Below are 72,089 nucleotides of genomic sequence, written 5' to 3'. Positions count from 1 at the left end.
GGAGAGACCTGTACCATGGGGTCATGCCACCAGAGCAGCGGGCTAGGAGCTTCTGTAGACCATCACGGACAACGATGACCACTGGAGGGAGGGACAGGAGACAGGCATCGAGTGGTGGGGTCATGGGTCCTCCACCACCAGATAGAGGGGACAGGAGAGATGATCCTGGGGTGGGTCCTTCCAAAGCTCAGACTCCGTCGAGGCTAGGCAATTCTGAGGGAGGGAGCTCATCATAGCCTTAGAGGGCTCCCTATGTATCAGTTTTGTACCATTTTGTATGATGATGTAGACACCTTCAGGTGATTGTAGCCATATGTATTTTGACATCATTGTATCATGACACTTATGATTATATATATTTATGAGATTCATCCTTGCGGTAGCTATATGCATGTGTACCCATGCGATGCTTATGTTTCATGATGTATGTTTTTATGATATGGATGCAAATATGTACATGAGGAAATGCAATATTTTTGTTCTTTTATGTTTTTAATATGTTATGTATGATGCAAATGTGCATGTATGAAATGCAGATGAATATGAGAATGCAAATGACTATTTACATGATGAAACTGTAAAATATGCTAACATGTGTTGTGTGCAGGATGTGATGCAATTTTGATATCTATATGTATGTATGAAATGCTTAATATGTGGTAATGCAGGTGAAGCTACATGAAATGCAGATATTTTTGGTATGTCATTATACTCAGTCGTGTGATAGTAGGTTACACGGACTCGGGAAGGAGGATGGAGGTCAATCAAGAAAGGGGGATGGAAGATAGAAGATATGAAAGTGAAAGAGCTTCTTGTGTGTTATCATTATTGAGCTTTATTATGGCAAGTAGGTTATGACAATCGAGGGATATGTTCGACCTAGAAAGTCATTGTACCCATTTGCATGGAGATCAGACAATTGCAAACAAGGAATGCCCCAGTTCATAGTAGACTCACAGTGTCCTCATATCCTTGGACAAGTCATAGCATTACTAAGAGACAATCCACAAACAGCAAAGAAAAATAGGTGACGATACCCCATCCTCGCCTTTCTAGTCAAAGACATCCTGCTGATAGAATCTCTAGTTAGAGACATCCCGAAAAAGCTAAAAGACATGTCACCAAAAGATAAAATCAAAAGAAAATCAAGACTCGACACCAACATCCACTGTAGTCCTCAAGTTTAGTGTCTCTTGTCACTTGTATAAGTCTTATTTGATTGTGGTCACAATGTTTACTTTCACAAAAGGGTAGATAGCATTGAACCATAATGTTGTCTGAGTCTGCTAAAAGATTTGATTTGTTGAAGCCCATTGTTGTTGTTGTGTCTCATCTGAAACTGACTAAATCCATGAAACTGATACTTTATTGCAGAGAAGATGGAACTTTATTGTGGATCGACAATGCAAATGTTGCTTTATTGTGGATTGTGCGCGGATAGACTGAAGAAAACTGGAAGAAACTATACTCCTCAGAACGTGTGATGCTCTCAGTTCCACACCCATCACTAGACGTAGGATTTGCCTTAGCCACAAATAGGAGTTGATTTATTATGGATGGAAAGGGGTGTAAAGGGAGGTTTATTATGGATGGATAGGCTTGTGAGTGTGTGCAAAGTGAAAGATGAAATGGAATCCTAAAGGAGGGAGGAGCAATGTCTCTACACAAGGCATCGGTGACCTGGTTTTCACCATGGTACTTGCCCAGGGCGCCACCGAAGTGGTTTTCACCGTTGGACGAAAATGTTTTTCTGTTTTTCCATTTTTTTATTTTTTTTTGTGTCACAAGGCGCCTATTTGTCAGGTTTTTACCAAGTAACAATTTTTTTTTTAATGATTTTTTCTGTATTTTTGAATTTTTTGATTTTTTTGTATTTTTGAATTAGGATATTTTGAAGAGCTATGTGTAAAACCTGCGAAGGTGCATGTTGTTGATAGGATCTTGCAAAGGTTCACCCTCTGTGGTTGAGAGTTGATATGCACCTGCTGATCCATAGGTTGTTGTGATGATGTAAGGACCAAGCCAATTTGGTTCAAACTTGCCCTTCTTCTCTTTGTCTTGCTGATTTTTAGGATTTTCTCTGAGAACCAAATCACCTACCTCAAATGTGTGAGGCTTGACTTTATGATTGTAGCTGCGACTCATTCGTTGTTGATAAGTCTTGAGATGATTAAAAGCAATTTGTCTTTGTTCATCCAATAGTTCAAGTTCTTGTAAGCGAGCGACCCTATAGTCTTCATCACTGATAATGTTTTGCAAAGAGACACGTAAAGAGGGTAACTCGACCTCAATAGGAAAGATAGCTTCAGCGCTGTAGACAAGTGAATAAGGTGTAGCTCTTGTAGGTATGCGGACGCTTGTGCGGTAAGCCCAAAGTGCAGGATTAAGTTGGATATGCCAATTGCGGCCAACGTCATTGATTGTCTTTTTTAGGATTGTAAGGATTGTTTTATTAGACGCCTCAACTTGACTATTACCTTGGGGGTAATAAGGTGTAGAGAAACAATGGGTAATATGGAAGCGATCACAGAGTTCACGAACATCCTGATTTTTGAAGGGATGCTCGTTGTTGGTGATGATGGAAATAGGAATGTCGTATCGACAAATGATATAGTTGAAAATGAATGTAGCAATTTGTTTTTTAGTGACTTGTGTGAGAGGCATGGCTTCGATCCATTTTGTGAAATACTTTGTGGCAGTGATGATGAATTTATGACCATTGGAGGAAGGAGGGTAAATCTTGCCTATGAGATCGATTCCCCACTGACAAAAGGGCCAAGGAGTCGCAATTGGTTGAAGTTCTTGTATTGGTGCATGAATGAGGTCTCCATGAAGTTGACACTGCTTACATTTCTTGACAAACTGATATGAGTCTTTTTCCATATTGGGCCAGTAATATCCAGTCTGGATGAGTTTTTTGGCTAAGGTAGGACCGCTAGAATGTGGACCACATATCCCTTCATGAACTTCGCGTAACGCAATCTGAGCTTCGTCCCTTTCTAAACATATAAGAAGAGTGCCATCTAGACCTCGTCGGTATAGGATATCGGCTAAAATGATGTATCGAGAAGATTGGCGAATGAAAGTGCGACGTTGGTTATTAGATAAGTTAGGAGGAAGGGTATTGTCACGAAGGTATGTGAAAATGGAGCCATATAACGAGGAATTAGGACCGACAAAACATATCATCAGTAGGAGTGATCTCATACGAGGGAACCAAAAGGTTATCCACCAAGAACTCATAGCGAGTTTCATTCTATGGTAGATCGATTAGTGAAGCAATTGTAGCCATGGCATCTGCGGCTCGATTCTGCTCTCTTGGTATCTTCTCAAAGTCTAACTTCATGAAATGTTGTTTCAGACCATCCACCATTATTTTGTAAGGCATTAATTTTTCATCCTTGTTTGGTAGCCATCAGTTGCTTGATGAATTACAAGTTGAGAGTCCCCAAAAACGTGAAGTTCCTGGATCTTCTACTGAACTGCAATCCATAATCTAGTTGTTAATGCCTCGTATTCTGCTATGTTATTAGTGCAAGGAAATGATAATCGATATTATTTTGGTATGGAATCCCCTTGAGGGGTTATGAAGAGGATATTAGCTCCTGCTCCATGCTGTGTGTATGAGCCATCAAAGTATAGCTGCCAAGGCTTTGCGTGTGACACTGTTAAGATGGATTCATCTAGAAATTTTGAAGTTAGAGGAACATCATCTATCATGGGAGCATCTGCTAACTGATCTGAGATAGCTTGTTCTTTTATTACTTTTCTGTCTACATATTCAATGTCGAATTCACTCAAGAGCATCACCCATTTGGCTAGTCGCCTAGTAAGCGTTGCTTTATTAAGAAGGTATTTCAATGGATCGATCCTTGCAACCAACTTAGTTTTATGAGTTAGCATGTAATGTCATAATTTTTGCAAAGCAAAGACCACAATGAGACATGCTCGCTCAATTGGTGTGTAGTTTAGCTCATATCCCACCAAAGTGCAACTAATGTAGTAGACTGCCTTTTCTTTGCCCTCAACAACCTGTTGTGATAAGAGTGCCCCCAGTGTTGTTGAAGTAGCGGATATGTATAGTAATAGGAGTTGGTCTGGAACCGGTGGCATCAAGACTGGTGGATTCAGAAGATAATCTTTGAGTATTTGGAAAGCCTGTTGACAGTTATCATCCCATTTAAATTTGATGTTTTTGTGTAGCAGGTGTTGAAAAGGATTACATTTATCCACAAGTTGTGCTATGAATCTTCGTATGGACTGGAGTCTCCCTTGCAAAGATCGAAGTTGACTGATATTTCTTGGTGGTTGCATCTCTAGGATGGCCTTGACTTTTGTTGGATCGGCTTCAATTCCTCTTTTTGAGACAATGAATCCTAGAAGCTTCTCGGAGGTTACTCCAAAGACACATTTCTTGGGGCTTAATCTTACTTTGTATTTTTCCAACCGATCAAAAATGATTGAAAGTATGTCCAAATGTGTATCTCTGTATATTGATTTGCCCAAGAGGTTGTCAACATAATCTTCCACAGTAACGTGCATGAGATCATGAAAGATAGTAGTCATGGCTCTTTGATATGTAGCGCCTGCATTTTTTAGCCCAAAGGGCATGACATTCCAGTAGAAAGTTCTCCAAGGACAAGTGAATGTTGTTTTGTGCTGATCCTCGAATGTGATTTTTATTTGATAATAACCAGAGAATCCATCCATCAAAGATAACATTGCATGACCTGCTATGAGATCTACGATCAAGTCAATATTTGGTAATGGAAAGTCATCCTTAGGAAAAGCTTTGTTGATGTCTCTGAAATCTGTAAATATTTTGATGCTACGATCTGGTTTACTGACAGGCACTAAGTTGGAGATCCATTCAGGATAATCAATTGGGCGTATGAATCCGACATCCAATAATTTTTCAAGCTCTACTTTGACTAATAATGCCACTTGTGGATGCATCTTTCTTAATTTTTGTTTCACTAGTTTCGCCCCCGATTTAACTGTCAAATGATGCATTACCAAATCCGGATCCAATATAGGCATGTCAGCGTATGACCATGCAAAATTGATTTGTCGCTTTGTGGAGAAACTTATGAACTTTGATCTTTCTGTCTCTGTCAGAGAATGTGCTAGGAATATGTTATGTGGAATTTCTTTTGTACCAATGTTTGTTTTGATGGCCTCCTCTACCAACATAGATGATTTTTCTTCATATGATGCTGGGAGAATGTTGAGCCTTCCATCCTTGGGTGCCTCAAAGAGGTTTTCGCCCTCAGATACGTCCTTTCTTTTTACTTTTTTGGGGTCAGACAGTGTCACAACGTGGTTTTCACCATAAGACCCTTGATTTGTTTTTATTTTTATGTTTTTGCGACTGGAAGGCCCAACACCCTCACCAAAATATGACACGCTATTAAGTTCTATAGTGTATCCTACCTTATTGTCCCTAGGGGGAAGATCATCTCGTATGCCTAGATAGTCAATAAAGGCTTCATCATTTTGGAATGTGTCGAACTGTGCAGGTCCTTCATGGTCCCAGTCAATAAGTTGGTGGTGAACAAGGGGAAGGCCTTTGATGTCTTCAAGGTTAGCGAGATTAAGGGTGAAGACGCAGTTATATTCAGGTATGTCAAGGTAGTTATCGAGGTCATCATTGGCACTCTCCTCATCTGTCTCGATCGTGAATGAATCCAAATTGTCATCACTAGTAGCGCATTTTGGGATAGGTGTTCTCATTCTTCATGATTTCGACCTAGAACCTAGAGGCAAGGACTGTGTGGGATCCTCAGGGGTTGCCTCTTGACCAAATTTGAATTTTCTATAAAATTCTTCTTCTTCTATGGGTTCAACTGGTTCTTGGAATGTCTCGGTGAGTTCATAGTCACTGGAGGATTTGTTTGAACCCCATTCCTATTCATTAGAGTCTATGGAATAGCGATTCTCTTGTTGAATTTTGGCAGCTTTGATTTGTAATGCTTCTCCTATCTTTTGAGTATTTACCTTGGAAGACATGAAACCAAGTCCTTTCGAGCGTTCCTTTTTGAATGTCAATTCAGGTTGTAAAGGTTCAATGATGCCTTCCTTTCTTAAGCCAAGAGGACTTTTGCCATCATACCCAAATTTTTGTAGGATCTTGAACCCTTTGCCATATTTTTCATATGGTATGTTGATGTGTTCTTGTGTATCATTTTCAGGGTCTTTGTAAAGCATCTTCTATAAGTCTTCTTCTTCCATTTCACCCCACTTTTGGAAGATTGTAGGATCCCATTTGAGTGTAATGATAGAGACCCGCTTAGTAGGATGTGGTCGTCCATATTCTTTTGGTGAACTCATAACTTGTTGTAAGCACATGGTTTGATTCAAAGTGTATTCACCCATGCCTTTATCCTAATATTTCCCTTTAAGCTCACCTTGTTTTGACGTTGAAGGTTTTAATGATTCAAGATCAATGTATGCAGAAGAAGGAACAACTTCCCTATTACTTGGAATGATAGTCTCAGTTTTTGGTCTCAAGTTATTGTAGTATATGAATGGATTAGGATCACCATTAACTATTATTTTAACTCCGTTGTGAGGAAAATTAATGCATTGGTGATATGTAGATGGGACTGCCCTCATCTCATGAATCCAAGGACGTCCTAGTAATATATTGTATGTGAGATCCAGGTCTAGGACTTGACAAACCACATCCTTTGTAACTGGCCCAACTCTGAGAGGCAAGGTGATTGTGCCTTTGGATGAACGCTCTTCATCATCATATGCCTTGATGGTAATTTTGTTTGTAGAATTCACAGCTTTATCTGAATATCCATATTGTTTAATAGTGCTCAATGTACAAATGTTTAGACCTACTCCTCCATCTATCAAGACTCATTTTATTCAATGTTTATGTATGAAGGCTTCAATGTGTAATGGTGCATTATGTGATTGACTTACGGAGGCGTCATTGGCTTCTGTGAATGTAAGGGAATGTGGAACGGAAAGGTATCCCACCATGGCTTGAAACAAGTCTATGTTTAGATCAGTAGGGACAGAAATGTCTCTCAAGATTTTGTCAAGAATAGCTTTATGTGCGGGGGATATGCGTAAGAGCTCTGAGATAAGCGTGGGTGTCTTCCCCAACTGTTCTACAAGGTCATACTCAAGCTTGGTTGATGAGGAAGCGGTGTTTTTAGCTGGAGCACCTTGCAAAGTGAATTTACCTCGACGAGTTATAACATTACATTCAGAGGTAGGTTTGGAAGAAGATCCAATGCCTTTTAGGACAACCTTAGGTCTTTGGGTAGAATTTTCAGGCGTTTTGTCCTTGATGATAATGGTAGAGACATAATTGTCCATCGAAATGTGATTGATAGTTGAATCATAGCTATAAGATGCTCTAGTATAGATTGTTTGTTCATCTGTGGCTTTAGCTTTTCCCTTGTCATGCTTTAATAATGGTTCCTTAAACATCTCATGTTCTTGATTGGATGAGTGTCCCTCTACCTCAATGTCACCTCTATCAATAAGATCTTGTATGATGTTCTTTAGTCGATGACAATTTCCTATTTTATGACCCTTGCTCTTATGAAATTCACAATACTCATCATCATTCCACCAATTTGGTTTGACCTTTGGCTCATATGGAGGCAAATCTAGAATTGTTATTATTTTGTTTGTCACTGGCTTCTTGAAAACTGATTTGTGAGGCCCTACCCCGACTCATCCTGGCATTTCTGTTATTTTCATGATGAGACTATTATGGATGCTTTATTTTTATGCATTATGGATTTAGAACTTATATGATTCCATTATTTGGATAACATTGATGTATATTGATGCTTCATTTTTATGCATTATAGATATGAAAATTTATATGATGCTAGAATAGAATTACTTTGAGATGATGTATGTCATTATTGGATTTGCAGGACTTCATTATGATGATAGAAATAGGATGCTGATAATATGAATGGATCAATTTTGAGGATTATGATAATTGCTTAAGTGGATAAATTGGGATATATGAGATATTGATTTATTACAGTCAATTGTATGACTGTTTGATGTGTATTCAAATTCATGTGTTTAATAATATATTTGTGGTTATTTGGAATTACTAATGTGTAAATTGAGATGCGCAACAAAATTATACATGTGACCATGGAAATAATATGGAGAACCAAACCTAGACATATGTACGTTTGTAAAGCCAGGGGTTGTCTATTTGGAGAGACAACACCCCATTTGTATCGTATTTTATTTGTGAAAGTAAATGATGCATGTGTGTTAAATTGATTCTATTAATTTGTGTATTCTAAAAAGAGACAAATTCCATGTGTGATTTTTATAATGTACTTTATTGTGTCACTTGACACATGTGTTGATTAGTGTCATTGATTTTGACTTGTCTCGTGGAGGGAGTTTGTTTCTATCAAATCCATTTCAAACATTTGAGTGTGGTCCCAAATTTGCCTTGGGTAGGGAGTCTTGGGAGTGGTCAACTCAGGTTTGACCCATAGGTTAACTTCAATTGGGTTTCTATGGGGTCAAATGGACTCCTAGGGTTAGTTTTAGGGCTTTTCCAAAGGTCCAAAGGGTATACCTATGGGTTAGGGGTATTTTTAAACATGTGACTGTTTAGTCACCTCAAAAAGTGGTTTTTCCAAGGTGAGCGAAAATTCAACTTAGAAGGTTCCTCCTAGGATAGACAACCTTCCCTTTAAGTGTCAGACTCTCTTCCCCATCCTCTCTTACCTTTTCTCTTTCCAATTTTAGCAACATGTAAGAGGTTGGGAAGACCAACCAATGGGAACTCTCACTCTATCCAAGGGGTTGGGAAGAGTGAGAAAGGCCTTCTTAGGCAAGGATTAGGGACTTAGTGAGTTAATCACCCATTCTCCATTGTTGGAGATCATGGAAATTTTGAAGAATAGTTGTAGGATAGAATTTTTGGCCAAGTGTTGGTGAAGAGATTGTGTGGATTTGGGTTACTCATCCCCAACTAGATCTATCAAAACCTTTGGGCAGATTAAGGTTGGTTCTTACTCTCTTTTTGTTTATGTTGTATATGTATGTTTGAAGAAATGCTTGTATGAAAAAGTTGTTTATATGTATTTTACTTTGTGGAAGAAAGTGTAATTTTTCCCTTTCTTTCTTTTTATGTTTTTCTTGTATTGGGAGTGTCCAAGGCCTTCTACTCTTGGAAGAGTAGGATGGTCTTGGGGTGGAAGAAGTATGACAGCCTTGGGTGAGAGGCTCTCCTTTATGGAGAGTGATCTCAAGGGTGTTCTTTGTGACCCTTGCTGCATATCCTTGTGTATGCATTTGGGGGTCATAAGGAGAGATGATATGGCTTATATGCCTTTGGGGGGCATAAGGATGTGGGGATGTATTTGTGTTGTATTTGGTTGCCATGAGGTGGCTTGAGATGTTCCATGCTTGCAGTCTCCCCAATGGTATTTGGTTCACTTCCACTCGTGGAATATCATCACAATGTGTGGTGAAGTGTAGCCTTGGTTGGGAAAATTGTTTGTTGTGTGTTTACTCATTTGCTTGTTATGGTTGTTTGTGTGTAACCCGTCTAGTGCTTGGTTCTCCAAGCTCGGGGGTGGCTTCTAGTAAGCCTAGGCTAGGAGGTGAGCACTCCATGGTCAAGTCTTATGTTCTATTTGCAAGTTGCTTGGGATGGGAAGGAAAACGAAAGATATAAGTTGCTGGTTATTACTTGAGTTGCAGAAAAGATTAGGAAATGAGATTATGTAATTAAGTTTTCAGCTATGTAAAAGAAAAGCCAAATGTTGTATTTATTTTTCAAAAGCAAATAAATGTATATATTTTATTCTAAGTTCTTATTAAATGGAAAGGAGAGACTAGTTGGGTTTTCAAACCCATTTGTAATGTTATCTACATTGTACTCTAAATAAGCTTAAAGAAATGCATCATTCTACTTAGATGTTTTTGCAAAAATGAAATGTATAAGTTTTATTAAGTCCTATAGTTACCAAAAATAAAGTTGTTGCATTCATGTTATTTTTGAAATTTAAAGTTCTTTTATTTCCCCATGCAAATAAAATTATGGGAATGGGAATAGCATGCATATAGATCTCTTGAGCTAAATAAAAATACAAATTGTGTTAAATAGGTTTAATATATCTATCTTTAAGTTGATTTTAAGTGTTTCTAGGCTATTGTAGTTGTTAAAATTTACTGCATTCTGTCATTTTATCTATAGAAGAATATAAAATCTAGTTTATTTCATTCTGTCACTTATTTATTGCAGAAAATGTATTTAAAATTTAAATAGTCATCTATTTCTAAAGTTAGCATTAGATAAAAAAAAAACGGAGAGAAATGCATTATTCTAAATCTACTAGCTTACTATTTGTGATTTAAATAAGATGAAATAGTTACAAAAAAAAGAACACACACACACACACAAGCCCTAACCCAATTTTCGGGTTAGGATAAAACTCACATGTATAATATAAAAATAAATAAATAAACATGTGGGGGTTATGTCCCAAAAGTTAGGGTTTAAATTTATTTATTATAAAAAAAGAAGATGGGGCAAACCCTATTCGAAATTTGAATAAGGTATTCCCCCATAGACTTTGAATATGATAATATTCTTTTTACAACAACTCCTTGTAACCCCATATGTAATTTTATATATATATATATATATATATATATATATATATATATATATATATATATATATATATATATATATATATATATATATATATATATATATATATAACTCCAAGGAGTAATAGTCATAGTTATATATGTAGACACATATATAAAAATGACTTACAAGTTTAGACTTAAATTGGAATAAATATTCTAATAGTGGACTTACTTTTGTTATTAAGTAGAGTCTTTTTTTTTTTTCCTTAGGGCTTTAATTATAAGCTAGTTTTAGAACCCTTTTGGGGTTTGATATTTTGGGAAATCATAATAAATACTTTGAAAATAGTTAGCCTTAAGGTTAAATTATATTGGCTAACTATAATAAAAAAATTTATGGCACAACTGCACTATGGGATTAATCGTCCCTAGAATCATACTTCAGACAAATTATAATTATTGTTAAAATAATAATAGGTTTTATAAAACTAAGTGCTAGGGCAAATTAATTTAATTCCTAGGCAATTAATAGGCTATTTGAGATTAATAAAATCTCTTGCAAATTTATTTAGAGACTTATGTTTAAACGAAATTATTATTACTAATTACTTGATGAGATAATAATAATTTTTTGGAGAATTATTATTTCGCATTCAATTTAGATTATCTCGCTTACTTGATCTAGTGTTTAGATTATTTATTAGATGAAAGAAATCAAATGCAGTTAAGACAAGACTTGTTAATGCATTATTTAGCAAACTTAGTTTTATTAGATTATGTTTTTTTAAAAAAAATTACCCCGTTTGTGCCCAAAAGTTTGGGCATGACATTTTGGTATCAGAATGAGGTTTCCAACACTAGGAACCTTTCTCCATTACGTTTTGCTTTAATTATTTAATTAACTAAATTATATTTATTTATTTATTTTATTTATTATAGTTAATTTTTAATAAATTAAATCTTTCTCCAAAAAAATTATTTATTTATTTCATTTTATTTTATTTTCTTATAAGGATGCCTTCAACTACGTGACATGCTCGCAAACATGGTAGAGGCCCTAGGCGTGAATGCATGGCACGTGAAGAGTTCGATAGGGAGGAATCAGTCCCGGAAGGGAACCCAAAGGCTCCTCCCGAACGGCCAGTTGACCCGAACTGAGACATCTTGTTAGCTCTACAAAACCTGATTGGCATAGTCCAGGATAGGCTTCCGATAGTGGATCATCATGTTGAAAACTGGAACTCAGGGAACCATAGAATAGTAGAACGGGAATGGAGTAGGAGTCCACCTCCTAATCCCGTAGAGAGTCAAGCTAGGCACGAGACCAAGTCTGTTCACCTACCAACACCACCTCGAGTAGTAGTACCAGTGTATTATGAAAGGGCACGTCGGGATCTAGGAGATTTAATCAGAGAGGTTATGTGCCTTCAGCCACCATCTTTTGGGGGATCTACCGATGGGGTAGAAGCAGAGGCATGGCTTTTGAGCTTGGATAGGTGCTTTGCATTGCGCTCCTACGAGAACAATCTAAAGGCACGTGTAGCAATCCACCTATTGAGAGGAACAGCCTCCACATGGTGGAGGCAGGAGGAATATAAATGTGGCTTAGTGGCAGATACTCTCACATGGGAGATTTTCACATAGAGATTCAGGGAGAGGTACTTATCAGAGCACTACATACAACGTAGGGTTGATGAGTTCCATGACCTCCAGCAGAAGGGTCTTTCAGTGACCCAGTATGAGAGCAAGTTTTTTGAGTTCTTACCGTACGTGGACTACCTAAAAGACTAAAAGCTTCTCGTCAACTGATTTATCAGAGGGTTGAATGTTGGCATAGCAGGACCGGTGAGGATGGCCGCTCCAGGGAGCCTTCAGGTTGCCATGGAGAAAGCTTTGATAGCAGAGGAGATTCAAGTCAGACCTCGGGACTCGAGGGATCGGTCCCAGAACCGTAACCCTACACCCCAGACTTACGAGTTTCAGAAACCCCATTGGAAGGGTAACAACAAACACACATCGGGGTTCTCCAAACCCCCTCCTCCACAACAGTCATAGCAGAACCTGAGGCAGAGGCCTCCGCAGAGTCAGCAGGGCGTGAAGCCCAAGCAGTGGTAGTCATAGGGTCAGAGGCGAGATTAGCGATCTCAAGCTTCTTACACACCTCCGGCACGTGGCGCTTGCTTCACATGTGGAGCCATGGGACACATGGCAAGAGAGTGTCCTCAGGGTCAGATGGTAGGCAATCAGAGGATGCCAGCATCAAAGCTGACAGTTGGGGATATGGGCAAGTCCCATAGGGTCTTCGTAGCAGTTGACAACCGCCAGGAAAAGCATCAGGCCACAGTTATTGAGGTTGCAGGTATGATCAGAGGTAGCAGTGTATCTATATTATTTGATTCAGGAGATACTGACTCTTTCATATCTCCATTGGTTGTGGAGCATTGCGGGCTAGTGGCAATTAGACAAGAGGTCAGCTGGGAAGTGGAGTTAGCTTTAGGGGCTAGAGTGTCAGTGGAAACAGAGGTTAAGGGATGTCAGCTTCAGATTGGCAATACCACCACCTTAGTAGACCTTAGAGTTACACCACTTGGATCATATGGCATCGTACTTGGCATGGATTGGCTTTATGCCCACAGAGCTAAGATGGATTGTCACCTGAAAAGAATCGAGTGTGAGGATGATCATGGTTCTCCCATAGCAATCATTGGAATTCAGAGACCCGTGTCTCTTCGTATGATCTCCGTAATGCAGCTTAAGCGGAGCATGCGAAAAGGATGTCAATTATTTGCCATCACCATTAGTGATAGAGAAGAAGAAGATGAAAAGGAACCATCTATTGATGACCATCCTATCCTTAAAGGATTTTCAGACATATTTCCTTCAGAGTTATGCGGTATGCCGCCCTGTAGAGAGATTGATTTTCATATAGACCTTGTACCAAGAGCCGAGCCAGTTTCAAGAGCACCATATAGGATGACCACAAATGAGTTTAATGAGCTCAAGATGCAGCTTGAGGAACTTCTAAAGAAGGGCCACATTCATCCTAGTGTATCCCCTTGGGGTGCACCAGTCATCTTCATGAAGAAGAAGGACAGATCTCTCCGATTATGCATGGATTATCGTCAATTAAACAAAGTAACCATCAAGAACCGATATCCTTTGCCCAGGATCGATGATTTATTCGACCAACTTCAGGGTGCCAAAATATTTTCCAAAATTGATCTGAAGTCAGGGTACCATTAGTTGAGGATAGTGGATAGCGATATCCACAAGACTGCATTTCGCACTAGATATGGCCACTATGAGTTCACCATGGTCCCATTCGATCTTACAAATGCCCTAGTTGTTTTCATGAGTCTCATGAATGGAGTATTCCGCACATTCCTTGACCATTTTGTGATTGTGTTTCTCGACGACATATTGGTATATTCACGGGATGAGAAGGAGCATGAGGAGCACCTAAGATAGGTTTTGCAGTGTTTGAGGGATAATCAGTTGTATGGCAGTTTGTCGAAGTGTGCTTTCTTTAGAACAGAGGTCAAGTACCTTGGTCATGTTATATCTGGTGATGGGATCTCAGTTGACCCATCAAAGATCAGAGTCATTATGGATTGGCCAGCGCCAACCAGTGTGATAGAGGTCAGGAGCTTCATGGGCTTAGCAGGTTATTATCGACGTTTTATTGAGGGATTCTCTAGAGTCGCACATCCTATTACTTCTCTTCAGCGTAAAGGGAAGAAATTTGAGTGGACGGAGAAGTGCGAGAAGGCCTTTCAGGAACTTAAGAAGGCACTCACTAGCGCACCTATCCTTGTGGTGCCAGATCCCTCAGCCGACTTCATGGTTTACACAGATGCTTCCTTAGAGGGTTTAGAGCAGTCCTTATGCAAGATGGCAGAGCTATAACTTTTGAGTCTAGGAAACTTAAGACTCACAAGCTTAATTACCCTACTCATGACCTTGAGCTTGCAATAGTAGTGCGTGCACTTGTGAGGTGGAGACACTTCCTTTTGGGTCATCATTTTGAGCTACATTCAAAACATCAGAGCCTTCAATACATATTCACTCATCCGAATCTTAATGCATGTCAGAGGAGATGCGAGTATGATTTTGACGTTCACTACATCAAAGGGAAACAAAACGTAGTTGCAGATGCTTTGAGTAGGAGATGTCACGAGGTATACACCATATCTATAGGCATGGATTTGAGAGATCAGATAATGCAGCAGTTGCCAGAGGATGGATGGTATTTAGAGGTTTTCTAGGCTATACAATCTCAGGAAACTTTAGAAGGGAAATATGTGGATTATTCCTTAGAGTCCGATGGATTATTATGCCATAGAGGGCACATCTATGTACCTTCTTCCAGGGGATTGCGAGAGTTCATTATCACAGAGGCTCATAGAGCTCCTTATGCAACACATCCCAGAGTTAAGAAGATGCATGTAGACTTGAGGCAGTTATATCATTGGCCAGGAATGCGGCAGCTTATTGCTGAGTTGGTAGCCCAATGTCTCAGGTGTTAGAGAGTCAAGGCGGAGCACCGCCATCCAGGTGGGTTGCTCCAATCTCATGCTATACTAGAGTGGAAGTGGGATACTATATCCATGGATTTCATCATTGGTCTTTCTATTTCATCTCGTCGCCATGATGCCACCTTGGTAACGGTTGACAAGTTGACCAAAGTGGCCCACTTTTCACCAGTTTGTACTACCTTCACAACACCAGCAGTAGCACAGGTGTTCTTGTGAGACATTGTCAGACTTCATGGCGTTCCATGCAAGATCATTTCCGACAAGGATTCCCTCTTCACTTCTTCCTTTTGGAAGGCATTACAGGCACCTATGGGTACCAAGCTCAATTTCAGTATAGCCTATCATCCAGAAATGGATGGTCAGACAGAGAGGGTTAATTAGGTGTTAGAGGATATGCTTCACATGTACGTCATGGATCACCAGACCAGATGGGAAGAGTACCTTCCCTTAGTGGAGTTTTCCTATAACAATGGGCATCACACATCTTTGGGGATGCCACCCTACCAGGCATTATATGGCAGACCTTGTAGGACACCGTTGAGTTGGGACCGCATATAGGACATAGTTGCTATTGGTCCTGAGATAGTTTGGGATATGGAGCAGCAGGTGGATTTGATTAGGCGGCGTCTTAGAGAGGCAAGGGATAGACAGAAGAAGTACACAGATGCGAAGAGGATAGATCGTAGCTACTTGGTTGGAGACAAAGTCTTCTTGAGAGTGCGACCGCATAAGAGTCCAATCCGTTATGGAAAGGGTTCTAAGCTTGCACCTCGATTTGTAGGACCATTTGAGATCCTTGAGAGGATAGGACCAGTTGCCTATTGTTTATCATTGCCACCTATCCTATCGCGCATCCACGATGTGTTTCATGTTTCAGTTTTGAGGAAATATATATATGATGAGTCTCATATTCTAGATTGGGATGCCTTGCAGGTGGAGTCAAACTGGCAGCTAGCTTTAGAGCCCATTCACATTTTGGCACATCGGACGCTGGCCCTTCAAGGTCGAGAGCTGGACCAAGTTAGGGTCCAGTGGGATTGCTATGATGAGGTTACAGCTTCATAGGAGGATGCATCACGTATGAGATCACAGTACCCCCACCTTTTTTATGAACTCCAGGAGGAAGTTCATGCCAAGAGGGGGAGGGTGTGAGGCCCTACCCCGACTCATCCTGGCATTTCTGTTATTTTCATGATGGGACTATTATGGATGCTTTATTTTTATGCATTATGGATTTAGAACTTATATGATTCCATGATTTGGATAACATTGACGTATATCGATGCTTCATTTTTATGCATTATGGATATGAAACTTTATATGATGCTATAATAGAATAACTTTGAGGTGATGTATGTCATTATTGGATTTGCAGGACTTCATTATGATGATAGAAATAAGATGCTGATAATATGAATGGATCAATTTTAAGGATTATGATAATTGCTTATGTGGATCAATAGGGATATATGAGATATTGATTTATTACTATCAATTATATGAGTGTTTGATGTGTATTCAAATTCATGTGTTTAATAATATATCTGTGGTTATTTGGAATTACTAATGTGTAAATTGAGATGCGCAAGAAAATTATCCATGTGACCATGGAAATAATATGGAGAACCAAACCTAGACCTATGTACATTTGTAAAGCTAGGGGTTGTCTATTTGGAGAGACAACACCCCATTTGTATCGTATTTTATTTGTGAAAGTAAATGATACATGTGTGTTAAATTGATTTTATTAATTTGTGTAATCCAACAAGAGACAAATTCCATGTGTGATTTTTATAATGTATTTTATTGTGTCACTTGACACATGTGCTGATTAGTGTCATTGATTTTGACTTGTACCTTGGAGGGAGTTTGTTTCTACCAAAGCCATTTCAAACATTTGAGTGTGGTCCCAAATTTGCCTTGGGTAGGGAGTCTTGGGAGTGTTCAACTTAGGTTTGACCCGTAGGTTAACTTCAGTTGGGTTTCTATGGGGTCAAATGGACTCCTAGGGTTAGTTTTAGGGCTTTTCCAAAGGTCCAAAGGGTATACCTATGGGTTAGGGGTATTTTTAAACATGTGACTGTTTAGTCACCTCAAAAAGTAGTTTTTCCAAGGTGAGCGAAAATTCAACTTAGAAGGTTCCTCCTAGGATAGACAACCTTCCCTTTTGGTGTCAGACTCTCTTCCCCATCCTCTCTTACCTTTTCTCTTTCCAATTTTAGCAACATGTAAGAGGTTGGGAAGACCAACCAATGGGAACTCTCACTCTATCCAAGGGGTTGGGAAGAGTGAGAGGGGCCTTCTTAGGCAAGGATTAGGGACTTAGTGAGTTAATCACCCACTCTCCATTGTTGGAGATCATGCAAATTTTGAAGAATAGTTGTAGGATAGAATTTTTGGCCAAGTGTTGGTGAAGAGATTGTGTGGATTTGGGTTGCTCATCCCCAACTAGATATATCAAAACCTTTGGGCAGATTAAGGTTGGTTCTTATTCTCTTTTTGTTTATATTGTATATGTATGTTTGAAGAAATGCTTGTATGAAAAAGTTGTTTATATGTATTTTACTTTGTGGAAGAAAGTGTAATTTTTCCCTTTGTTTCTTTTTATGCTTTTCTTGTATTGGGAGTGTCCAAGGCCTTCTACTCTTGGGAGAGTAGGATGGTCTTGGGGTGGAAGAAGTATGACAGCCTTGGGTGAGAAGCTCTCCTTTATGGAGAGTGATCTCAAGGGTGTTCTTTGTGATCCTTGCTGCATAGCCTTGTGTATGCATTTGGGGGTCATAAGAAGAGATGATATGGCTCATATGCCTTTGGGGGCATAAGGATGTGGGAATGTATTTGTGTTGTATTTGGTTGCCATGAGGTGGCTTGAGATGTTTCATGCTTGCAGTCTCCCCAATGGTATTTGGTCCACTTCCACCCGTGGAATATCATCACAAGTTGTGGTGAAGTGTAGCCTTGGTTGGGAAAATTGTTTGTTGTGTGTTTACCCCTTTGCTTGTTGTGGTTGTTTGTGTGTAACCCGTCTAGTGTTTGGTTCTCCAAGCTTGGGGGTGGCTTCTAGTAATCCTAGGCTGGGAGATGAGCACTCCATGGTCAAGCCTTATGTTCTATTCGCAAGTTGCTTGGGATGGGAAGGAAAACGAAAGATATAAGTTGCTGGTTATTACTTGAGTTGCAGAAAAGATTAGGAAATGAGATTATGTAATTAAGTTTTCAGCTATGTAAAAGAAAATCCAAATGTTGTATTTATTTTTCAAAAGCAAAGAAATGTATATATTTTATTCTAAGTTCTTATTAAATGGAAAGGAGAGACTAGTTGGGTTTTCAAACCCATTTGTAATGTTATCTACATTGTACTCTAAATAAGCTTAAAGAAATGCATCATTCTACTTAGATATTTTTGCAAAAACGAAATGGATAAGTTTTATTAAGTCCTATAGTTACCAAAAATAAAGTTGTCGCATTCATGTTATTTTTGAAATTTAAAGTTCTTTTATTTCCTCATGCAAATAAAATTATGGGAATGGGAATAGCATGCATATAGACCTCTTGAGCTAAATACAAATACAAATTGTGTTAAATAGGTTTAATATATCTATCTTTAAGTTAATTTTAAATGTTTCTAGGCTATTATAGTTGCTGTTAAAATTTACTGCATTCTGTCATTTTATCTATTGCAGAATATAAAATCTAGTTTATTTCATTCTGTCACTTATTTATTGCAGAAAATGTATTTAAAATTTAGATAGTCATCTATTTCCAAAGTTAGCATTAGATAAAAAAAAAAACAGAGAGAAATGCATTATTCTAAATCTACTAGCTTACTGTTTGTGATTTAAATAAGATGAAATAGTTACAGATTGTCTTAGGCAATCAAAATATAGTATATTTCCTCTAAGCTAGGGTTAATGTGCAGAAAAGAAAAAAAAATGGTTAGATTAGGATTTGTGATATTAATGAAAATAGGAAAAATTCTAGAGCATTCTCATATATTTAAAACTTACAAAAAAAAAAAAAAAATTCCTCATCTATTTCATGTTGTTATATATATATATATATATATATATATATATATATATATATATATATATATATATATATATATATATATATATATATATATATATATATATATATATATATATATATATATATATATATATATATATATATATGTTTTGTTTTTTGGGGGGGGTCTACATATATCATTTGAAAATATATATATATATATATGGTTAGATTAGGATTTGTGATATTAATGAAAATAGAAAAAATTCTAGAGCATTCTCATATATTTAAAACTTACAAAAAAAAATAAAAAATTTCTCATCTATTTCATGCTGCTATTTTAGGGTATATATATATATATATATATATATATATATATATATATATGTTTTGTTTTTTTGGGGGGTCTACATATATCATTTGAATATATATATATATATATGTTGATTGTATTTTTTTTAAACAAAAAAAAAAAATAGCAAAATGTGTTTTAGCCCCCCCTCGGCCCTGCGGAATTCATGCAGGGGGGGAAAAAGGGGAGCACACCCGCACTGTAGGCGGTGACCCCCAGTGGTGGCCGCAGCCGCCTCTGTGGGCCGCAACCCACAGTCGAGGAGGCTTCGGCCCCCCCTATGGGCGGCGCCCCGCAGCGGTGGCATAGTCGGGTCTGCGGGCCGCATACCACAGCGGCGGCCTTGGCTGCCTTTGTGAGCCGTGACCCGCAAGCACGGTTGCGGTCGTCCCTGCGAGGAGCCCCCATGGGTAGCACTATGCCGCCCCCTGTGTAAAACTCTGCCCCTCCTCTACGAAAAATCGTAGCTCCCGTGGCATCCCATGGCTGTTGCTCCCTTGGGAGGATCCGCCTTGGCTTCGGCCCTCTTCCACCATTCCTGCACAAAAATAAAACTACAACACACACACACAAGCCCTAACCCAATTTTTGGGTTAGGGCAAAACTCACATGTATAATATAAAAATAAAAAATAAACATGTGGGGGTTATGTCCCAAAAGTTAGGATTTAATTTTATTTATTATAAAAAAAGAAGATGGGGGAAACCCTATTTGAAATTTGAATAAGGTATTCCCCCCATAGACTTTGAATATGACAATATTCTTTTTACAACAACTTCTTGTAACCCCATATGTAATTAGTTATTCATTTATATAGGTGTGTGTGTATATATATATATATATATATATATAACTCCAAGGAGTAATAGTCATAGTTATGTATGTAGACACATATATAAAAAATGACTTACAAGTTTAGACTTAAATTGGAATAAATATTCTAATAGTGGACTTACTTTTGTTATTAAGTAGGGTCTTTTTTTTCCCTTGGGGCTTTAATTATAAGCTAGTTTTAGAACCCTTTTGGGGATGATATTTTGGGAAATCATAATAAATACTTTGGAAATAGTTAGCCTTAGGAGTTAAATTATATTGGCCAACTATAATAAAAAAATTTATGGCACAACTGCACTATGGGATTAATCTTCCCTAGAATCATACTTCAGACAAATTATAATTATTGTTAAAATAATAATAGGTTTTATAAAGCTAAGTGCTAGAGAAAATTAATTTAATTCCTAGGCAATTAATAGGCTATTTGAGATTAATAAAATCTCCTGCAAATTTATTTAGAGACTTATGTTTAAACGAAATTATTATTACTAATTACTTGATGAGATAATAATAATTCTTTGGAGAATTATTATTCTGCATTCAATTTAGATTATCTCGCTTACTTGATCTAGTGTTTAGATTATTTATTAGATGAAAGAAATCAAATGCAATTAAGACAAGACTTGTTAATGCATTATTTAGCAAACTTAGTTTTATTAGATTATGTTTTTAAAAAAAATTACCCCGTTTGTGCCCAAAAGTTTGGGCATGACATGATTCTAGTGGTTCTCCCAATGGAGTGTACTTCCTTCATGATTTGGAAGTTGTTTGAGTATTCACCTGATTGTTTGTAGAGCTTGATCCCGAAAAAACATTTTGGGTCATACTGTATTGGCATCAACAACACCATCATTGACTGTGTTCTTGTTTTTATTCCAAAATCTCAGCTTGTCTTTTCCTTTAAAATCCTCTTTGTTTTCTTTGAATATCTTAATGACTCCTTGTTCAATTAGGACTTTCTCTGTTGCTAAGCCTTTTTCAATGATGTCCTTGAAGGTGGACAAACAAGCTTTTCTCAAGTCATAATCAATGTCTTTGTTAACATTCTGAGTGAACATCTCTACCATTTGTTTTTGTGGAATTTCACAAGAGCATCTGGTGGCTAGATTCCTCCATCTTTGTAAAAATGATGGAAAAGACTCTCTATCCTTTTGCTTGGTGTTGCACAAAGTAGTGACTGATATGTCTGTCTCTATGTTGTATGGGAAATGCTGGATAAATGCCTCTGCTAAGTCACCCCATGACTTAATTCCGGGTGGAAGTTGGTTGAACCATTCCATAGCTTGATCACCTAAGCTCTATAGGAATAATCTCATCAAATATGTCTCTTTTGCTGCCACCTCAATGCAAGCTGTGAAAAATTGTCTTATGTGTGCCTTAGGATCCCCTTTTCCTCTATACTTATCAAACTTAGGTGTCACAAAGTGTGTAGGAAATGGAAACATTGGAATGCTTTTGTCAAATGGATAGGGACATATGTCTCTCATTGTGTAAGTTGGCTTTGGTGTATTTATGTCCCCCATTTTCTTTTGTAAGTCCTTGATTTGTTGTTCCAAATTGTTCTTAGGTGGAGATCAACTTCTTAGACCATATCCAATGCTTAAACCACCAGGTGGAGGAGGAGCATATTGCATGTATGGATGGTATTGATCATACACATGTTCATATGGAGGAGGTCTACAGTGATGTTGCATATATGGACCACTTGGTATAGAGTCATGATGAGGAATGGATATCTGTTTTGTCCATGTATACCATACTCTATAAGCATGTCATGAGTTTGTTCTAATGTGTTGCCCCCAAATTTGACGCAGGGTTTCCTTGTGTCCAAATTTTGAGCATGCCTTTGGATATCCAAATGCTTTGGTGGTTGGTCCTTAACATTGGAATGTGATTGAGCATATTTTTCTGCATAAGACTTCTATAATGGTCTGCGAAGGTGAGTATCATATGCTTGACCATGTGTATGTGGGACCTCAATTTTTTGAAACAAAGATGATGGTGATTCAGGCACCATATGTGGTCCTCTATTGCCTCCACTATTAGGCCTCCTTTGATCCATGTTGAGGTGAGGTTGTTGCAAAGGTCGATTTTCCATTATTTGAGACATGTCAAAATCATGAGGAATCTTGGCTCCACTTTGTGCCATCACTTGTAAGAAGTATTGTCTATCTCTCCTCATTATTTTCTCAACCAATCTATTGAAACGGGGATCCATAATGGAGTCTTCCACTTCTGCTGAATGTACTGAAATGTTGTCCATAATGTCATTGTGTGTATCATTGTTGTTTATAGTGTCCATGTTCTCAACATTTGGAATGTTTCTATAGGCATCCATGTCAGGTAATGTAGTATGATCGGAATTGAAAAAGATATCATTGTCATACTCATAGGAACTCATGTTTGCAAACTCTTGAGCCTCTTTAGTTTCTCTCCTAGATTTTTGGGAACGGGTTTCAACCATGAACTAGGTCTTGACCAAGATGTGTGAGACTAGATGAAAATGAAAAAGAGTATGGAAGACCAAGAGTTGGATGGAATGTAAACAAATCTGAAGTTTACTTGCAATGTCCAAAGTGTAAGACCAAGTATGTATGTAGTAGAGTAGGTGTGACTTCCAAAGAGATGATATTTTCTCTTGATGAGGTAAGTTGACCTTGACTCTAAGTAAGACCAAATGAGACCCAAAGGTGATGGACCTTGATGAGGGACCACTTAGCAAAATGTTGTTGTATGTAATATGTTGACAAAGTAAGATGAGGACAAGCAAGTGACCTTTTGACTCAAGTTTAGACAATTGTGAATGTAATGTAAGGTGTAAATCAATGGTGGACTTTGTGAGACCCAAAGATGGGTTGAATGCTAGATAAAAACCCAAAGAGATAACCTAGGAATCTCAATAAGTCTAAAACTGATTGTTCTTGTTTGTTGGATTGTAAAAGTTTTTTCAATTTTGAACACAGATGTGCCTGTATACTTCACAGACGCACTTAAATGACACAGACGTGGTTCTGTCAGACACAGACGTGTTTCTGAGATTTTGTAAATGCAATGTTGCTCAAGAGAACACAGACGCATTTCTACCCTTCACAGACGCGATTAGATGACACAGACGTGGTTCTGTCAGACACAGACACATTTCTAAAAACTAAGTGTAATTTTTCCAATCTGTGAAGTTGTTTTGTTGTGACCAAATCTGAATGTTTGACTATTTTCCATGACAAGAGGACACAATATTGATGAGGACTCAATGTTTGTAAGTGTTTAGACCCAAAATGACTCAAAGAAAAGTATGTTGTTTGATGTAAAATTGTTTTGCATACACTTGAAGACACAAAAGACACAATGTTTTAATGTTTGAACTTGAATGTTTGATTGTTCAAAATAAGACAAGCACAATTCTTATGGGTGGCCAGGACAATAGTTATTGATCCCACATGGGGTTTCCCCCGAGGCTACGCTATTCAGAGCGGATACTTAGATGTTTGACCCCGCTGGCTCCACCCTCGGCACTCACTTCTCGGGGCAGCCAAGCATCAGTCCCCATGAAAACTCCTCGTGGCAAACTTTGTATCTCTACTAAGAACCGTATGTGTGTGGGTCGCTCCAGAGGTCCGACCTCTTGACCCAACAACTAGAAGGATTTTGGCTTTTAAAACAAAAAGGTGCTAGTAAGGGCATCCACTTGTGTGGCCATACATGCGGCACTTTCAGCTCTATAAATATAGAAGGCTCCCAGCTGGTAGGGGTTACGCCCTACAACTAATCAAATAAATTTGATCAAACGGGTTTATGGGGAGACATAGTATCGGTATGAACTAATCAGCACACGTTATCCATAGTTTTCACCATGAATATAGTTGTTTATAATGGTTCGAAAGAGGTGGGTTTTCCTCACTACAACTTGGGTTATTCTCTCCTTACTAGTAGTCCTAATGACCACACGGGGAGACAAGCCCTCTAGAGATCAAACAAAAAGAGCCTATTGCTCAAGACACAAAAGACACTGGTTCAATTTTAGTGCACCAATTGAAGTATTTGCTAGTCTATGAAAACAAGCCACACAATAAAGATCAAAAACCCTTCCCAAGATCTTGCAACAAAAATTTGTTAGTAGTTTGGATTGTTTCAAATGATCACCCTTTCCTGCAAGCACACAAGTTAGGTAAATTTTAGATCCAAAAGACTTTGTGAAATAGGGGCCTTCAACAATGCAATTTTTTTGACCCATTCAAAGATCTTATTCATCATTAAAAAAAGAACACCTGTAAAATTTCCAGAAATGTAAGAAAATCCAAAAAATTTGCTAATTTGCTCCAAAAATTAATTTTTATGAAAAATCATAAAAAATTCATATAAAATGCAAAATTAATCCAAAAAATCTAAAATTTTTACTGGACAGTCCTAATGGTCTTCCAAACATGCATAAAAAAATTTCATCAACAAATCCGAGCAGTTTTTGAGATATGAGCAAAATAATGCAAAACCCTAATTTTCAAAGATCCAATTTTTGAGGAATGATTTTGCATCAAATTTAAAATTAAAAAGAACAAAGTCAGTGTATAAATCAGAGAGCTTTCCAAAAATATAAGAAAATCTGAAAAATGCACTAATTTTCTCTCAAAATTCATTTTTTATGAAAATACATAAAAAAATCATAGAAATTTCAAATATGCTCCAAAAAATCTGATTTTTTTACTGTGAATCGTTGATAATGTTCTTGACCTGAAAACAAAATTTGATGCCGAAATTCAAATCCGTTTGTGAGATCTGATCAAAATAATGAAAAACCCTCATTTTTAGAGATCCATTTTTTTTGCATCAAACTTAAAATCACAAAGAACAGACCCTGTGTATAATTATGAGATATTTCCAAAAATGTAAGAAAATCCAAAAAATTCACTCATTTGCTCTCAAAATTATTTTTTTATGAAAATTCATAGAAAATTAAAATATGCTCCAATAGATCTAAATTTTGCTTTGAGAGCTCTTGATACTTTCTTCAACCTGCTAAAAAAATTTGGTGCAAAATTTCCAAGCCGTTTGTGAGATCGGATCAAATCTCTCGAAGATCTTGATTTTGTGTCCAAAACCCTAGCTGCACAAGATTATTCTCCAAATTGTTTTACAAAACAGCAATATATGGTTAGGAAAACCTATAAAAAACACAGATCTAACAAAAATTCATGTCCCACGGGGCGTGCCAAAAATTTTATGGTGAAAATGGATAACAACAATATTGAAAGACTAAATAGATTCAACCACAAAACCCTAGCCTAACAACAACAAAGATCCACCATAACATATGAAGATTACCTAAGACAATGCAAATCAAATAAAATCACAAAGATTATACCATCACATGTCCAATAGGGTTTGAATCTCCATTCTTCTTATCTCCATTGATCTTGCTTGATATATTTGCTCTCAAATTTTATGTGTGCACAAGAGCTCAACAAAGAATGAAAATGTGGTTGCAAGTAGACTTGATCGCATATGAAAGTTCGAATGCTAGGATGCTTGATTAGAATGCATAGGTCCAGGCTTGACAATGAAGGAAGCATCTCCTTATATAGAAGACACCATAAGAAATGGAGGGATAAGATTGAGAGGTGTAAAAGATAAATGGTCAGCTATGATTAGAGGGTAGGTAAAAGAAATAATAAAATAATGAAAGGGTAGGTAGTGTATGAATTAAGAGATAAATGACATGTGTCATGGGTAGAAAAGGTTAATGAATTAATTAAATAAATAAAAATTTATTTAATTAATAGAAGAAGTGAGATTAATTAAATAAATAAGATATTTATTTAATTTAGAAAAAGGGATAATTTAAATAAATAAATGTGTTTATTTAAATGAGAAATAAGGCTAGAAGAGGATAAATGAACTAATTAAATAAATAAAGATTTAATTAGACAGAACAATTTTAGGTGTCTACAGAATCAAAACTATTTCAGTTTATAATATTTGGAGTTAATCAAGTGTACCAAATTTATCATATTTTATGAACTTTTGGTGTAGAATTTGGATGTTGAATGCCAAATCAATTTTTGTTGTTGTGGATTAAATATTAGACATAATTGTTTGTTTTTGAATATCATAAAATTAATTTCTTTGATGTTCCATGAAGTTTTATTTGGTTTGGTGTTCTTTTGGTGAAGTTTGGAGCAAATTAGGTAGTCTAGTTTTAGCATAGTTTTTGGAAGTGTGAAGGTATAGCTTTGTTTATATTGTAAAATCATATTTTTAGACATGTTCATCTATTCTTCATATGAAAAATATCAATTTAATGACATTCTTTGGAAATTTCATCAATTTGTTGTCCTCTTTGTGCAAGATTAGTCAACTAGTTTTGGTGATTTTGGGTGTAATTGGCATAATATTTACAAATCTAATACATATCTGAAATTATTCATTAACTTTTGGTTGAAAACATTACATCTTACCCCAAATTTTGTAATAAGATTTGATTCTTTGAACTTGGGTCAAGTCCACTAGTTCAGGATGATTTTATAAGCATATATATCTACTCAGATAATCATGAAAAATATCTCATAATTTGTTGGTTTTTTCTCTCTAGTTTTGCTAATTTTACTAATGTTTTCTCAACATTCATGATTAAAAATATCTAAGAATACCTTTAAAGGTCCATTATAATAAGTCGACCCTAGAAAAGATCAACCTCACATCCACACAAAGGATTGACAAGTAATAAGCAATCACACAAATGTGCTTTAATTTTTCATTCATTTTACTACAACAAATATAAGCTTTCTTCTAATAATTATTCCTTGAATTCTCAAATGATACCAAAGAATATTCCTAAAATGTGGGAGCATGTGAAACGAATAATTCTAAATACTAACATGTAATAATTAATTAAAATGTGTGCTTAGTTAGGTCATAAAATTAGTGAAAAGAATGAGATTTAGTTGAATGTAAATTTAAATTTGACTAGATGCGGGTTCTAGATTATGGTCTAGGTAATTAGCCCATACCCATAAGAGTGGCCCAAGGTTAAAAAAAAATAGTGAATTTTATGTAGGGGATAAATGTTTGATCATGGGTGCAATAAATTTGAGATTAGTAAGAAAATCTTTACATATATGAATGGAATAAGGTAAAATGTGTGAGAATGTGTATTAATGAGGATAAATAAATGCTAGGAGAATGAGCCTAACTTCATTCAAGATTATATTGTTTCTTAGTATATAATTGTGTTAAGATATTCTCTCAAAATAGGCACAAAAATAAATGGGAATTAGCATGAGAATCCAAATTTAACGATCTCAACATCACTATATAATTTAATATGAGTTACAATTAAAAATTAAAAGTTAAACGTGTATGAAATTTTTACATAGGGTTATAATATTCATAATTAATTATATCACCCAAAGCTATTAAAAAACGCAAAAAAAAATGATAAATTGAATAAGCTAGACCATTTTAAAAATGGCTAAACTATCACAACCTACAACACATCCAAATATGAATCCCTCATGCCAAAATTTGTTAGTTTTTTTAAGTTGGCAACATGAATCATGGCCTTAATGGTTCTTTTACTTCCACCACATTTCTTAAATGTACCACCTCATTTTATCTTAAGGGGAACCTTGAGGCCCACAAAACCTACTCTAAGGTTGAAGGAGCCAGAACCATGTCTTGAATGATATTCAACTCATTCAACTTTATTGTCCAAAGTTTGAACCTTATTTTTCAATGCTAATAGATAATCGTAGGTACGTTGTCTTTTAAGTTGGACCAACTTGACATTGCCTTATATAAACAATTAGGATACATCGATTGTGTATCCACTACCATTACAAAAAACCAATGCATTAGCTACAATGCCTTGGTTGCTTAATGTCAATTTTTGGCACTAGTTTCACATGCTTTAAATGACCTCCTCTGAGCTATCTCTAAAATTTGGCTTGACATAAAGGATTACAAGCACCTTGACCACTACCTCGTGATGTTTATATTTATCCTACAATTTTTTCTCCTTCATGTCAACTCATCAACTTCATTGGCCAAAGTTTAAACCATAATTGTCAATGATAATGGAAAATCATAGGTATATTATCATTTAAGTTGGACCCACTTTGCATTGCCTTCTACACCCACTACCACCATAAATAACCAATGTGTTAACTATAATGCATTGCTTGTTTAAGCTCAACCCTTGCCACTAGCTTGGCATGGTCTATGGCCTCCCATACGTCATCTCTAAATGTTGGCTTGATAAAGATGCATTAGAAACACCTTCACTACTACCTCTTGATGTTTATATTTACCATAGACAAGTTGTTCTCCTTTATTTATTCTTCACTCAAGGCATAATGATTATGGTGATACATATGACTTTCTCATAAAGAGCAAAGATCCCTCCCATTCATTCCTCAATTATCCCCATGATTAATGGAAATCTATTCCCTTGTGCCAAATGTTTTCCCCAAAGGGTCAATTTATTGTTATCGATTAAAATATACCAATCCTTCTCACAATCTACTACAAAATTTGTCAATCCATCAATCGTCATGCTCACTTCCTTGTAGTGATGTTTTTATTCATAAGTTAGGAGGGATTCCAACAAGCTCTAATCTTCTTAGAAAATATTATACAAACAACCCTAACACTAAGGTTTGGGTCTCAGTCTTGTTAGGAAGTGGTTTCTCTCAATATAGAATGCACCTATGACTATCGAATACACGTGAATTATCATCCCATCACTTAGAAAGTGCTTGAATTGTTTTTTAAGTTTTCAACATGCTATTATACAAAATGTAGGGATTTAAAATTATAACCTACATTTTATTAGTTCATACATCAACAAACTTTGCAACAATAACAATGTTACTTAATACGACAACTCGAATTTATTTGAAAGTAAATGATATTTTGAGTTTTTTTGACCCATCATGTATGACATGAATGCATATATGATTGGCATACATGGGTAATCAATCATCATGGATACATTTTGTATGGAGAATAGCTAATCCACCTTAAAATTTATTCTCAATAAATGTTTCCTTCAAAACATATATAACATTGATCTGTTTAAATCTCTAATCAAACAAAACTACCTCTAGGACGGCTAGGGTTACTGTAATTAATATAATCAAAATTCATCTTCATATAAAAAATAAACAAGAATTGTGTTACAGCAAGAGTCCCTGCCTTGAGCGAAAATAGGAGATTTAGAAAGGTTGAAAGTTTAGCTTAGTTAGGTGGAGCAAGGATTGTATAGGAAGCATTAACTCTTAATTAACAATATTCATAAAACTTAAAATCAAGTGATTGAAGAAAATAGAATATCGTTATTAATTTTCTTATTTAGCAAAAGAATGTTTCTAGCATATTACAATAGAAGTAAACTAGTTTCTTAAATGACCGTATCATCACTCACCACATAAATCAAAATCAAGAAGCTATCTCTTTGCTAGTTACCGTTGCAGCATTGTGCATTAATCATTTTTTCAATTAATAAAACTTTCTTCAATAAAAAGGGGAAAAAATGTAGTAGATTTGTACTGAACTTTGTTTGACATTGTGAGCAGTAATGCTTGAGATGATAGATGCCAATGGTTGTTCCTTATTTGTGAGATCTACTATAGTCGCAATGTATCCAAGGCACATAAATAGACCTAAACATAAAGGTAAACATATTTGACAAAAGCTTTTCAACAACATACAGAACCCCGAGGCTCTACAACTTTCCCGCTCTCTGCTTTTTTGAATTTTCGCTATGGTTGTTGTTTCCGCAGGGGAGGGCCCGTCCTCCCTGGACCCTGACCCCCCTACTCATCTAAAGTTGTGTCTGGATTTGGCACTCATGTTGGGCTCTCAAAATGTTGGGTGGGTTCCTTTGGTCAGGGATTCTATCGTGGAGGTCTGTAATGCGACTTTGCACGAGGTTTTCTCCCATGAGAAGAATCCACATGTGTCCTCTAGCTTGGATTCACATAACAAGGATCCCAAGACTGGCGGTGTGGGACCTTTGTCTGGGGAGGCTCAAGCGAGCACTTGGAAAGGTGCTCTTGTGGGAAATCCCAAGACGGTGTTGTCGACTCAGCTGTCGAAGGTCACTGTTGGCGAGGATGGTCCTGAAATTTGTCTCCCCGACAATGTTATGGATAATATCGCCTCCTCCTTACACCTCTACTTAGTGGGGATATTCTTGGCCTTCAAACCCATGATAGACATGGTTAGAAGATGGGTTGGTTCGAGATGGAAACTAAAAGGTAGTGTCTCTGTCTTTGCTATGCCAGGTGGGCTCTTTTTATTCAGGTTCCCTACTGAAGAAGACTTTATTTATATCCTCTCTGGTTCGTGGTCCTATGGTAAACACTACTTGGGCCTCTCTAAGTGGAAGTCGGGGTTTGATCCTAGTGCTGATCTCCTCAGACTTTCTCCAATTTGGATCAGACTCCCTGGCCTCCCTTTGGAATTCTGGGACAATGCCATTTTCAGATGGATTGGCAACTCATTTGGCCAGTTCATTGTAGCTGACAATGTGATGATGCAGAAGTCCAAACTCGTTTACGTTTGCCCCTGTGTGAATGTGGTTGTTAACAACCCCCTTCCTAACATCATCTCTCTCAAATCAAAATGGGGAAAACAGACACAAGTTATTTTCTATGAGAACGCATCCCTTTATTGCCAAAGATGTGGAAAACATGGCCATGTGATAGCTAACTGTTTGGCCCCTCTGCCTCCAGAGGCCAAACAAAAGGAGAAATTGTCCTCCCCAGGAATTGTCAATAAGGATTGGATACCGAATGTTCCCCCCCTAGCCCCTGGTCACTGACAAGGTTGAGGACACGGTTAAGGACTCAATGGAAAGGAACGATTCTGAAGTTCCTATTGAGGATGGCTACCCCTTCCTGGAGGGTATTCTCAATATAATGAAGACCCCTGACCCCAAGGCAGCCCCCCCCTCCTCGGGGAACTACTTGGTTCCAGACCTAGAAGAGGGAGAGATCTCGCGGAGGGAAGAAGAACATGAAGGACTGAAAGTTGAGGATTGCTTTAGGGAGAAGAAGGGGTACAAGGAGGTTACCCCCAATGTGCTTAAAATGTTGAATCCCAATACTATTGGGGATGATGGGAGGGGTTTGTGGTGTGTCGGGGCTGCCCCCACACCCCCCAAAGGGAATGGCCTGGGTCTGAACTCTTCTTCTACTTCTACTTCTACTTATGTGGAATCCTCAGGGAAGATCACTGAAACCTTTTTCTCCTAGGGTAGTCGATCTACCCTGTCTTCGCCTATGGATAATGAGAAAGAGGAATGGCAAGAACCAAAAAGAAAGACTAGAGGAAATAGGAAGGCAGACGTTGGTACTGACTCTAAACCAGGTAGACCCTCTGAGAGGACCCTCAGAACTAAGGCAATGGATAAAGAAATTGCCAATGGGCGGCAATTAACTCTGGAGACATCTGAAAAAGGCAAGAAATGAAGTTCCTTTCTTGGAACTTAAGGGGCTTAAACAACCCTCAGAAGCAGTATGCTCTTAAGCAATGCATTGTAACCAATAAGGTTGATATTATTTTAATTTAGGAAGTGAAAATGACCTATCAAAACTTTTCTTCTCTTGTGGACAGTTTGTGGCCTAGTGTTGCCTTCTATTATAGTGAGGCGGAAGGTGCTTCGGGTGGTGTTGTGACTCTTTGGAATAAAAGTAAGTTGGATGGGAATGTTGTAGCCTTTTCTCACAACTTTCTTGCTATAAGGTTCACTTTGAATAACTTCTTGTGGTACTTTTTCAACATATATGCTCCCAATACTAGAAATGGTCGGGCCCTGGTCTAGGAGGAAATCTCTATCTTCATGGTTGATAATAAGGAGGCACATTCATGTTCGTCAATGACTTCAACACCCCTCTTTACCCCTCAGAGAAGTTGGGAGGTCTAACTGATTACAGTGATAGCATGCTTGACTTTGTTGGCTTCATTAGGAAAAATGACCTATTAAATCTAGATCTTCAAGGGAATCCCTTCACCTGATCTAATAACAGAAAAGGCTCTAATCTTATTCAGGTCAAGCTGGATAGATTTTTGGTCTTAGCTAAGTTGGATCTCAGCAATAGTTCCTCTCTCCTGAACCTCCCTCGCACTATTTATGACCATTCCTCAATCCTCCTTTCTTGGGTTGATAGGCCGGTCTCAGGCCTCATACCCTTTAGGTATGAGATTATGTGGCACTCTCACCCAGAGTTTAAACAGTGCATCCAAAATTGGTGGAACTCCCCTGTTCAAGGTTCTGCTATGTTTAGAATCTCTAAAAAGCTGGAAATAATTAAAAAGGAGGTCAGAGCTTAGAATAAATCTTTTTTTGGACATATCTTTAAGAGAAAGAAGGAGATTGAAACTAAACTGAACCAACTCCATGTTAGGAATAAGGTGTCTCAACCTTGGATAATTCCTATTCTTATTATTTGTTTTGTAAAATGTATTTCTTGCAAATAATGTAATTAAGTGTGAGTGTACATGTCTAGTTGGCATGTTGATGTGTCACTCCACTTGATGTGTCGGCATCTTGAATTGTGTGTAAGGAGATCATGGCTGAAACGGTTATGACGGACTCCTATGACACGTAAGAGCTATTTCTAGGAGATTTCAATGATGGGTGAAGACATGCAAGACGTGGCAACTGATAAAGTTGAGTACTATACACTCTTCCTCAATCGTGGGGTTCGGGACATCGCCCCGAAAAAAAATTTAGGGTTCCTATTTTCTCAGAGAATGGTAAAACCCTAATACGGCTATCTTTGGAAGTTGCCCTAAAAAAAAAGGATAGCGCATAAAGTGTTTTTTAAAGGGTCACAGACTGTGATAGGAAAAGAGTGTATTGTTGGTATGATATCGTGCTACTGGATTTTGTCTCGAAGTATCGATTGTCTCTTGAAAGAACTTGCATTGCAAGTGTGTTGTAACCTTTGTGTTGAAGATAATACATTGTGCAGGTTTTGGAGTGTTGGGGTTTTTTACCGAAAGGTTTTCCCTAGGGTAAATCATTGTGTCATTCTCTATTTTCTGTATGCATGGTATATGGCTGCAATATCTTTGTTAAAGTAGTTAATGAATCTGAAATTGTAAGGATTTAAAAAAATTTGCATAATACTTTCCTCTAGAGATTAGTGTAGGAAGTTGTTTCCGCACCTGAGTTTCCTTTCAAGTGGTATCAGAGCTTGATCAACTTTTGATCCTAGTTGTTGGGTAGGGTTTTTTGAGCTAATCTCAAGTTGAGTGGGAGTTTTTTGGTGCAGAGCATTCTAAATCTTATTTGCAGATTGAGATGGCAAGTTCCTCATACAGTAGAGTGGAGGTGGAGAAATTTAATGGCACTAATTTCGAGTTGTGGAAACTCAAGATGGAAGACATGCTTGAAGACCGCGATCTATGGGAGGCTGCTTCACTTGATGTGAGACCTGCAGCGATATCTCTAGCGGATTGGGAGATCAAGGATCAGAAGGCTAGGGGTCTCATCAGACTCTGTCTAGCAGATGTCGTTCTTCTGAATGTTCTTGATGAGACTACTGCAAATTCTTTATGGACACGGCTTGGGTCTGTGTATCAGGCCAAATCTCTGGTGAATAAGTTGTTCCTGAGAAAGAAGTTGTATTCTTTAAGAATGGAGGAAGGTGGATCTGTAACTGATCATCTCAACGCATTCAATTTATTGATTGCACAGTTGGCATCATTTGATGCCAAGATCGAGGAGGAGGATCGATGTATGACCCTGCTTTGTTCCTTGCCGGATTCGTGGGACCATCTTGTGATGGCTCTCGGAAGTACTATAGTCACATTCCGTATGGATGATGTGGTGTCTTCGCTGCTATCTGAGGAGATGCGAACAAAGACTTCGGATTCATCTAAGGAAGCCCTTGCTGTTCGCGGGAGATCCAACGACAAAGGAAAGCAGAATGACAATAAGTCAAAGAAGGGCAGATCCAAATCCCGTGGGAGTTCTAAGACTCCTGGAAAGTCCAAGGCGAAATGTTGGAACTGTGATAAATCTGGGCACTTCCGGAGGGACTGCAAAGAACCGAAGAAGAAGAAGAAAGGCTCAGATTCAGCTTCCGAAAAATCTCAAGAAGATGGAGATGCTTTTATTGCAGCTTTGGCAGCCCATGCATCTAATGATGTGTGGTTGGTAGACTCGGGTGCTTCTTTTCACATGACCTTTCATCGAAACCGGTTCTCAAAATATGAAGAGTTTGATGGTGGAAAGGTGTACTTGGGTGATGATTCTCACCTAAAGATAGTTGGACACGGAAGGGTCACTATCAGATTTCCTGATGGACGAGTAAAGGGAATCAATGGAGTTATGCACATTCCAGGTTTGACACGAAACCTATTATCTGTAAGTATGTTGAATGATGTAGGTGTGCAAGTTGTCTTTTCGAAAGATGGATGCAAGATGATGAGAGGTTCTATGGTGCTTGCTAAAGGTACTAGGAGAGGTACTTTGTTTCAGCTTGATGCATGCATTGCTCAGTGCAATATTTCTTTTGTTTCAAAGAAGAGAGTGACTATCACTTCATCCCCACCATCTGAACGAGCAGTAAAGAAGACTGTGGCAATGGGTTCTGATGGCAGTGTAGTAAGTGTACCTAAGGGTGCAAACACTTTGGAAGGCAAGCTTCCTGCAGAAAAGACAATGTTGTGGCATATGAGATTTGGCCACATTGGTGAGAAGGGTCTTAGGACATTGAAAACTAAAAATCTCATTGAGGGGAAAAATGATTGAAATCTCGAATTCGATTTCTATGAACAGTGTGTTTATGGTAAGCAAAATCGTGTTCAGTTCTACTCCAGTTCTCACAAGTCTTCTAGACTTTTGGATCTTATTCATTCTGATGTATCTGGTCCTGTAAAAGTTCCTTCTATCTCCAGTTCTGTATATTTTGTATCTTTTATAGATGATTACAGTAGAAGGACTTGGATATATTTCCTGAAAAGTAAGACACAGGTTTTCAGTCGGTTCAAGGAATTTAAGGCTCTTGTGGAGAATCAGACTGGTAAAAGAATCAAGTGTGTGAGAACTGATAATTGTGGTGAGTTTTGTTCCATAGAGTTTGAACAGTTCTGTAAAGAACAAGGAATCGAGAGACATAAGAGAACTCCTTACACCCCGCAGCAAAATGGAGTTGCAGAGAGAATGAACAGGACACTGATGGAGAAGGCTAGGAGTATGCTTAGTGGAGCTGGTTTAGAACAAAGGTTTTGGGCCGAAGCTGTGGCCACTACATGCTATCTGGTTAATAGATCTCCTACATCAGCTCTTGTTGGTAAGACACCCATGGAGGTGTGGTCTGGTAAGAAGCCTTCAATAAGTCATCTTCGTGTTTTTGGTTGTGAAGCTTATGCACATATTCCAAAGGAGAAAAGGTCTAAGTTGGAAAACAAAGCTGTCAAATGTATTTTTATTGGATACAGTGTTGGTGTGAAAGGATACAAGCTTTGGGATCCTATGACTAGTAAGGTGTTGCATAATAGAAATGTTATTTTCAGAGAGCTAACATCTTCTCCTGTTGTGCTACAACCAAATGAAAAAGAAAAGGAAAAAGATGTTGTTCAGTTTCCTCCTACCCCTGAGAAGACTGAACAGAGAGACCATATTGGGTCTAATGATGAGGAGAGCTCTAGCAGCTCTGATAGTTCGGAAGAAGAGGAAGAACAACCTCAACCTCAGCCCTTGAGGAGATCCACGAGAGAAAGAAAGCAACCAGAAAGGTTTGGTTATTCTATGTTAGATTCCAGTTGTGCTTTTGCTTTGATTACTAACACTGATGAGCCTAGATCTGTGAAAGAGGTTTTGGGCATGGAAGATGCAGGTTCCTGGATTGAGGCTATGGATGATGAGATGGCTTCATTAGAGAAAAAAAAAACTTGGGACCTTGTACCTTTGCCTAAAGGGAGAAAATCCGTTGGCTGTAAATGGGTGTTCAAGAAGAAATTCTGTGCAGATGGCAGTGTTGAAAGGTACAAAGCTAGATTGGTTGCAAAGGGGTATTCACAGGTAGAGGGAATAGATTATGGTGAAATATTCTCTCCTATTGCAAAGTTGACATCCATTAGATTTTTGTTATCTCTTGCTGCATCATATGATTTAGAGATAGAACAGATGGATGTGAAGACAACTTTCCTTCATGGTGATTTGGAGGAAGAGATTTATATGTCACAGCCTGAGCACTACATTGTTAAAGGTAAAGAATCCTTAGTTTGCAGATTAAAGAAATCTCTATATGGTTTGAAGCAATCTCCTAGGATGTGGTACCTTAAGTTTGATGCCTTTGTGTTGTCAATTGGATTTGTAAGATCAAAATCAGATCATTGTGTTTATTTCAGAGTTGAAAATGATCGCCTTCTTATTGTTGCATTATATGTTGATGATATGTTGCTGTTTGGGAAGGGTAAGGGTATGATTTCTGATTTTAAATCTCAGTTGTCAGCACAGTTTGAGATGAAAGATCTTGGTGCAGCAAGGTACATCTTGGGTATGGAAATCAGTAGAGACAGGTCTAACAGAAAACTTTGGTTGAGTCAGAGTAAGTATGTGAAGTCTGTGCTGGATAGGTTCAGCATGGCAGATTGTAGACCACTATGTGTTCCCGTTTCAGTGGGAACAAAGTTATCTGTAGATGATTGTCCAAAATCTCCTAGTGAGGTGGAGGACATGAGTAGAATACCTTATGCTAGTGCAGTTGGCAGTCTTATGTATGCTATGGTCTGTACTAGACCAGACATTGCCCAAGCAGTGGGAGTCTTGAGTTGGTTTATGGCTAACCCTGGACGGGTACATTGGGATGCAGTTAAGCGAGTATTCAGATATTTGAGGGGTACATCAGATTACTCCATATGTTACCATGGTAACTCTTTTGGATCTCCGCATTCAGTTTGTATTCATGGGTTTGTGGATTCAGATTGGGCAGGTGATATTAACAGCAGGAGATCCACTAGTGCTTATGTGTTCACTATGTTTGGTGGTGCCATCAGTTGGATGAGTAAGCGACAACCTGTGGTTGCTTTGTCCACTACAGAAGCTGAGTACATGGCTGCTACTCATGCTTGTAAGGAAGCCATTTGGCTTAGGAGATTGTGTTCATATGTTGGTGTTGATGCAGAACAGATTACTATTTGGTGTGACAGTCAGAGCGCTATTTGCCTTTCGAAGAATCCAACTTTCCATGCCAGAACGAAGCACATTGATGTGCAGTTTCACTTTGTGAGAGATATGGTGGAAGATGGAAAGGTAAATTTGGAGAAGGTAGATACTGTGAGGAATGTTGCAGATGCATTAACGAAACCAGTGGGCACTGCGAAGTTCAGATGGTGTTTGGAGTCTATGGGCATTTTGGCCTATAGCGGTTAGTTCCTGTTATGATCCTATTGCTCTTACAAGGTGTTCAACAAGTGGGAGAATGTTAGGAATAAGGTGTCTCAACCTTGGATAATTCTTATTCTTATTATTTGTTTTGTAAAATGTATTTCTTGCAAATAATGTAATTAAGTGTGAGTGTACATGTCTAGTTGGCATGTTGATGTGTCACTCCACTTGATGTGTCGACATCTTGAATTGTGTGTAAGGAGATCATGGCTGAAACGGTTATGACGGACTCCTATGACATGTAAGAGCTATTTCTAGGAGATTTCAATGATGGGTGAAGACATGCAAGACATGTGGCAACTGATAAAGTTGAGTACTGTACACTCTTCCTCAATTGTGGGGTTTGGGGCATCGCCCCGAAAAAAATTTAGGGTTCCTATTTTCTCGGAGAATGGTAAAACCCTAATACGGCTATCTTTGGAAGTTGCCCTAAAAAAAAAGGATAGCGCATAAAGTGTTTTTTAAAGGGTCACAGACTGTGATACGAAAAGAGTGTATTGTTGGTATGATATCGTGCTACTGGATTTTGTCTCAAAGTATCGATTGTCTCCTGAAAGAACTTGCACTGCAAGTGTGTTGTAACCTTTGTGTTGAAGATAATACATTGTGCAGGTTTTGGAGTGCTGGGGTTTTTTACCGAAAGGTTTTCCCCGGGGTAAATCATTGTGTCATTCTCTATTTTCTGTATGCATGGTATATGGCTGCAATATCTTTGTTAAAGTAGTTAATGAATCTGAAATTGTAAGGATTTAAAAGAATTTGCACAATACTTTCCTCTAGAGATTAGTGTAGGAAGTTGTTTCCGCACCTGAGTTTCCTTTCACTCCAAAGTGTCATTGCTAAGGGGGACACCTCTATGGATATCCACAAAGAGGAGGAACATTGGAGACAAAAATGGAAAGACATCATGGGCCTCGAAGAGATCTATTGGAAGCAAAGATCCAGGATCCAGTGGCTAACTAAGGGGGATAGGAACACCTCCTTTCACAGGTCAACTTCGAAGCATAAGAGGAGAAACTCTATTTGTTCCTTATTCAATGACAGGAATGAAAAATTGGTGGGGACTAACGAGATTGGGCAATGGGCTTCACTTTTCTTCACTAATGCTTACACTAACGACAGGGTGAGAGAACCTACAGAATTAAGTGATAAGCTACTCAATCTTATTCCTCATGTCCTGAATGATGCTAACAATAAGCTGCTAATGTGTCAAGTTACTGAAGAGGAAGTTAAAGAGAAGGTTCTTGCTATGGCTGCCTATAAGGCCCCAGGCCCCGATGGCTTCCCCCCGGCCTTCTTTTAGGTGTTTTGGGAGATTGTGAAGTATGATTTGATCAAAGCCACTAGGGACTTCATTCAAACAGGGAACCTTCTGAAGAAATTGAATAATACTTTCATTGTGTTGGTTCCCAAAGTGCCTGATGCTAAGCTTATAACTGATTTCTGACCTATCATCCTATGCAATACGATTTACAAAATCTTTTCTAAAGTTGTTGTTAACTAAATCAAACCTCTTCTTGATAGATGTATTAGCCCCCCACAAAGGGGTTTTGTTCCGAGCAGGCAGATCCTTAATGCAGTCATCACTACTCATGAAGTCATTCATTCCATGGAGAAGAGTCGCAACCCAAGTATGGCTTTTAAACTTGACATCTTTGAGGCTTATGATAAAGTTAACTGGAATTTCCTGTATGTCGTCCTATCCAAGTTGGAATTCCGGGAAAGATTCCTCAATGTTATCAAGGTGGCTATGGAAAGTGTTCACTACTCGGTGATGGTCAATGGCACTCCTTAGGGATTTTTCAAGGCTGGGAAAGGCCTAAGGCAAGATGACCCTCTATCACCTTACTTATTTATTATGGTGGGAGAAGTTCTGAGCCAGAACTTCTCCTACTTGATCAGGAATAGAAGAATCTCGGATGTGAAAGCGGCTTCTACCCTTCCCCCGGTGGTTATGCAACAATTTGTTGATGACACTTTCATGTTTGGTCATTTGTCTGTTATTGAAGCTAAAGAATGGAAACACTTGTTGGAGGATTACGCCAAGGCCTCGAGATAGCTTAAGAGTAAAAAAAAAAAATTCAACACGGATAGGAATCTCCAAAGTAAATTAATCCAAATTCTTGGATGTTGTGTTGCTAATCTCCCCGATTCCTACCTGGGTCTTCCCCTCACGATTAAGGAGGTCACTCCCCAGTTCTGGGATTCTATTCTAGAAAGAATGCAAAAGAAACTTGCTAGTTGGACAAGCAAAACTATGAGCAGTGCTAGCAAACTTCAGCTTTTGTCAGCTTCTCTTTAAGGTGTCCCTATCTATTTTCTATCTTTATTTAAGATCTCTATTGCTATGGCTGAGAAACTTTAAAAAATCCAAAGAAGCTTTATGTGGACTGGTACGGAGGAAAAATCTAGGCTCAGTCTTGTCAACTAGGAGGTGGTGTGCAAACCTAAGTACATGGGAGGCCTAGGGATTAGAAAAATTTCAGACCTGAATAAGGCCTTGCTGACTAAAATTGGATGGAATCTTGCGATGGGCATTGTTGACTGGTGTAAGATTATGCGGGCTAAGTACTTCAACCACTCCCCCTTTTATTCCCTTTTATCCTCTCATGACCTCCCTTCAGGCTCTAAAATATGGAACAACATTGTCAAAAGACGGAAATTGCTGAAGGAAGGCCTAAAATGGCAGATGGGCAATGGTGAGAAGATTAGATTATGGGAAGATAACTAGATTGGGGATAGACCCCTGGCCTTTACTCTCTTCAATTGCCTCATGGAGAGTCTCAAGGAATCGCTTGGTCCTCTCGTGGTGAATTAGATATCCCCCCTTTGCCGCTGGAAGAGGGTCGTTGATGGCTTGGGGGATAACACTCATTTGGGTCATTTGGTTGGGGATCTTCAGTTCATTCTTGAGGAGGTCAGGATTCCCCTATCCCTCCATGCTGACAAGTTTTTTTGGGCAAAGAATTCCTTTGGGTCCTTCAGTGTCAAGTCGGCCTACAATCTTTTCATCACTCCTACCAATGATTGCTACAACTAGAGGAAAGTTTGGAATTCGCAACTTATCCCAAAAATTAAAATTTTTTTTAGTGGACGACTCTCCATGGGAAGATCCTAACCATTGATAACCTTAAGAGGAGAGGCTTTCTGATGGCCAATTGGTGTGTGTTGTGTAATCATGTTGAGGAAAGTATCAATCATCTCTTTATTCATTATCCCTTCGCCTCCATGGTCTAGTAAAAAGTCTTACAGAAATTCAACATCGTCTAGACCTTCTTAGAAGACTTGCAGTAGTTTGTCATCAACTGGGAGTGCCCGTCATCTCACCCCCCAATTAGACAGTTTTGGAAACTCATCCCTCCTCATATCTGCTGAAACATTTGGAAATAAAGGAATAAACGGATCTCATGTGATACTAACAACTTTGTGGACACTGTGGTCGGCATAACAGAGAAGCTTCTTAGGGAGACTGCTCTAGTCTGCAAATGGAAAAAGCCGCAATACGCCCCTTTGGAGATGGATTGCAGTTGGGTTAGGATATGAAATTTTCCTGACAACTTCCTCCAGTATGACAATTCTAAAAGGTTGGAGAGATTCAACACTAGATGGCCAGCCCCTTCCCTTTCGTGGTTTAAACTCAACTTTGATGGTGTCGCTCACAATGGAGTCGCGGGGGGAGGTGGAATTATAAGGGACAACTTTGGCAATTTGGTTTTGGCCTATGCTGGCAATTTTGGTTCAGCCTCGAGTAACATGGCTGAAGCCTTGGTGCTCTTCAGGGGTCTTAAATTGGCTCTCACTATTGACTCTAAAAGATTGGTCATTGAAGGAGATTCTAAACTGATCATTGAGGCGACCAAAGGTGTTTTCGGGATTAGTTGGATGATTTGCAACATTCTCAAGGACATATGGTCTATGATTATTTGGCTGGAGGATTTTAACATTCAACATATTTATAGAGAGGGCAATTCGGTGGCGGACTCCCTGGCTGCGGCAAGCCTTGAGATGAAGGGTATGAGGTGTTGGAGACACTTGGCCTCGCTTTCTGACAGACAGAAATCCCTCATAGGGAGAGATCAAAATTACCTTGCCGACTAATGAATAGCTATGGTTTATTTTATGGGGTGGATATACTGGTCTATCTGAGGGACCATGATGAAGGCAGGAAATTCAAATTTGAATTGGTCGAGTTTTGCCAAGGTGGCCAACGGTGGTCCCCATACTCTGCACTGCTTTGACCTAGTGATGACGTGCTTGGCCACCTGTACAAGTGATGCTGACGGTTTGCAGCCGCATCCTTCAATCATTAATATGATAGGCCCTAGCAAGTACAATAATTATTGTTTAAACTAGAGTTCGAGAATTTTCCAAAATGAAGCTATGCAAGTTGGCAGAGGAGCTAAGAGGTGTCCTTTCACATTCTTATCAGAGTTGGTGGGTACTTGCCTTGGGAAGCACCACAACTAATAATTATTGTCGTTTTTATCACACTTCGTCTAAAATTCGGTTGGCCATTCTTGCTCTTCGCACTGGTTTCTCTCTTTGCAAGTCCATAATTTGTTCGGTGCTGCTTATCAACATCACTCTAGAAGAAACAAGTATGGGGGGGATTTAGTCCAAGTAGAGTTGGACATTATTGATGAGAGCATCCGCAATGACCCTTGTGTGTGGATGTATATCAAGGAAGGGGGCATTGTTCCATTCATGGAAGCCATGACTGGGTTCCATGAAAGTATTTCCATGCAAATTGTTAATAACTGGAACGACAGGAGAGTCATCATGGGTGATATCTCTTTTGAAATTAATGAAGATGTCATAGCCCAAGCTACGGGACTGTCTACCATGGGAAGGAAATGGAAGAATACTAGCAGGGTCACTGACGAAACCAGCATGAATAGATTCTTCAAAAAGGGTGAAGAGCCTATTGTAGGGGGGCTTCAACAGAGACCGTCTTCCTTTTTCGTGGGACCAGGTGTGTAAAATTGTCATGAAGTATTTTACCCTTGAAGGTAGATATGGGGTTTTCTATTACTACCACTTCCCGTTGCTTAATCATTTCTGTAACCATGATATTATTTCTTTTCCCTTCTTTTTACTGCAGACTTTGGAGTCCACTATTAAGGATGTTCGGCAATGTATGAGTCAGGATAGCAACTTCACTATCCTTCACCAGGGTTTAATGTTTCGTCTTTACAATTTCCATCGGGCCCTTTGTCCTCCCAAACCTATCTTTGTCCAGCCTGCCCCCTCCTACCCGAGCCCCTCAACTAACCCCGCTGGTGTTAAAAAGGGCAATAAGAAGATCTCGAAAAAATCCCCATACACCCTATCAATCCCTTGGCCACACCCCCCTCATTTCCCCTCCTAAAATTGGGGAAAAACAAATGTAACCCATCTGTTGCCAAAGTCGCCTCCAAAAAACCCAGAAATGATCCCAAGGTCCTTTTAGTTGAGTCTAACGTGGAAGATGGTGTGACCCCTCGTAGGTCCAATAAATTCGCTGCTAAACCCCACATGAAACAACTTGTTGTGAGAAAAAACTATGTCAAAGATGATATGGAAGACCCGGAGAAGGAGGACAGTGATAAGACCGAGGATGACATGGAGGCTATGGAGGTTTCGGAGTCTTCTAAGTTGGACACCAATGCTCTTGACTCTAGGACTTTGCAAGAAGAAAGTAAGAACACCTCCCCTTTATCTGCAACTTCACCCACCCCCACCCTCCCATGATAAAGGAAAACAGATCTGTGAGGAAGATGGGAGGAAATCTAAAGGCGTTCAGACTGTTGTTGATGGAGGGGAAAAGGCGGAGGCCATTCAATGTGCGGGCTATAAAGCAATTTCTAAAGATCTGAACAATGTGAAAAAGAAGCTTAACACTCTGGATATGCATTTCAACATAATTGCGAAATTTGCCCTGAAGGTCATGCATTCCTCAACCACTACTCTGTGTCTTCTACATCAAGATAAAGAGAACCAAGGAGGTTTGAGAGGTGACACCATGAAGGATCTGTTTGAGTTTCTTGCATATGATTGGATCGATCTGTTGCTTTCTCAGCACATGGTGACTAGAAAAAATGAATAATGGGTGTTTTTTTCTATTTTTGCTTATGGTTTCGTTGTTGGATCTACTGGATCCTGGTTTTGTTTAATTTCATCATCAACCCTGTGTGGCTTATTAAGACTCTTTTTTATTTTTTCTAAATATTGTCGTATGAACAATATGCTTACTACTAGGGTTGGTTTAATGTTAGTTTCAAACTTTATATGGACAGGATTGCCATCAATCTTGTGATTTTCTATAGTAGTAGGTGGAATATGTTTTTAATAGTTAAAATAGGGATTGGCTTATGCTCTGTCGTTTCGCTGCTGTGTTTGTGTTGTTAATGCTCTCTTTGAGGTTTGCTATGTGCTCCGGGTCAGCCCACTAGTTTTGGCTGTTTTTAATCAAAAACATATTTGACAAAAATTTCATCGTTTCTAAAGGATTAGTTTTTACTTTAATAGTAGCTCATTAAGGCATTAAATTTTCTCAAACAAAAGTAAGAAAAATTACAGGCATATTCAAATAAGGACCAATATTAGACATTTGATAGTGAAATAATAAATTGATCATAAAGCAATAACTTATTTTGAATTACTTTCCCTTTTTAGATGAAAACCGTACTTTACATTTGACTTGGATGAATATAAAAATTCATGCATATATCGAATACCAATAAAATTTTATTTGTACTTTAATCAATTTGGTGAGAAATAAAGTTCTGCAATTCTATACATGCATGTTTAACCTTTAATTTGTTGCTACTGGAAGTGCAATGAAGGTATTTTCTTATATTTTGCCACTATAAGCACAATGTGTTTGTGTCGTTAATGCTCTCTTTGAGGTTTGCTATGTACTCCGGGTCAGCCCACTAGTTTTGGCTGTTTTTTAATCAAAAACTTATATGACAAAAATTTCATCATTTCTAAAGGATTAGTTTTTACTTTAATAGAAGCTCATTAAGGCATTAAATTTTCTCAAATTACAGGCATATTCAAATAAGGACCAATATTAGACATTTGATAGTGAAATAATAAATTGATCATAAAGCAATAACTTATTTTGAATTACTTTCCCTTTTTAGATGAAAACCGTACTTTACGTTTGACTTGGATGAATATCAAAATTCATGCATATATCGAATACCAATAAAATTTTATTTGTACTTTAATCAATTTGGTGAGAAATAAAGTTCTGCAATTCTATACATGCATGTTTAACCTTTAATTTGTTGCTACTGGTAGTGCAATGAAGGTATTTTCATATATTTTGCTGCTATAAGCACAATGGTTGCCAGATGTACTTTTAAATTAATATTTTGGCGCTGCTATAATGGCCATGTGTGCAGAGCATAGAAACTGGGTAAACAAATTTGAACCATTTGATAACAGTCTTCATGTAAACAAGATATTATGTAAGTAATAGTCGTAGCACGCTCATATAACAGAAATTAAAAAGGTTTTAGAAAAAAATCTACTGTCACCAAGCTTGATAAAATCTAATTGCAGAGCTGTATTGAAAGGCAAGACATCAATCCATGGAAAACCAAGGAAACAGAAACAAAATAATTATTACAAATGAAAATGAATCTGCAAAATGATTTTATTATTTATGACGACTTACAACCAAAAGTTCTCACGTGGCACCATTTTACTGCACATATACAAAACTTCCATGAGCCCTTGCTTATTGTACCATTTTGGGAAAGTCATGTCTGCAACATGAACTATAGAATTGCCTCTGAGTTGGCAATAATACATGGTGCCCTGCTACAGAATTTAATCAACTTGTCTTTGAATCTTGATAGACTATATTTTCTATCATGGATAACAACACTACTCAAGTTGCTCTTAGGATACTTTCAACTTTGACCTGCATATACATTGATATGGTGGCAACATTAGGTATGGAGGTGATTCAGAGTCATAAAATTTAGGTTAGTTTCTATAAATATGAGTTCATAAATAAAACTTGATTCCTAAGAAATTGCTGATATTGCCAATGATAAATCAAATCATTACTAGAAAAAGTGATTCGGGTGAAAAAACATTACTCCTACCAAATAGGAGCAAAAGGAACCACCAAACATTGGCTCAACTATGCACATGTAAAAGAGTTTCACAAGATGGTGAGACAAAGTGAAAGGGCATGCTTTTGTCAAATATAAGAATATCCTTAAGTGTATAAAGAGTTAATTTGAAATAAATATCAGTTTCAAATTTCGATTAACAATACTAACTAATGTCACTTCTATAAATATGTTAGGCATTTTGTCTGATAAATTTTGAGAATTCAGATAAATCGTTTTAAAATGGAAAGAAAAAGAGGTTTGATAAATATGTTTAATGGAAGTAGTGTATTTACAATCTATAATATCAATAAAGTAAACAGAATGTATAGATAATATACAATATTTTTTTCCAAGAAAATGTAAGTAAAAAATTTTGGACAATAAAGGATTTACTATTACAAAAACTCAAAGGTTGTCCAATATAACAATGAAACTCTCTTACTTCACCCTTAAACATGTGCAGATATAATTTAATAAATGAGATGTTGAAAGAGTGTCTTTACACATTGCATGCAATCATGCAAAAGATAAATATGAGTGTTTTGAACATGGATGAAAATAGAAAAACCTTAAACAAAAAACAAATTTTAATGTATTTTTCGGAATCAATTTTCAAATAAGCAATGAAGTTGACCCATCTCGATTATTAAAAATGGAAAGTGTATAATACGTATCCACATAAAAAATAAAAAAATTACTGAAAAACTCTAGATCAATTTTTTATTAAGGTGTGATGTTGTGGAAAGATACTTCATAAACTGGATGTTCATGTAGGATGTGGATAAGTGGGGACAGGAATTATGGTGTGCAAAATGTCCATGAAATACTTCTAAAGGCTTGAAGGCTAAACAACAAATTTCACAGCATAACAAAATTTGAGGAAATGATAGTCCGAAAAAGTAATCATACATACAATCATGAATGTATGTTTTGAGGACATTAGAATCAATTAGGATTATACTCTTGAGTATAGTATTTAAAAGCTTTGTTCAAGAAAGAACGAATAATGAAGATTGCAGTACTTGATCAAAATCCATTGCAGAAAAATCATGATCTACTGGTTACTAAACAGTTCAACTCTTGGATCACATAGACTGCCTGGTCTCATAGATGTCATTAAAATTTTAATTTCATTTTATTTCAATCTAGAAAATCAGAAAGAAAAATGATATAGAAGCTCTACTGCAACTTCTAAGCATTTCAGTGGGACTAGAAGATGTCCTGATCATAAAAGTGAGAAAAACCAAGAATTCAACTTATAAATCCATCTTCTGGAATATACTTATATCTAAGTAGTACTCATTTACTATTCAAAAGTTGCCAACAAATCCATTTGTTGAAGCCAATTATCTTGAAATGTAGCATCATTCTCATACCTTGCATGATGCTTCATACACTCAGTTTTCCCTGATAACTAGGAAATAACTAAGATAATTTTCACACATATACACCAGATTGTTCAACGCAAGATAATGCTATACCTCTATTCTTCCTGATTCAACTTCTGCTTTCATTTTTCGAGTATTTTTCTACGCTTCTATTTTAACTTCTTCACGCTTATACCTGGAAAGAGAGAAACTGAATCCATTAAATCCAAACATTGCATTATGTAACCAAATCTATTTTCAAAGAGCTCTGTTTCAATTTAGGCCATATGTTAGTTATGTAGAAAACATAGGACCTATGGCTGAATTAACACCAATTTAAGCACTAAACATAAATCCCTTAAACATAAATCCCTTTTGGCCCTTATGATCATGTACATTTCATGAAGTAAACGTAAGATTTTAATTTTTTTCACTAAGATCATAGGTAAGGCATGCACCACACTTAGGCATGTTGTTTAATCCATATGTACGTAGTAGAAAATATTTAGTTAAATGCTTGCTATGCAAGATGGTTAAACTATTTCCAGATTCACTTCAGTGATTCAGCATAAAGTAGATAAATACAAATTTAGTATAACATTTTTTACATTAATAAAGACCTAAATTTTAAGATAATTAAGTAACAATATATTTTTGGATTTGCAACGAGGATTGAGTCTTACCTATCTTCAATGACACTGATTTGTATGACTATAAGTATATACTAGAAAAAGGCAAGTTGAAGTTGCCCATGCATCAACACCACAACTTCTGGATTGGATTAATTAGTAATTACATGGTTAACAAAGGCAGTAATGAAGAGACTTCCTTTGAAGAATGTATTCTTCATGAAACATTGAACAAGAGATTCGTGCTTTCAAATTAAATGAGTTTGGTGCAGATGCAAGTAAATTTATCTAGTCTTACTTTTAGAATCTGCTTTTGTTAAGGAGATATTGGAAAATATAGTAGTTCCAATTATCACCGTGGTATTTTGAAATCCTTTTCTTTTAAAGGAATCAAACTTCATTATTTAAGAGGCTAACGTTTAATTATCGGGGCAGATGAAAGTGGTGTAGCTTGAATCTCGGTTGGGTATGTGTAATTACAATTTTTGTGATTTTTATTGTACATAGTATTGTTGATTGTGTTGGCACTCAATTTGAAAACATTTAGTATGGCTCTCTGCATCACCTTATTGTTCTTCGATTTGATAAGCAATCAGAGATATCTTAAATAGATCTCCTTGTTTCAGTTTTTGTCAAGTTGTTTGTTTGTGTTAATAGTGGTATGGTTTCTTGAACCCTATGTGTAAAATCCCAAGCCTATGTCTTGGCCTGAGTATTTGCCTTTACCCGTATAATTTTGTTTTATTTGAATGTTGACTTATTATTGGCAGTTTATCTTTTTAGCTTAAGTGGTTTGTTCATGCTTTCTTAGGGATCAAATACTGACTATAGGGACATTGGCGAGCGACTTGGAATGGTAATGATGTTATCACTCCACGGACCAATATAGCTTATGTCAACAGACTATCCAAGAGTTGTAATGTGGCACAAGCCAACCCGACATGTACCAATGAAAATGAGTCGATTAAGTGATGTATACTTGTCAAAATTGATCTTGGGGGAGGCAAGTTATATAAATGGCAACATCAAAGATTCCATGGCAACATTGAGCATTCCTATTGGTCATAGTTAATCAGGTGAGTTGGTTGCTTGCCACTTTGTCAACCTGCCAATATCCCATTGCCATCAATCTGAGGATTAGTTGCAGGAAACAATTTATCAAGTTAGGAGATTAGCATGTTCTTGTAAAGTACTTAAGGATATTTGAAGGGGGTGTGGCATATTCCTATTGGCCACAGGTCAATTGGTAGACTATGCTCCCTACAATTTAGGTCATTCACTGATAAGCCAATGTCATTCCGAAGGCTATCAATTTAGACTATCGATATTGCTTGGCATTTAATGGATTTCAGTAATGACTATAGTCCCTAGAGTTAATGTCATTTGATTTTTTTTTTCATGAAGCTAGTCATTTCTTTGAAAGGATAAATGTGAAACTAGGACATTAATCTCAAAGAATTGTGAACTTGGGCATAAAATCTGCTAGTGCTTGGTAACCTGTAGAGAATCAACATACCTATCAGCAATCTCAGCCATCTTATTAACATTCCTTTTAGCTCCAGTGAGAGTTTGCTCTCTAATATTCACATTGAGTGCCTCAGGACAAACATTATCAATATTGTGTCCTCATCAAACACCACAATACACTCTTTCTACATTTCCCTTGATATAATTCCGGATACCTTGAGATCAAGCAAACACTGTGTTGGGTCTCAAATCAACAGATTGGATAGGTTCTAAGGAAATGCCAACTCCTATGATCAAACCTTCCAATTGACTTGGCCAACTTATAGAGTGAACCTATTTGGTTACTAACTCTCTCACTTTAGGCTCTGCAAAACCTAGGCGGTTATACCTATTCACTAGTTGTTTTCAATGACCAGTGCCTTTTATAGCAGATTAAGTATCTTGATCTGGCATCCTCCTATCTCAGAATGGCATAAGTTCCTAGGATGGAGATATAGCAGATGAGTTCAAGATTGTTGTTGTAGAAGCTATTTGATCTATGTACACACTACTGCCAACTTACTCTATGCTTCCTACTCAATTACTCCTATTGCTTTAAAATAACATGTGATGAATATGGTGATAAGTGTAATTTATAAATGGCCAGTGCCTTCTTTGCTGTCTGGGCTACAGAGTCTTTATATTTCCTTAGGACTTATTGTGTAAGCTTGTGAGACAGTTTTTAAAACCACCCCTTTATGGATCTGTCAGTTACTATTTCTTATGAGATCAATTGAATGCCTATATCATAAGTTGCTTGAATGAATTTAACCCTACCTTTAAGGGACCATCCAAGTAAGCATTGCAAAGAACAATTATAATTCGCAAGCAGAACTTTTATTTCAACCTTATAACATACAACATAAATTTCACTCAAAGAATATGAATAACCTTATCTCCTTTAGATAATATCACAAGCAACTGCCAACAACAAAATAAAATAATCCATAGCACATATGCAAAGAAAAGACGACTGATTGTATTATGTATTCGTCAAAATTTGTATAATAGGAAACTTACAAGCTGTCATACATTACTGTCTTGTTCCTCCCATATCTCTTAAAAAACATTACAAGAAACCTCTCTCATATATATATGAGAGCAAATGTTATCTATGAAAAGACGTGTCTTTTCGAAATACTAATTGTCAATTTGAACATTCCTAACAAACTTAAGTAAAAAGAGATTAAGAATCCCTAAATGATGAATATAATCATCTTCTTTAAAAGTCTTGATCTTGATGCTCTGTTTCTTTAATTCTTCTCCCTGTGAAAGGTATTCGAATATCATCTGGTTGACGGTAGGGGCCATGTCATCTTTACTGAATGGAACTAAGGACTTTCCCACTTTTGGCCGGTGAATGGGTAGTCTCCATGTCCTATAGATGTCCTCTAAATTAAAGAACTCTCGCGACAGTTTCTGTATGTCAATTTTCTCTTCTACCTCCCAGTCTAGATCGAACACCATATCAATGGTCTGTTTGTTAATCACCACCATAGGATTCCCTTGGTAATCACATATGGTTTTGGTTTTTGGATCATAACAATCTACTAGGGCTTTCATTAATTCGACATCCACAAATACATTTGGAACTGCCAATTTCCTTAAATTTCTCTTCCACAGGTTACTCACGGGCTCAGGAGCATCCCTTCTCTTGTAACCAAATAAGAACAACTCATGTCCTCTGATTTCAGTCCATATGTCTCCTAGATGTTCAAATCTATCTTCCAGCCCTTCCTCTTCACTTTTGATTTTTTTGGACCTCACACTGGATGTCGTGCACTGGTCTAACAGATCCTGAGCTAAAGCTCTACCCTCCTTTTTCTGTCGTTTGGGTTTCTCTTCAGGGTTCAATTCCTTTCCTTTCCTACTCTTTTTAGAAGAAGAAGAAGGTTCCATAATTTCAATCAATGTGAGAAATCACACTTACTTGGAGAATTGTCGAGCTCTTCTGACTGTTGTTTACGAACTTCAGCTAACTCCTCGTAACTTTCCATCTTTTGGCAACAACCTGGTTCTTATGAAAATTCGATCAATTCAGCTGTAATTGTGTGAGCAATTTGTGCAATAGTTAATGTCTCTGTGTTTATAACGGCTACTCAAATGTTTAAACTTAATTGTAGATGTGACATCCTCAACTTGAGCTTTTAATTCCTTCGCGGGAAGTACTGTTCAACTGAAATGATTGTGAATCGAGTTTTCAATGAAACCCTTGTCTTCGGTTGAATGCTTTAATCTTTCATCGAAAGTTCACTTTCCTCGATATCACCTTATCGGTGAATGGCCCTTGTCGAAAAACCATCTTCTAGTCTCCCCGAAGTCATCCTTTCTTCGATGAAATCTTTATCGGTGAGTTATTCGTGATTTTCATCGAAATCATATTTCGATGAGTTTTATCCTTCGGTGAAAGTTCACGTGAGCCCTCCGAAATCCTTTTTTCTTCGATGTCCTCCTTTTATCGATGAAACCCCTATGTTTTTATTGACATATTGTTGTCGATAAGATTTATTCTTCGATGAATGTTTTTTAAGTCTCCTCGGCACTTTTATTTCCTCGACTTCACCTTTTGTTGGCCTTTCGCTTTTCGATGAAACTGGAATACCAATGAGTGGTCTCTTTCATTTACCGAAAAAGATATTTTGCCGAAGTCATCTTAACTTATTGTTTTACACTTTATGCTTTATTTCGATGAAACTATTCTTTTGGTGAAACTCTTTCTGAGATGCTCGACATGATATTTTTGGCCGATGATCTTTTAGCTCTCCTGCCTTTGGGAAGATTTTTAATTTCAAATATATTGTTCAACATACTAATAATTATAAACAACAATATTTGCAAACTAGATCATATGTTGTGCCAAAAAATAAGGGCACCAACCTTTCGCCCTACCAGTGTTTCTTAGGTCAGGAAGTGTATAAACCCTAGGGGGTTAAATTGCTTCTGTTCCTTGCTTGTCATAATTGTCATAAAATTGACACGTTTTGATACTAGGGTTTTCTACCACTAGAGCTCTAACCCAAGAAGCCAAATACAAAATGTAGATTTTTTCATGTCTGTTAAAAATGACACCCGCAATTATGGTTTGCAATTTTGAATAAATGGCACAAGATTAAAGCAAAAGAATAACACCTACATTTATTGTCTACATCTGAACTTGTTTTGCATGAATTAAATTCAATTTAGTGACAAAAGGTATCAATGTGGTGAGTTGTGTTTCTGAATACTCTTCTCAAGTGGATGTCCATAATTAAACATTCTAATTACTTTTGCAAGATGGAGAGCAGTGTCATGTCATATTTATTTTGATTGCTAAGGTTGACATTGATTCAATTTTTTCATACTTTACAGAGTCTACCTGACATTTGACATGGCTTCAAGCTATCTTGAAGGCAGTAAATAGATTAGCATTATACTATTATAGATGTGACAACTTGATCTGATTTTAGTTGAAATAAAAATTTCATTTGCGCTAACCGACATAACTCCTTTGATTTCATCCTCCATAACCAACTAAAATCTAAAGACATGCAAATCATGTTTAATGAGAGGTGGTTCAAAAATTGTCAGTCCCAACTATTTGGTTTGATTATTGGTGCTCACTGCTTGAGGGAAACATCTAACACTAGGCCACTTTTATTCATTGACACTATTTTCTATTTCTCTAAAATTTTCTTGCATAATTATCTACAAGTTACCTAATGAACAAACATATAATACCTTGCCTTAAAAAATGACACAAGTATCAAACTATCCTTTAAATTCACCTGAAAATGATTTTTGCAAGCACACAATCTTTGACCAACCATTAAGCTTAGCAAGGCATTGTCATTTGGGAAACCACTACAATAGAAAAAGAAAAACCAAATTTTGACATAATTATTATAGCAAATCAACCTTAAAGAAACATCAACATTAGATATAATGAACCCAAACCAAAAAGATGTTGCCCAATATTTCTTGAGTCTATGCTACCTAGGCATTTTCCATTCTCAAGACAAGACCTAGGCATCAAGCAAGAAAAAAACTGTTAATGAATAACACACCCACTTAATCATGTATTGTTTGTGAGAAGCTGCATTTTTATCAAAAACATTTGCAAAGCTGACAATGCAATTGTGAATACTTTCCATTTTCTTCCTATTGCAATCAACGAAAAAAAGAATTCCAATGGGACAATTGATTTGCAAACAATGTATAAAAGCTACTTCAAATGGCTAGGTCCCCCAATTTTCTATGCTATGGAATATAAGACGCAATACAAGGATAAATGTATACTTATTATACAGGGACATCACCAACTTTATTAAAGGTAAAAGTCTAATAATCTTGGATACATGGTTGAGCTCAATAATTATTGATTGTTACTGATTCTATCAGTGTTTTGAGTACTGTTAGAAGGGCGTGGCTAGATTTTATAAGAATGTTTACATGAATAAACTTTAAAATGACCAAGAACAAATAAACAAATAGGATGCCGCTGAAAAATAATTTGAACTAGATTTTTCAGAGTTGTGCAATAGCAATAACAATAAAATAATTGATGCAATATAAAATAAGTAATAATAACTAGAAGTGTAAGAATTTCATGGTAGACTAATACATTAGAAAAATGTATTAAGAATAAAACACTGCAACATAAGCATTGTGAAGTGAATTTATTGATTAGATTTTCTGAGAAGAATATTCTATAATATTCAATAGTCAAGAAGGACACTGGGTGTTTACACACAGACAAGTGTACCAATGATCTGAATGCAAATTGATGGGCAATCTTCTCAAACATACAACCTGCACAAAAATGAACTTGTAAAAAATGCAAGTATCAGAATTGTTGAGCATTTATCAAAGGAAAAAGAAAAACAAATTCTAAATTCTAGTGATTTCAAAAAACTAAAAAAGAATACATTGTAGCTAACCATCAAATATCTGATTTGTAGCCAAAAGGAATATTTGGAGTTGCACTATTATAACTAACAACCATACATATGATTCGAAGAGCTACTGCTGGCAAAGTTGAAAAGTGAACCAGGGCTATGTGTCAACCACCCTTTCCAAGGGAAATTGGCCTCATACCTGTGCCAACAAGTAAAATTATATGACAAAGTTGAAAAGTGAACCAGGGCTATATGACAACCACCTTTTCCTAGGGAAATTGGCCTCATGACTGTGCCAAAAAATACAAAGGCCCGTCCTTTTCTTTCTAAACAAGTAGAATTATATGGCTACTATAGATACTAAGATGGATTGGTGTAGACACCCAAATCGTAATGATTGTAGATTTTAAAATCCAGATGGCGTCAATTCTTGTCAGGTTTGATGGACCGGATTAATAGGTGTAAACCGATTTGTTTTGTACCAGGTTTGGTATTGGTACGAGAAAACAAAGCAATTCTGAACGTGGAGGATTTTTTGTTTTGCAATGCGATAATGCCCATATTACATAAAGCCCAAATTCGTTTAGAGGGAGCTCATTATATAATATTAATTGTTCTTGGTATGGTAGAATGTTTTTCCTAATTTAAGAAAACATTGCAATTGCCGGAATGTTGAGAATACCAATTACTAACGATGAAATCAATTGAGTGTTTTTAAAGGATTTATGTTTTTTATTGCCTTCGAAATTTTCTAAAATGTTTTGTCCTTGGAAACACTGTTCAGTAGAGGGGAAATGGCAAGACACGGGATACAATAGTTCTGTTTCAGGATCATGAGAAACTATAAATTTTTAATAGCCTGCAAGAAACTTGCAAATCGATGAGCCAGACACATTAAGATGCCACCAAAAGCCCTCGTGTAGAAGACACGTCTTTCTTCTGTGAAAACTTATCAAGAGGACTTGCATCTGTCTTGGTTCAATAATGATATGGTTATAATATGCAGCCACATAATTAACGAGAGGGAAATTTCAGAACGGTTTGAAGTCAGTCATCGCACAACCCACTAGAACTAAGCATGACTTTTATATTTTCTATTCATCGCCAAACATTTTCAACATGGCAATAGGTCCTGTTTTACATCGAATCCATAGCCAACTAGTTATGGGTTGTAGTTTGGTTGCAATAGGTCTTGTTTTACATCGATTCCATAGCAAACTAGTTTAGCTTGTAAGCCGAATTACCAGACTAACCACCTAAAAAAATGCGATTACTTGGTTTACACAAATGGGCTTGATAAAAAGGTCTTCGCAACTTTCAAGAAAATGCAATGGGCAAATGCAAATGCGAAGACAAAAAAATGCGATAACAGGGTTTGCACAAATAGGCAACTTTCAAGCAAATGCAAATGCGAAGACAAATTTGACGGTCTTTTGTAGCATCCTTCGTATCCGCAAAAAAATGGGGGACTTTGAACAACGATGGACATCCACCAAAGTGCACAGGAAAAGATCTATACCAAACTTTCTAATTGCAAATACCCTAAATGGCAAGGTTAAGAAGGGCACAAATAAAATTTAAACAAGAGACAAAGTATTAGGGTTTCAGCATACGAATGGAAGCATTTCAAAGTTGTATTTTTTACTGTAAATTACAAGGTTAATACCTTTCTCTTCGTTAAAACATCACAGAACAGAGAGCAGCTGACAGCAAAATGCAGAAACATTCTTGAGAACTTGAGGCCATTGCAAGAAGAATGCAACAACAATATCGCACGTACACTACGACATAATGACATAACATTAAATTGTCTGACGGAATGCCTGCTGCAGCCATTAAGCAATGTGTATATACCCTTTGCAGCCATTAAAAAATGTGTACCTGCACTCTGCATGCTTCAGGCAAACACTACAAAAAATTATTTTAATTTTCTCTTTTCATTGATTGACGACGATTTTATTTTTAAAAACCCCAGGAAAATCTGAACTACCAATCAGAAAATAGCAAAAGCTAAAAAAAAAATATCATTTTAATAAACAAACATTATAAAACTTTAGGTTAAATTGTTTCATGCGATTTTTGAACAGCAATTAATTGTAAATGAGGCAATGGTGAAAACATTAGTCTCTGCCTTAGGGACTTATGAAACTACCTTGGGACATCACACATCTATTTCAATAACATTTAAAAATTAAAAATTAATATGCTAAGAGACATTCTACAAGAAGTGAATGTAATAGTGTAAAATCTCACACTACGAAAAACATCTAGAACGTCTTTCAAATTGACATATTTTCAATATTATACTATTTTTTAATATTAATAAACTCAAATAAAATATATTGAATTTTTTAAAATTCTATATTAATATTATAATTTTAAAATGTCACATCACATTTAAATTGTGATATCCCATCAATTTATTCCAGTCCCCACGGTGCTTGGATTCCATTCTTTAATTGGGATGGTCTAAATCTGCTTTCACAAGCGAAATGTTGAAGGGAGGCATTTTGTCGTCCTCTAGAATCTTCTTGATATTAAGGAATAAATAATTTGAATGCCAGCATTATTATTAGGGATTTGTTTTGCCTTGAAGATTTTTTAAGGTTGTCGATGTTTACACATATCTTAACAACGCTAATAATTAACATTAATTAACATTAAGTTGAAAAGTGTAAGTCAAATCACTACCAACTCAATTTTAAAGTGTTCATAGATTTTATATAAAGTTTGTGTATTTTCCTAATCTTTTATCGTCTTGTATACAGGTATCTTTACATATTTATTCTTTATTCTTTTTAACATTTAAATAATTTGTACATCTATTTCTATATAGGGGAAGAGCACCAATAGATAACATAGTTTCAATAACCGTCACCTTATTGTCATGTTGACCCCCCAATAGCCATCATAGTGAAAACACCATTAATAAATTTGTTTTGTACCAATAGTCGATCTTTTTTTGTAATTAATTGGCCCATTTGTGCATAACTATTGGAGCATTTGTCCCATTTGTGCACCACTATTGGGACATTTGTCAATAACTACTAGCGATTTTGAGTTGACGGTTACTCAAACATCTTTAGTTAGGTATCACATGACACTTTGAAATGTGTACTTTTTTACCTTTGTACGCATAACTGATCCCACGGCATGCATCGTTACTACCCAGAAGCCAGATCAATAGTTATAAGCAGTTAAGTCACATACAAAGACAACTAAAAAAAATATATCAAAATCCGATATACCGTTTAGGATCTGTGGATGGGCGAAGTTAGCTCTGACAACTATTGGTGCCCTTCCCCTGGTTATCAGTTATTTGAATCTAACGGTTTGTGCAACTTAAAAATTTTATAGTTGCGAGATGATTTATCTCTTTTTTTCCTAAAATACAAGATTTAAATTTGGTTGATTAATTATCTTTGTTTTCCTATTTTGAACTAGCTAAATATATTTCTAACATAATTTGATGTTATGTACTAGTACTTAAAGATATCGTGTGCATTATAAGGATCAAATATCAATCTACAATATCCAATGCACATGTTAAAGCATTGAAGGAGTAATTGATAGTGACCATTTCTATTTGGTGACTTGAAATGAGTGAAGAATTTACATACATCATTCTAGGGTCGTCACCTATTATCTTTGATTTTTTGTGTACTTTATGAGGATCGGCCTAGGAGAACTTATCTCATTGCAATACAACAATTGCCTTATCAAAGAATTTTTAAATGTTTCTCAACCTCATGAATATTAGAAAAAGGCAAATAATATAGAGGCGCACCAGTTAAGTATAAGAGTAGAATTCTACTTTGCACAAGGATGAATCTAAACATAGAGCATTAGTTTGTGACAACAAACTTGTAATTTTTTTCTTTAGTATAATACAAATCAAACATAGAATTAGTGGAATTCGTCTAACAAAGAGGTGTGTTACCTTTTTAGCACATTTTCATCTAATATCTGAATCTTCATTATTAGCATACACTATTCAATTATAAATTTGAATAATACTTTGTATTGCCTTTACTTTCTAAAAATAACTTTTGTGAATTATCAAATTATTGATCCCAACTATTATATTTAATCTTGGTCATTGATGAACATGCCCAATGATGATGTCTTAGTTTCCTCAATTGGTGATGTGTGCAATGCAATTGTTGGTTTTATGTCATTGGTGCTCATGCCTAATGAGCAATCATATTTACCCCTTGATGTTACTTACATGTAATTTATATGTATGAGTATGTATGCTTTGTGAATCACATGTGTGTAAGCCTTCTCCTAATGTGTTTGGTGTGAGTGTGCTTGTGGTCAATGTGACCTTCTCCTAACATGGTGGAAGTGGATCTTTTGATCTCACATGGTTGGGTGGCATGGAAACCACCATTGGAGATCAAAGGATCATGGATGAAGATCAAAGATTGTATTGCTAGTTGTACTAGTCATTTGATGTTTCATTTCTTATCAAGTTTAATGTAATATTTTATTATAAAGGACCTTTGAGTTTTAACTATGCATAATATAATATTGATATTTAGACCTCTAATAATGAGATGGATTATATATGTAAATGCAATGTGGATAATAGTAATAGTGATATATTGCTTACATGCATTGATGTCAGAGTCAAACACACTTGCATCTTCTAATGTTATTTTACTTTAGTGCAAGAGGTGGTAAAATGAACTCAAGCACTTATTCTATTTTGATTCAAAATGAATGCAATATGTCTTATAATGGTTTAGGATGGTGTTGTAATCCTATCATGTGGTTGTCAAGTCTCTAGGTGTTTGTTCCTAGGGTGTTGAGTCATTTTGGACCATTTTTGGGCCTTGTAATGTCTTATAAAAATGGAAAAGTGTAATAACTCTTTCCTCTTGTGTCTTTTCTCTTAGGGTAGCAAGTTGGAGCATTGGGGGGGTCCTAATAGCCCTCCCTACCTTCTCTCATGTATATTTGTGGCATGTGGTGCTCAGGGAAAATAAATCTTTATTTGTCCCAAGTCATGTTTTGACATTTTAGAGTGCATAGGGTGTTGTAGGGCCTCCTAGGTGGTCTCTCAATTCTCAGTGTGTCTTAGATGTCGATCCCTAACTCCATATTAACCACTAGCTAGGACAATAGCTCTTTGATTAGACTATAACACCTAGGAAGGAATATAGTGCCCAAAATGGACTTTAGCATCAAAACAAGAGATCAATCCCAGGTTGGGACTCTAGTGTCTAGGTGTTAGTGTACCTCCTGGGTGCTAGTGTCCAAGTTGGGCATTGTACTCCTCCCATTCATTAGACAAGTACTACTGGGCTTTGGATGGGAAAACTTTGTGGAAAAAAGTTGTTTTTCATGACTTGTGAGTCTATAAAATTTTGGATCATGTGTGCATGTGTTGTCATTGAGAATTTATGGTATCTTTTACATTGGATTATGTGTCTTCACCCAAGGATGTTCGATTATCAAACCTAGGCTAGGTGAGATGATCCTCCCAATCTTGTGAAGTCTTGTAAAGGTTGAAATCCTCTATTGGTGACCATTACGGTGTCATCAGCATTCCTCTAAGGTAAGAGTGTCTTATGGTGTTGAAGTCTCCAATGTGCATGATTTCATGTTGTGACAGTGGCACCATGATTGTTGTTTTGTACACAATTCCACTAGTGTGTTGTAAGTGTTGTGCTTAATTGTTTGGAAAAAAATATTGTGTGCTTTCTTGACTAATATCTTATATAGTCCTTTACAAGACATTACACAACTTGAATGTCTATTATATTGTAAAAAAATAATTCCTTTTATTGTAAATTACAATTTTAAAATAAACAATATATATTTTAATTAAAAAACAAAAAAAAATATTTATAAAAAAAAGTAAAATTTATATAAAGAATCTAAAAAGACATATATAACACATTACTTAATCTTCTTTCATTATTATAAGAGATCATTGAAAAATCAAAATACCCCTTTGATATGCTTCATAATCTTTTTAATGACCTTTCATTATTGTGAAGATAATTAAAAAGTCAAAATACCCCTTTGATATACTTCATAATTTTATATCATTTAACCTTTATTCTAGATAACCATTAGCCCCACATAATGCGATTATTATATAAAGTAGAGGAATCCAATTATGAGTGAGCAAATTATATTATTTTTATTATTATTATTATTATTTTAATTATGGAGAATGAAAACAAATTAGTTTTAATGGTAGGACAATTTTTTACATGGGAGCAAATAAGAACAATTCACATGAAATATAAGATATTTATTAGATAAAAAAAATATAAAATAATATCAATTGTGATAAAATTTAATTTAATTAGGGGAAGAGTATCACTAAATATTATGATTAATTTTCTTATTTTAAGTTTCTAAATGGTACATCAAGTTGTGATGATTTTTTTATTGTCTTTGGATGCAACTTAATTGCTTATAGCTATTGTTCTAGCTTTTAAGTAGTAAAGATGAATTTTTTTGGGATTTGTTATGTGCGCGATAGTAAAAAAAAAGTCATTTCAAAGTGTCATCTGAAATATGTTCCTTAATATCCCACTGCATCGTTTTGACAACTAAAAAAATTGCACTATTGATCCAATACTTTACACAAATGTCCTAATAATTGTGTCTTATTGATATCAAAAAAATTGTATGATTGATTTAATTACTAACCTTTTCTCTCAAAAATAAAAGATTAATAACCTACTAATGATATTTTAGTAGACTTTTAATTAATGATGATAAAACATGAATGGTAAATGGTGAGCTTCTCTATTGAATTTATTAATTCTTTAATATAAAGTTTGTTTATTTTCCTAGTCTTTTTATCGTCTTGTATGGAGGCATCTTTATATATTTAGTCTTTACTCTTTTTAACATTTATTTATTCATACATCTATTTGTACATAGTTATCAGCTATTTGAATCTAACGGTTCGTGCAACTTAATTTTTTTTCCTACAGTTGCAAGATGATTTATCTTTTTTTTTTTTAAGTCTAAATTTGGTTAATTAATTTTCTTTATTTTTCTATTTTGAATTAGCAAAATGCATTTCTAACATAATTTGATGTTATGTACTAGTGATTAAAGATTTGTGTGTTCATTTCAAGGATCAAATTTCAATCTCCAATGCACATGTTAAAGCATTGAAGGAGTAATTGATAGTAACCATTTCTATTTGGTGACTTAAAATGAGTGAATAATTTGCATGCATCATTTTGGGGTTGTCACCTGTTATCTTTGATTTTTTGTGTACTTTATGGGGATTGACCTAGGAGAAATTATCTCCTTACAATACAACAATTGCCTTATCAAAGAGCTCCTATATGTTTCTCAACCTCATGAATATTAGAAAAAGGCAAATAATATAGAGGCACACTGGTTAAGTAGAAGAGTAAATTTTTACTTTGCACAAGGATGAATCCAAACATAGAGCACTAGTTTGTGACAATAAAATTGTTAATTTTTTCTTTAATATAACATAAATCAAACATAGAATTAGTGGAATTCATTTAACAAAGAGGCGTGTTAACTTTTTAGCACATTTTCATCTAATATCTAAATCTTCATTCTTAGCATACAGTATTCAATTATAAATTTGAGTAATACTTTAAATTGCATTTACTTTCTAAAAATAACTTTTGTGAATTATCAAATTATTGATCCCAACTATCATATTTAATCTCGGTCATTGATGAACATGCCCAATGATGATGTCTTAGTTTCCTCGATTGCTAATGTGCGCAATGCAATTGTTGGTTTTAAGCCATTGGTGCTTGTATCCAATGAGCAATTATGTTTATCCCTTGATGTTACTTGCATGTAATTTATATGTATGAGTGTGCATGCTTTGTGTATAACATGTGTAAAAGCCTTCTCCTAATGTGTTTGGTGTGAGTGTGTTTATGGTTGATGTGATCATCTCCTGACATGGTGGGAGTGGATCTTTTTGTTCTCGCGTGGTTGGGTGGCATGGAAACCACCATTGGAGATCAAAGGATCATGGATGAAGATCAAAGATTGTACTACTAGTTGTACTAGTCCTTTAATGTTTCATTCCTTATCAAGTAAATAATGTAATATTTGGTTATGAAGGATATTTGAGTTCTAATTGTGCATAAAATAATATTGATCTTTAGACCTCTCATAATGAGATGGATTATATATAAATGCAATGTGGATAATAGTGATAGTGATATCTTGGTTACATGCAGTGATGTCTGAGTCAAACACACTTGCATCTTCTAATGTTATTTTACTTTAACGTAAGAGGTGGTAAAATGAACGTAGGCACTTCTTCAATTTGGATTGAAAATGAATGCAATATGTCTTATGATGGTTTAGAATGGTGTTGTAATCCTATCATGCGGTTGTCAAGTTTCTACTTGTGTTTGTTCCTAGGGTGTTGAGTCATTTTGGACCATTTCCAGGCCTCATGTAAAGTCTTATAAATATGGAAAAGTGTAATAACTCTTCCTTCTTGTGTCTTTCTCTTAGGGTAGCATGTTGGAGAATTGGGGAGATCCTAATACCCCTTCCTACCTTCTCTCATGTACATTTGTGGTGTGTAGCACTCGAGGGAAACAGATCTTTATTTGTCTCAAGTCATATTTTGACATTTTAGACCGCATAGGGTGTTGTAGGCCCTCCTGGGTGGTCTCTCAATCCTCAACATTGTTGGATATTGTTGGTCATTGTTGTTGCTAGGATATTTTGTTGTCATTGATGTCAACATATTCCCATGTATTGCTCTGGTGATTGCAGATTGGAAAGATCTTATGATCTGGTTTGGTGTTTTGGTTTGTTGATCACTTTTTTGCTGAGTTTGATATATCCTTCGCTGTATTCCAGTGTGATCAGATCTTGTGTTGATTTTTTGGGATATTGCTTGGGATGGTCTTATGTATCTTCATTTCAAATGGATCGTGATTTGGTGCTCTGCAAGTTATCTTTATTCATGATGGTTGTTGATTGGTTGTGTTCTTGAGATTTCAGATGTTGATTGATGAAGATTTGATAAGTGGTGTTGGTGCAACTATTCCTAATGCTTCTAATGTGCTTTCTAGTGTTTCCTAGTTGTTTCCTATTTGTTTTGATGATCTTCATTGATTTTTGTGCGAGTTTTTGGTTGTTTCTATGAACAGGTGATGATTTTCATGTTATGCGATTTTCTTGGTGGTGTAGCATGTTGCAGTTGGTCTTGGTGTGATTTTCGGTGGAGTTGAGTGTTTGGGAATTTGTTTTAGGACAATGATATGTTGTGTAAATCATTATATTGGTCTGGTGGTCGATCTTTGTATCGTGTGATATAATTATGTAATTGAGGGTTGAGGGTTTAGTTGACCTTGTTATCAAGGTTGATGACTTTCATATATAGGTGTTATTGTCATGTAATTTAGGTGTCGATGTTGTGTCTACATTATCAAAGAGAGGTTTATGTGCGAATAAGTGACTTATCCTTCAGTGTTGAGTTTGAGGATAGTTTGGTGTTGCAGGGCAGACATTTGTGCTTAACCGAACCTATAATCAGGCATTTGGAGATGCTACTCTTTCAATTCATTTATTCTTAATTGTAGTTTGAGTCTTATTGTAAGTCATTGAGACTTTCCTGAGGGTTGTAGCCTTCTAGGCCATTATATTTGAGTATTATCTCTAGGCATTGTGCCTGAATGCATGTGCATTCCCCATTGTAATATTTCCACATACTACTACAGAGTATCATCTTATTGTGGGCAGGTTCCCATCGTGGTTTTTCCATTAACCAGGTTTTCCACGTCAAATCTCAGTGTTATGTGTTCTGCTTTCAATTTTTTTATCTTTGTTATTATTGCGGTTTGTTGGATTTTTGTTTTGTGATTAAGTTTTATATTCCAGTGAAGACTGATTCACCCCTCCTCTCATTCTTCCTTCTTGGTTGTTGCTAACAATTGGTATCAGAGCTAGATCCTCCAATAGAAGCTTAATCGCTTGAGGAGATCTGGGATGGCAGCTCAAGGTGTTATCTTTAAGAAAGATAGTCTAAGATTTGATGTGAGTAATTATGCTATATGGAAGGAGTGGATGGAAGTGCACTTGAAATGTCTTGGTGAAGATTATTGGAAGATTACAAAGAATGCCTATATTGTTCCTCTAATTAGACTGACTACTCCTAATGAGATCAAGGAAGTTGAACATAATATCATAGCAAAGGAAGCATTTCTTAGTGCCCTGGCTGATTAAGAGATAACAAATGTAATGGGACTATAGACCACACATGAGGTCTGGGTAAAGCTTAAGATTCTTTATGAAGGTGATAAATAGGTGAAGGTTGTTAAGTTGCAGAGTTTGAAAGGAAAGTATGAGATGTTGAAGATGGGATATGATGATAACATACTCTTTCATGGCTAAGGTAAATGATCTTGTCCTAGGTATCAAATGTGTTGGTGGAACCATTGAGGAAGATGAAATTATTGCTAAAGTGTTGAGATCTTTGCCTCCTGCTTATAAACATAAGGTTGATGCTATTGATGAGATATGGAGTATGACTACAGTGACAAGGGATATGCTAGTTGGAAATCTTGATGCATTTGAGCTAAGTGAGTTTGGAGAATCACGTGAAAAGTATGAAACAATATGTAGAATGCCTGCATCTATATCTGGTAAGCAGAAATATGATCCTGATGAGTGCAGAATATCCAGCTATGAAAGAGAGAGAGAGAAGAGCAAGAAAGAGAGTTGGATGAACTTGAAGCACTGATTGTCTGAAGATTGTCTAAAGGTGCCAGTAAGTATGATGGAAATTTTCCTTTGAAATGTTTCTCTTGTAATAAAATAGGACACTTTTCTTCTAGATGCCCAGAGAGAATGGCTAAGTATGACAGACATGATAAGTTTGACAATCATGATAGGAATGATAGATATGAAAAGCATGAGAAGTATGACAAGCCTTACAAATCTAACTGGAATTTTATAAACTAGAAGAATTGTTACTATGATACTGATGAAGGTATCATAAATGAAGAATTAGAAGGAGATGAAGTTGTATTCCTTGCCATTAAGGAAGATGGACCTGCACCTGTTGACTCCACTAGTTGTACTCTTGAGGAGAAAGCTTTAGCTACTAAAGTTGAAGAGAAAGATGAATGGGTAACTGACTGTGGTTGTTCGCATCATATGACTGATGATAAAATCAAACTAGTGAGCATGGAAAGATATAATGGTGGAATAGTTAGATTTGGAGATAACAAATCTTGTGTGATCCGTGGGAGAGGTTCTATTTCTTTTGATGGTAATAATAACACTGATGATGTCTTGTATGTTAAAGGTTTGAATCATAATCTTTTGAGTGTTAGACAAATGGTTGATAAAGTTCACAATCTACAATTCAAGGATGGAAAATGCAAGATCTTAAATGCTTTTGGTATAGAGATTGCATCTAGAACTAAGACTAAAGGTAACATTTTTCATTTGAATGCTGGTGAGAAAAGTTGTTTGATTTCTCTTATTGATGAGAGTTGGTTGTGGCATAGGAGAATGTGTTATGTAAATTTTGATTCAATGATTAAGATAAGTTCTACACATGTTGTTAGGGATTTGCCTAAGATTGTTAAGCCTTCTAATCGAGTATGTAAGGAATGTTAGTCGGGTAAGCAAACAAGGATTTGTTTCAAAAGAAAACAGTACACATCAGAAGGATTGCTAGATCTTGTGCATAATGTGCATACTGACCTATGTAGACCTACAAATGTTAGAAGTGTGCAGCATGATAGATGTTTTATGTTGTTAATTGATGATTAATCTAGGATGATGTGTGTTGTCTTTTTGAAGGAGAAATCAAAAGCGTTGGACAAATTAAAAATATTCAAAGAAAAGGTTGAGACTGAGTTTGGATTGAAGGTGAAGTGTTCGAGATCTGACAGAGGTGGAGAATTCTATTCCGGTGAGTTCAATTCATTCTGTGAGAAGCATGGGATTAGAAGACAATTATTTGCTCCTAGAACCCCTCAGCAGAATGGAGTTGTTGAGAGGAAGAACATAACTATCTTGGATGTTGCAAAGACTATGTTGATTGAAGGAAATGTTCTGAAGATCTACTGGAAAGAAGTCGTTAGCACTGTTGTTTACACATTCAACAGAGTTCACATCAAAGGTGATACTGGTAAGACCCATTGTGAGCTTTGGTTTGGTCATGTTCCTACTGTGAGATACTTCAGAGTATTTGGTAGCAAATGTTATATCAAGAGAGATGAGGATATAGGAAAGTTTGATGCTAGAAGTGATGAAGGAATTTTCTTGGGATATTCAACAGAGAGCAATGCCTATTGGTGCTACAATAAGAGACTGAGGAAGATAGTGGAGAGTGAAAATGTGAAGGTGGATGGGAACCTTGGAAAAGTGATTAGAGCATGCAGTTATGATGATGGACAACATATTGTTTTAACACCTATTCAGATTGAAGAACCTAAGCAAAATGATTCAATAGAGACAATTAATCCAGATGTTGTTGCTTCTAGTGAAGGAGTACAAGAACCTGATAGTCAGAACAATCAGAAGACTTTGAGGTATGTAACTGAATCATTATGAAAATTAAATCATTGGTGACAAGAATAAAGGTGTAATGACTAGAAGAAGATTAGTTGTTGAAGAAGTATGGTTGATTTTTAAAGTTGAACCTAAAGATGTTGTTGAAGCTTGTAAAGTTGAAAATTGGATGAGATCTATGGAAGAATAACTAGATCAGATTGAGAAGAATAATACTTGGGAACTTGTGCCTAGACCTAAGGATAATAATGTAATTGGTACTAAATGGGTATTCAGGAACAAATTGAATGAAGCCCATGAAGTTATCAGAAATAAAGCTAGACTAGTTTGCAAAGGATATTCTCAAAAAGAAGGAATTGACTATGAGGAGACCTTTGCTTTGGTCGCCAGACTTGAAGCTGTTAGACTACTGCTTGCTTATGTTGCTTATAAAGATTTTAAGGTATATCACATGGATGTCAAATCTGCCTTTTTCAATGGTGATCTTGAGGAAGAAGTCTACATTGAGCAACCTAATAGATTTTCACTATCAAATGATGGAGACATGGTATGTAAGTTGAAGAAAGCTCTCTATGGAATGAAGCAAGCCCCTAGAGTCTGGTATGCTAGATTAGATAAATATTTGTTGAAATTGGGATTTAGTAAAGGTGTTGTTGATAGTAATTTGTACTTTAAGATAGAAAATGATAACATCTTGATTGTTGAAGTCTTTATTGATGATATTATTTTTTTGAGGTGATGATAACTTGAGCATGAAGTTTTTTGGTGATATGCAGAAAGAATTTGAGATGTCTATTAATGGTGAGATGAAATTATTCTTAGGTTTGCAGATTTTACAGACTAGAAAAGGTATATTCATATATCAAACTAACATTATGCATGTTGTGTGCATGGCTGCTAGATATCAAGCCGATCCGAAAGAGAGTCATGTCACTTCTATGAAGAGGATATTTAGATACTTGAAGGGAACTGTGGACTATGGTTTATAATATCCAAAGAATGATGATTTCATGTTATGTACTTACATTGATGCTGATTGGGATGGTGATGTTGATGGCCAAAAGAGAACTAGTGGTGGAGCATTCTTTTTGGGTAAGAAGTTGGTTTCATGGGTTAGTAAGAAACAAGATTCGGTGTCTTTATCTATTGTTGAAGTTGAGTACATTGCTGCTGCAACTAATTGCACTCAAGTAGTTTGGATGAAGAAAATGTTGAAAGATATCAGAGTTATTTATGATGAGCCTATTGTTATATACTGTGATAGTTCCATTTCTATTAACATGTCAAAGAATCTAGTGCAACATTCAAAGACTAAGCATGTGTCAATCAAATATCATCACTTGAGAGAGAAAGTCCATGAAGAGAAGGTGAAGCTAGAGTATATATCTACAAAGGAACAAATAGCTGATATATTTACTAAGCCTCTACTTGCAGATATATTTGTCTATTTGAGAGATGATTTAGGAGTATCCACCCCTCTTGATGAGAACTAGATGTATTGAATTACATCAATCTAGTGGACTTCACAGTCTTATCCTTTTATCTGGATTGGTGAGTTGGTGTTGCTCCTCTGCTGGAGTAGCTTGTGTTTTAGGGAGAGAGATTAATATTTCATATTCTAAGGGAGAGATTTTGGTTTTTTTTTTTTGAGATCTTTGGCATTGTTGTCAAAGCGGGGAAGAGATCACATGAAAAACTATTATATATGTCCTGATCTTAGGGGGAGTTTGTTGGAGATATCTTCTTTCTTTGCATTGATTATTTTTCACATTCATATGTTGCCATCAATGCCAAAGGAGGAGAGTGTTGGATATTGTTGGTCATTGTTGCTGCTAGGATATGTTGTTATTATTGATGTCAACATATTCTTGTTTATTGCTCTGATGATTGCAGATTGGGAAGATCTTATGATTTGGTTTGTTGTTATGGTTTTCTAATCACTATTTTATAGAGTTCGGTATATCCTTTGGTATATTCTGGTGCAATGAGATCTTGTGCTAAGTTTTTTGGACATTGCTTGTGATGGTCTTGTGTATCTTTATTTCAAATGGATCATGATTTGGTGCTCTGCAAGTTGTCTTTTCTCGTGACAGTTGCTGATTGGTTGTGTTCTTGAGCTTTCAAACGTTGATTGATGAAGATTTAATAAGTGGTAGTTGTTTCTGATGATTCTAATGTGCTTGTTGGTGTTTCCTAGTTGTGTCCTATTTTTTTTGATGATCTGCATTGATCGTTGTGTGATTTTTTGGTGGTTTCTATGAACCAGTGATTATTTTCGTGTTATGTGTTTTCCTAGTGGTGTACCGTGTTGCAGTTGGTCTTGGCATGATTTCTAGTAGAGTTGAGTGTTTGGGAATTTGTTTTGGGACCATGATATGCTATGTAAATTAATTAAATCTAATTTAATTAATCTTGTCACTATTGTCCAATAATTAATTTATCAAATAAATTAATTATTACCCTATTCTTCTAAAGTCCCTCTAATAATTATTTCATCTAAACCCACTCAGTTAATTAATTTTAATTAATTAACCTAGTCATGTGATTCCTACAAATCACTTTTCCTAATCCCACTTAGCCTAATTAATTCTTCTAGAATCTCTCTTAATCTCACTTATCATTATTCTCCAATTTTAAATTCACACTCATGTCACATCAATCTTGAACCTCTCAAAGAAATTCAAATTTCTTTGAATCCCCCTATGCATCCTCATTTTGAAATTCAAATTTCCTTTCCCCGCTCTTCTCAAGGAATTTTATATTCTTGTTTATTTTCCCAAGGCACCCTTGATCCATGCCTTCCATCTTAAATCAATCTCATCCCCCCATAACCAAATCTATCTTGGCCCTTCATTGGCCTCCTCCAATCTATAATTGGAGGATTATTTCCTCACAAAGGGATCCACTTCCTCTATAGCATTCTCATGTTGTCAGTTCTCTCTTCTATTCTCTTCTATCATATCCTTATCATGTCGTCATAATCCTTCAATACATCAATCAAAATCTATCCAATCCATCATAATACCAAACTCAAATCCATACCCCAATCTTGTTGAGCAAAGGAGAGCAATCCACATCCACATCAAGCAAGAAGCACATCAAGTGGAGCATCAAAGGGGCACATCTTCCACTTCATCAAGCTCAATCCGAGGGGGAGGTGAAAGACAACGTATAAAGTTGGTTGTTTGCACTTGTGTTTTGTCTTATTTGATTTCTTTGCATTCTTACCTCATTTGTCCCTTCTTCTCTCTTTTTCCCCTCTTCATTCTAGCATTCCTAGTGGGACCCACATCCCTAAATTTAATAGTTTTTTTTGAGTTTTTATGAATTTTAAGTCGCAGGTGTCAAAACAGCATGAGCAACTACAAACTAGTGTGACTGCCATGGGATTAGCGTGAGCATTACGTACCTTGGCCCGTGCGCACGCGCTTTAGCATGTAGGATTCAAATTTGAAAATTCTTACCCACCTTTTTTGCATATTTGCCAATCAGCACGAGCGTCGCGAGAAAAGCGTGTCTGCCTACAACATCATCTCATCCATTCTCCTCTCTCCTATTCTTCCACATTCTATTTTTGTTCCAGAATTAGTGATTAAAAACACACTAAAAAGCAAAAAACATAAAAAATAAAAAATAAAAAAAAAGTTAGTTTTGTGTCTAGCTATCCTCTTTTTTAGAAAGTGTCGCTTTAGCATGAGCGCTCTACGAATAGTGCGGGCGCTCTGGCAGAATCCTGCATATTTTTGAATTTTCAAAATTTTAATTTTTTGTTGTACTAACTTGTTCCAATGCGAGCGCACGTGCTTCAACGCAACCGCCATTCGAGCAACGCGTCTTCCTTAGGTATATTCTTACATTTTTTGAATTTTGTACTTTTCTCCATTTTCCCATTTTCTTTTTTCGGGCCCCACTATAGCGCATACGCAGGCGCTTCAGCGCGGGTGTCTGCAGAATAGCGCGAGCGTTGTTTTTGCAGAATTTTGTCTATTAATCAATTTTTTTAGTTTTACAAGTCCTACCCGAGTGGTCCAAGACATAATAAAAACTAGTAATCTGATATTTTGCAGGTTGCCTAAGGAAATCCAACCAAACATTGTTTTTTTCTTAATCTTTTTATTCTAGGCACCTAGACCTAATTAGGGGTAAAAGAACTCTTGATTTCTGTGTTTGAGGAAATAGTTGTAGACACTTAAAAATAATTATTTTAATTATTTTTAATCTCTCACATAATTAATTTTAATTAATTATGCAAATTCTAATTCTCCTCAATATTAATTAATTATAATTAATATTGTCACTATAGTTGCAAATTCTAATTCCCTCAATATTAATTAATTATAATTAATATTATCACTATAGTACGTGATTGGTTTATTTAATAAATCAACTCCTCTATTTTTCTAAAAATTAAATCTTCTCAAATCCTCCCCTTAGCTAATTAATTTCAATTAATTAGTTAACCCACATGATTCCTACAAATCATCTTCATAATCCATCATTAACCTAATAAATTCTTCTAGAAATTCCCTAAACTCACTTAACCTTATTCTTCTAATTTTTAATTCCCTCCACTCATTCTCTCTCCTAATTAAATCCTCCTACAAATCCTATCCCACCTAATCTTTCCTCTAATCCTCCTCCTAATGAGTTGCTAGTGGCTAATCATCATGATTAGCCACAAAGTCAACTCCTTGTCCCTTCCATCCAACCACTATCTTTAAATGCTCTTTTCCTAGGTGAATGTGAGATTTTCAAAATCTCACATTCCTCTAGGCATCTCCTCTCCCAATGAATTTTTAATTCCTTCTTATTTCTCCAATCCCCATGATCGTCCCTTTTTGGAGAATTTTAAATTCCTCCTCCCCATTCTTTAAGGAATGTCCCATCCCTTGCTCTTCTCAAGGCACATTGAGAAATCTTCCCAATTCACCTCGAGGATTGTGGAAATAAGAAATGCCTTTAAGGCATATCTCCTGGTCTCCACACCCTCTCTTGGGCCTTGTGTGAGCTCACAAGAAATTCTAGCCCTTCATCTTAGATCCATCCTAGCCATCCATTCTTCCTCTCCTCTTCCTATAAATTGAGGACTCCATCCCTTCTTTCATCATCTCCAAGTTTAGTAATCTTATGCTGCTACTTTGAGCCTAGGAAAGTCATCATAGCATCCTTACCATGCCAAAATCATCTCTCATCCACACTTAATCATCTCATCCATATCATTCCTCAAATCCATCTTAATCCATTTGTGCACAAATATTTGGAGAGCCATCCACATCAAGAAACCAAAGGAGCACATCAAGTAGAGCATCATCAAGGGTTGCCTTCACTTCATCAAGCTC

At 36.5% G+C, this 72,089-nt stretch overlaps 1 protein-coding gene across 9 annotated transcripts; it reads right to left on the bottom strand.

The window, feature by feature from the left end:
• Positions 1-45,362: 45,362 nt before the first annotated feature.
• LOC131033819 (uncharacterized) lies at positions 45,363-56,157 on the bottom strand. 9 transcript variants are annotated; one of them, XR_009103679.2, is made up of 5 exons: positions 55,898-56,157; positions 54,083-54,145; positions 53,122-53,197; positions 47,337-47,418; positions 45,363-45,656 (listed from the first exon to the last, which is right to left on the bottom strand). XR_009103679.2 is itself a non-coding variant. In XM_057965106.2 (5 exons), exons 1-4 carry the CDS (start codon positions 56,123-56,125, stop codon positions 47,413-47,415), a joined length of 372 nt encoding a protein of 123 aa, XP_057821089.2. In that variant the 5' UTR covers positions 56,126-56,157; the 3' UTR covers positions 45,363-45,656; positions 47,337-47,412. The 9 variants fall into 9 exon arrangements, 2 of the variants coding, with proteins under 2 accessions (XP_057821089.2, XP_057821090.2); XR_009103683.2 differs by lacking the exon at positions 54,083-54,145 and adding an exon at positions 53,330-53,358; XM_057965106.2 differs by having other exon boundaries at positions 54,099-54,160.
• Positions 56,158-72,089: the final 15,932 nt, after the last annotated feature.

This window comes from Cryptomeria japonica, chromosome 3 (genome assembly GCF_030272615.1).
Source record: "Cryptomeria japonica chromosome 3, Sugi_1.0, whole genome shotgun sequence".
NCBI lineage: Eukaryota > Viridiplantae > Streptophyta > Pinopsida > Cupressales > Cupressaceae > Cryptomeria > Cryptomeria japonica.
The sequence above is the reverse complement of the archived record's forward strand: the minus strand, read 5'-3'. Positions and strand labels throughout refer to the sequence as shown.

Excerpts from the sequence above, each read along its gene's own strand:
- LOC131033819 (XM_057965106.2), bottom strand. The coding sequence starts at position 56,125 with ATGCAGAGTGCAGGTACACATTTTTTAATGGCTGCAAAGGGTATATAC. Across the intron at positions 54,161-55,897 it reads ATGTTTTAACGAAGAGAAAG|TTCATTTTTGTGCAGGTTGT; the intron begins GTATTAACCTTG and ends ATTTTTTACAAG. Across the intron at positions 53,198-54,098 it reads AATTTGCATTCAGATCATTG|TGGTTTCCCAAATGACAATG; the intron begins GTACACTTGTCT and ends TTTCTATTGTAG.